This window comes from Cyanistes caeruleus, unplaced genomic scaffold (genome assembly GCF_971803275.1).
Source record: "Cyanistes caeruleus unplaced genomic scaffold, bCyaCae1.hap1.1 HAP1_SCAFFOLD_11, whole genome shotgun sequence".
Taxonomy (NCBI): Eukaryota; Metazoa; Chordata; class Aves; order Passeriformes; family Paridae; genus Cyanistes; species Cyanistes caeruleus.
The window spans coordinates 2,286,542-2,355,823 of record NW_028255883.1 but is presented as its reverse complement, the minus strand read 5'-3'; the positions used below and the strand labels follow the sequence as shown (position 1 = coordinate 2,355,823).

Here is a 69,282-nt window from a genome sequence, read left to right as displayed (position 1 = left end):
CTGGCTCGAAACTCAAGTGAAGAGAAACCTCATCACTGAGCCAGCCAGGCCACACTCGAGAAGATCGAGGCAAGGTTCCTTTCCCACTCACTGAAGAAGGAGCTTTGCAGTATCCATGTGTGAGGTGACCTTCACCTGAACCAGACGCTGTTAGGAGAAAAAGCTGCCTGTGATGCGAACTCCCACACAACAAGTCAATGCCAAGAGAGCATTTTCCTTTCACAACTTCCCTCCTGGAGCCACAGTCCTTTTGGATCACACAGCAGGCAAGAGAACAGCACAAAATATTAGGCTGTGTCCTGTTTTTTGGCTGGACCAGCAAACGGAGGGAGTGCCAGGGTCCACTGCCACAGACTGTCCTCTTGGGGAACAGAACCCCCCCAAGCTCCATTCCAAATGCTGTGCACACCCTGCTGGCTAGAAACAAACCCCTTTTTCAAGAAGTTATTGGCAGGAACTCTCACAAACATATGGCATTTGTGATAAGCAGAGACCCTTTTGTTCGCCTAAACAGGTAGATACGATGCTTTGCAAAACTATGCTTTGTGGAATCAGGATGAGGTTGAAGGTTGCTACTGATGCTTGCATAAATCACTAACGGCCTTGCGAGCTTTCTTGAATTCCAGAAAGTCACCAAAGATAAGCCTTAACAGAAAACAGTGAAGAAAGGTCAAAAGGATAAGACTGAGGAAGACCTATGATCTTCATCCCGCGACCACCAGAAGGCAGAAAAAGACCCCCTAGCAACCGGACACACATGCACAGAGACGCCTGAGAAAGGACACGTAACCTGGAAGCCGGGTTAAAAAGGGGGAATACGGAAACCAGCGGCGCGGCAGTTTCACAGAGCGGGAACTCTCCTGCTCCCCTCTCGCCCAGTGCTGATCTATTGCTTATTGCTTGCTTGCTGTAATTAATAAAACTTTTCTCTGATTGAACCATATCACTCTCTTGAGTGAATTCATAACAGCATTTAATGGCAATTTTCTTTGAAAATCACCTCTGTTCCAAAGGAAGAACAGAAAGCCCACAGCAATCCCAAAGGCACATATGGTGCACCTGGGGAAATCCTTGACTTAGGGGCCGAGTGGGTGAAAAAATACCCATAAGATGCCCCAGAGTCCAGAGTGCAAACTGCAGCAACCACTTGCTGGATAATTTTGGCTGTGCTGCACACGTCTGCAGACTGTCTGTCCCCCTGCCAGGACAGAAGGACACCCGTCAGGGGCTGGGCTGGCTGCTGAGAATGCCTCAGGCAGGAGGATCCTCAGGCAATGAGCAGGCACCCAGAGCCACTCTGACACTGAGGCCTCTGTGCCCCACAGCAACGGGAACACCACAAGGACACGGCAACGTTCCTGTGACATCACAGCAGCAGCTCACCCAAAAACCTCCTAGAAGGTTCTCCTGGGTCACCAAGGAGCACAAAGGATCCTCAGAGGGCACAACCTATTGCCCTCTAAAGGATCCAAGAGGAACTCAGAAAATGCAGCAAACGAGGACACCTCCCCAGCCCAGCCTGGACACTCAGAAGGAACAAAGATGTGACCAAAGAAATGGAAACACAACTTCTGTTCACTGATGCTTCTGATTAAAACCAGCAAGGCTTGCTCCCTCTGGGATCTTTATTCTAGTTCTAAAAACAAACAAGGTTCTCTGCTGTAAATGTACAGAACGCAGTAACTTGGGGAAAAGAAGGCTGCGAGTGCCAAAGCCTTGTGTGACTTCTTGGACATCCTGTGGCTGAGGGTGTCCAAGGCAATGGACTCACAAGCGGGGTCCCTGCCCTCCCGACTGACAGCTGCCATCTCTCCTTCAGCCCCACACGTGGCTCAAACAACCTCCTGTCAAGGGCCTCCATCCACACATTCCATCACCAGCCAGAGATGCTCATCAACCAGGTCACCCAGCATCCCTGAGGCCACAGCAGGGAGTGCTCCTGGCATCTGGTAGAGCACTGTGGCTTTCCTGGGATCCTACTGGTGTCTGTGCCTGAGAGGAGTGGGGTGGATGGAATCAGGATGGGTCACAGATCAGCAGCAGAACTCTCAGCAGAGTGATTTGGGCAACCAAGGACTAGCCACAAGTGCACAGCAGCCTCACTGGGAATGTTTCCTGACTATGAGCAGCCTTTCAAGAAGCTGTTTGAGGCTGAGATCAGCAAAGCACTCACCCTTTTCTCTTCCAGCAATACCAGATTCCAGCATAGCACATCATCAGGAAAAGTGCTCCACCAGCCACAATGGCCATTAACTTAATCAAACACTGTGTTCCTCAGCAGAAAACTCTTTTCATGCTTCTCAAGATACTGTGAGCTTGTCTGGTGGTGCTGGCTGCATCTCTGGGAGCAATGGGCAGCGTGAGCCCGTGCTGTGCTCCACTGCTGAGCTGGCAGCACGCTGGATACGGCCAGGATGGTCTCTGTTTCCCCAGAGCCGGGGCCTGCAGGCACCTTGCCACCCCTTGGCAGAGGCTGTGCCAGCCAACAGAGCCCAGAAAGCTGAGAGCAGAGCCCGGGGTCAGTGCAGCTGCTTGGGCAGTGGCTCCTTCCAGGGACATGGGCCAAACCCATCCCTGAGCAGCCACTGCCACCCCCGACCCTCCCTGCCCCGTGACAGCTCCCACAGCCTGAGAAGAAGAAAAAAGTTCCTTTGTTTGTCTGTAAAAAAGTTCTTTTGTTTATTCCCACTACCTGCAGGGTCCTGTATATAGTAATGCTCTTGAGAATCTGATTATTTTAAATTTTTTTGGTATTTTTTTGTTTGTTTGTTTGTTGTTGTTTTTTTCTTTGAGACATATGAGACAGTGTTACTGTTTTTAGATTTGGTAGGTCTGTTTTTTCTCTTAGAATGTTTGTTTTCTTATAAATCCACATGTAAACTTCTTTGTAGTTAGGTATTTTTGTTTCCCAAGCAGTTATTTTGACAATGTCTTGTTCACTTCTTAGTTAATTTTCCATATATAAACAATTTTGACTCTGTTTTCATAGGAATAAAAAGATCTCAGATAGCTGTATTTTTAATTTTGTTGACATTCTCTCTCCCTGCTCCCAGCTTTTACTATTACATGTTCTAAAACATCCCTGAGGATAGGTAGAGTTATTTGGGAATTGCTTGGTTTAACCTGGGAAATGGATTATTAATTTTGGTGCTCTAAACCTACATTGCTTCCAGCTTCACAGCCACAGTCCTGATATGTTGCTCACTTCATGGATGCCTGTGTGAATTGAAACAGTGTTTGTGAGGCAGCTGAAGAGTTCAGGCTTCAGGGATTAAAATTCCTGGGAGGAAGAGGAGGAAGAAAACATAAAATCCTGTTTGAAAGATTGTTTTTTCGTTTCTAGTATGCCAGAAGTATGGTAGGCTGCAGCTGTCTTCCAGTATCATTGAATTAGAAAAAAACTCTCTCCAGGGCAAATTCTGCAACACTTTGCCTCACAATCCATCAGCCTTAATTACAGTGAGAGGTAGATGTTAATTACAATCCGATTAGAGCAAATCAACATTGTGTGAATGGAAAGGAGAATTTGCTTCTCAACAGATGAATATGTCCCACTGAATAATGAACAAAATCTGCCTTTACTTGGAAGAAAGTAGACATGGAGCAATGCAGTATTTGTGTTTTATCCAGTGATAAATGGGGCAAGAAGCTGTAACAACTCACCTGTTTTACAGAACACTGTTACCGCTGAAAATGAATAAATCACGCGGACACAGGTTGAGGTGTGGTGAAAGAAGAGCAGAGTTTATTTTTCCTCCCAGGATTTATAGGCTTGTGACCACAGCCAGGGGTTGGATGGTCAGGATAACACTTTCCCCCTGCACTGGCCATGAGAGATGCCCTTCACAAGACGTGTAACAGAAAGAATGTACACATATCTATGTTTACAGTTACTGTCCTGGGAAAGTCCTTAGAAAACTATGTTAGCAAGCTCAGAAGCTGAGTTTTCAGGGTGACATCTCACCCTTTTTGGTTTAACAAAAAGAAATGAAAAAAGAAAAATGAACAAAGAAACTAGCAACATTTTAAACAATCAAAAAGATAAATAACAGGAAAATACAATACTCCATATAATCAGAATGCTGTAATTTCAGGGTGATATCTCACGCTTTCGTTATTACAAAAAACAAACAAACAAACAAAAAAACCAGAAAAAAACCAGAAACCCCCAAAAATAAATGAAACAAATGTCCAACATCAACACCTGCTTGTGGATGGCTCTCAATTTGGTCACAGAGGCAGAATCCATGGCCAAATTGAAAGGTGCCTGGGAAAACCTATGAAATGCTATGACAGCAGTCTGTAATTCTATTAATTGGGCTGATCCAGCCTCATGACTCTCCAAAAAAAAAAAACAAACTAAAAACAAAACAGCGACATCAATGGAAAGATTAATGTAATAAACTTGAGGAGCAGAAACTGCTCACAGAACCTCCTCCAGCATCTACTGTGCCTCTGAGGTCAGTGTCAGAGGTGACTTTAAAATCAGAGTCCCCCTTTTAATAGACCAAACAAGGGAGACAGTTGTGTTGTGGTCAGTCCCATCTAGGGACACAACCATGTGAAAGTCCATTAATATTTGGACATCATTCATGCAGTGTATGCACTGAATGCAAAAAAAAATAATTGCACCTCCAAATGCAGGACTGTTTGTCCCAAAATTATTTTTGACCTTCAAATAATTTCAGGGAGGTTATAGAGACGAGCAGCAGGAAACTGCTTGCAAACTCCAGAGAGGGCTAGAGCCTAATATCATCGGCAAATGCAGGCAAATTTTCACAAGCCTTATGGCAAAACCTCCATTGATATCTCTGTGTGGGCTCAGCATCAATGATAGCTGGCACCAGAAAGGCAAATTTTGGTCTGTCATCGGGATGCAAAGGAATCATAAAAACAATCCTTCAGATCCACGATGAGGACTAGCCAATCAGCAGGAAGCATGGCAGGTGAAGGCATGCTAGCCTGCAACATCCCCATGCTTTCCATCATAGCAGTAACTTTCTGGAGGTATTATAGCAACCTCCATTTCCCAGACTTGTTCTTGACACAGAAAACAGGAATGTCCCAGGGACTGGTTGAAACTCCAGATCACTGTGATCCAACTGTTCTTGCATCAAGTCACGGAGGGTGTCTAGTCTATCATGAGAGAAGAGAACAGAATCTGCTGAACAAAGAGTCAGTCTCAAGTTCTTCTTTGCATGGAATGTGTCAGCATCGGGTCCAAGGGTCACTCCGGGGGCCTGTCAGCAAACCTGACAATCGTGATATCCATGCCAGTGTCAAGAACCCGCAGAAGCTAGTCTCTGACAGCATCTCACCAAGGATGGACAGGGTGTAGACCCGTTCAGGATGACCCCTGGCTGTCAGAACAGCAGTCCAGTGACCCAGGGAGGTCCAGGGAACCCGAAGCCACCATCTCCCCGCAGCTGGTTCTCAGCTCTGCGAACATAAAACTCAAAAGGCACAAGGTGAGCAAATCCAGGTCCCGCAGGGATAGGAACAGGAGGGGTGAGTGTGGAACTCATGGCAGAAATGCACCCCAGGAAATCCGAATCAACATCTCCTAGGTGATCTATGATGCCTTGAGCAGTGGCATTCAAGCACGCCACAAGAAGAGCACTCATTCCCTCATCCACCGGACCAAAGCATTCGGAAGCACATGGAATGCCTGATACGCTCAGCTGCACAGTCATTTGACAGGAGGACAAAGTCCACAGGACAGCCGAAGAGGCTCCAGCAGCCTGGGACCCCTGGCTCGTCAAGGCCACCGGCTTCGCCCCCGCGGCAGCACCACCTGAGCCAGTGCTAAACAGCTCAGGACCTTGGTCTGCCACAGCCACAGGAGGCGACAGGGGAGGGCCGGCTCCAGCCGCAGGCTCGGGTGATGCCTGGGAACCTGAGACGGGGGGGGTTAGAGGCAGCTCAGCACAGCCCGCTCCCAGCGTGGTGGGGGCAGCACTCGGAACCGCCCCTAACAGCGTTTCTTCAGGGGCGAAAGGTCCAAGAAGCGGTGCCGGCCGCTCCTGCACTGGAACAGCGTGCGCGGCTGCCGGCGTGGAGCCCGGGCCCTGCCCGTCCCCCACCACGGGGCAGGGCACGGCCCAGCCGCAGCAGGGACACGGGACAGACCCTGAGGCATCCCCCAGGCCCCCCGTTCAAGCACCCCCCCATCGGTCTGTGCCAGGAAAACATACGGAGGAGGCGAGCCCGCCCCGGGCTTCCACCGCCGGGGCGCGGGCCGAGGTGGGTGTTGCTATCCTTCTCCCCGACGGGACCCCTCTGTCCCACCCTCTGTGGTGAGAGCTTGCTCGTCTCAGGGCACAGGCCACGGAGGGGGTCCTGGAGTGGATACAACACGGACTCAAAGTATCTAGACACAGGAGGCTCAAACTTGCTGGAATTATCCTGGGTTTGTTGTCTGTCGTCCATCCGGGACAAGAGAGAGAGCGAAATGCTCTGGGTCTTATCTCTTATACCAGGGGGCAGGGGTGATTAGGGGATGCAGGGAGGTCACAGCCAATGGGAAGGGGGGGGAAAGAAGGTTCTCAGGTAGGAACTAACATTACACAAACCAGAGGTGAGTTTTACCCTTGGGAGGTACCAAGATTTTTAGATGCACTACAACAGGTGGGGCTACACCCCCCGGGTCCGCGGCGCCCCTGACAGCCTGCCGGCAGGGATCCAACCCCGCCCCGGGCCTACACCGCCGGGGCGCCGGCTGAGGTGGGGTCACGCCCACCGGTCCCGCGGCGGCTCCGTTCAACCCGCCGGGGGCCCCGGCGATCCCGGGGGAGCCGACCTCGGGACCCGACCTCAGAATGCCGCCACACCTTTGCCAGATCCCCAGCAACTGGAGCACCTGGGGCTGATAACCGACCAGCAGAGCCTCGATCAGGGAATCGCCTAAAGCCTCCCAAGCCTACTGCGAAAAAATCGCTTCAACCACAGGGAAAAACCCCTCAAGTCTGCCATACTCACACAATTGCTGAAAGTCAGCATACGACACATCAGTCCCTCTCTGATCATGCACTGCACGCCATATCTCCAGAACCAGGCCCTCCGTAAGAGAAAGCCCAAAACCATCCATAGCCACAGGCTAGACAGTACCCTGTAACACACGTGCAAGACACGGTGAGGCCACCAGATGTTACCGCTGAGGATCAATAGATGACGCGGACACAGGTCGAGGTGTGGTGAAGAAAGAGCAGAGTTTATTTTTCCTCCCAGGATTTATAGGCTTGTGACCACGGCCAGGGATTGGATGGTCAGGATAACACTTTCTCACTGCACTGGCCATGAGATATGCCCTTCACAAGACGTGTAACAGAAAGAATGTACACATATCTATGTTTACAGTTACTGTCCTGGGAAAGTCCTTAGAAAACTATGTTAGCAAGCTCAGAAGCTGAGTTTTCAGGGCGACACCCCCTCTCTGGGCTGCTGGGGCTCCTGGCAAGCAAGGAAGCTCCCCTTCTCTGGCCTCACCACTCTGGCACCCCAGGAGTCCTGGATGGGCAGCACTGTCTGGGCTCCCTGTTTCAGGCTCCTGGACTATCCCTGGGCCCCCTTGTTCATGCTCCCAACATCTGCAGGCTTCGGGAGCACCCCCAGCACTGGCACTGCCCGTTTCTGCTGCCCCCATTGCCGCTTTCCCTGCCAGCCCTGCTGGTCCCGGGCCATCCCCACGCGGCTCCGGGCTGACAATGCAGCCCCTGAGGCGGGCAGAGCAAGCCCCAGCACGGGGGGAGCCTGCATGCTCCGCTCCCTCGGCAGCCGCGCCCAGCCCCGGGCACAGAGCTCCGGCAGCCCCCATTGCCGCCCCCTCCCCAGAGACCCCCGGGGACCCCCGCAGCCGGGGCTGCCTCAGAGCCAGGCAGCCCCCGAGCCCGGCTGCGTGGCCAGGGGGGCACGGCGAGCCCGGGGCCTCTGTGCCAGCGCTCGTCCCGCTCTCCCTCAGCCTCTGCCCGGCCCGGCCCCCCGAGCCCTGCCAGGCCCCGCATGGCCACGGCTGGCCCGGACCGCTCCCCTCGGAGCCCTCTGCGGACACGGCACCGGCTCGGCCACACGGACCCGCCTGTGCCGGGGGCCCACGGGCCGCCCAGCGCTGCCCGGGCCTCGGCCCCGAGCACAGAGCTCTGCCCGGGGGCTCCCGGCCCGAGGCGGCGGCTCTGGGCCTGCCCGGCCGCTCCCGGCTCCCACAGCCCGCCCGGGGCCGCTCCGCCCAGGCCGGGGCTGCGCCAGCGCTCCCCGCACCTGCGGGGCTGCAAACCGCTGGGCACAGCTCACAAAAACACATTCCCCCAGCCCCACAAAAACACCAAAATCACAACCGGACATCTCCCCCCACAAAAAAAACATCCAAACCCTAAAACCACAAACGCACCGCTTCCACCCTCTCCTCGTTCGCCTTCCCAGCGACCCCGAGCCCGCGGCAATGGCCCCGGAGCGGGACAAAAATCTGCTCCGGCCGAGGCACTTTGAACACCCTGAGCTCTCCTCAGGGGGCCCTACAACACCGGCCTATGGAACTTTGCCGTGCAAAGGAACCATTTTGGTGATCCCTGCGGCGGCCAGAACTGAAGCTTTGTTCCTTTGGCCTCGGCCAAGAGACCCTCGGGCTGTTTTCTGCACACACTTCCAGCCCCCAGCGCTTGCAGCAGGCGCTGCCTGCAAATGTCCCACTGCCAGGGCCCTGGTCTTGCTGTCACCCGCTGGGGCTGGCCATGAACAGAACTCCTGCACTTGCATTTCCAGCTGCTGTGCAACCAAAGCTGAGGGATCTGCAGCTGCCTGAATGCAAAACCTGGCAGAGGAGCCTCTCTTGAGGGGGAAATCTCCCCCTCCTGAGCCAGCCCGGGGCAATGCTGCCATTCTCTGCTGCTGCTGCTGCTGCTGCTGCTGGGGCACTCGGGGCTCTGGCTGAGCAGGAAAGGTGACCCTGAGGCAGGAGCTTTCCTTGGCTGCAGCAAAGGCTCGATGCACCAAGACCTTCCCGGCGCTGTGCTTGTTTGTTTTTTCCAATTAACTGTCCCTGGCAGCTCTGGGCAGAGCTCTGTAACTGGGTGTGACACTTGCCTGTGGCACTGTCGGGGTGGCCAAGGGGACCTTCCCTGAGCTGTGTGCAGAGGAATCCACAGCAGCCCAGGCCGGGGGTGCTCAGTGGCGGCTCAGTTCCACTGACTGGACGTGGCTCTGGCCGCTTCACTTGGAGCGTCTCCAGGGAGGGAACGCTGGGGCTGCTGTCCCGGCTGTGGTGTCACTGCCAGGGGAACGCTGGGGCTGCTGGCCCGGCTGTGGTGTCACTGCCAGGGGAACGCTGGGGCTGCTGGCCCAGCTGTGGTGTCACTGCCAGGGGAACGCTGGGGCTGGCCCAGCTGTGGTGTCACTGCCAGGGGAACGCTGGGGCTGGCCCGGCTGTGGTGTCACTGCCAGGGGAACGCTGGGGCTGCTGGCCCAGCTGTGCTGTCACTGCCAGGGGAACGCTGGGGCTGCCCTGGCTGTGGTGTCACTGCCAGGGGAACGCTGGGGCTGGCCCGGCTGTGGTGTCACTGCCAGGGGAACGCTGGGGCTGCTGGCCCAGCTGTGCTGTCACTGCCAGGGGAACGCTGGGGCTGCCCTGGCTGTGGTGTCACTGCCAGGGGAACGCTGAGGCTGTCCCAGCTGTGGTGTCACTGCCAGGGGAACGCTGGGGCTGGCCCGGCTGTGGTGTCACTGCCAGGGGAACGCTGGGGCTGGCCCGGCTGTGGTGTCACTGCCAGGGGAACGCTGGGGCTGCTGTCCCGGCTGTGGTGTCACTGCCACGGGAACGCTGGGGCTGCTGTCCCGGCTGTGGTGTCACTGCCAGGGGAACGCTGGGGCTGCCCCGCTCCTGCCCCACCCCATCAGCTCTGCCAGCCCCTCCAGGGCACACAAAGGCTGAGCCAAAGGGTGAGAGTTGCACAAGGGGCTGAGCTGGGATCTGGGACCCATTGGGATCATGGAGTCCAGCCCCCGGCCCTGCACAGACACCCCAACAATCGCAGCCTGTGCATCCCTGGCAGCGCTGGCCAAAGGCTCCTGGAGCTGCGGCAGCCTCGGGGCTGTGCCCATTCCCTGGGGAGCCTGGCCAGTGCCCCAGCCCCCTGTGGGGGAAGAAGCTTTTGCTGATCTGCAGCCCAGCCCTGCCCTGGCCCAGCTCCAGCCATTCCCTCGGCTCCTGTCCCTGCTCACCTGGGCAGAGATCAGAGCTTGCCCAGAGAAGCTGGGGCTGCCCCTGGATCCCTGGAAGTGTCCAAGGCCAGGTTGGAAGGGGCTTGGAGCAGCCTGGGATAGTGGAAGATGTCCCTGCCATGGCAGGGGGTGGAATGAGATGAACATGAAGGTCTCTTCCAAGCTAAGGCATTCTGTGATTCTGGGATTTTGGGAGAGATGCTGAAGCTCTGGCTCAGCTTTGTAATAAATGGAATTGAATCATGCTAACTAAATTGGAACTATTTGGAAAGTTATTTAGAAGCAATCAAAAGGATCAGTGCTACAACGCACCTCTGCAGATGTTACATGTTAAAATTAAGGTGCAGGATGTAGTTTAGAAGATAAGTGATATCCCAAGTTGAAAACGGCCTTGAGATGGACAAAATTAGAATGACTTTAGGCATAGGGCCTGAAAATCAGTAAATATCAGACTAATTAGTAGACTTACATAACACAACGCTTAGTATGCACGCGCAAACCTGTAAGGTTATCCAAAGGACAATGAGGATGAGGAGAAGCCTTCGCCCAAAGACCCCCAAAAGAAGACTGAAGACCCCCTAGCAACAAGTGAGGCATGTGCTGTGAAGAAAAGTGATGTAAAGTCAGAAAAATCGGAAATAGGAGGAGACTTACAGGAAACATTAATGAATATGTATAAGCATACAGTATATAAGTTTAGCTTAAAGTGCTTTGTTTTCGATGTGAGGCAGGGTGGGAAGCCCCCTCCGTACCCCGGTCAGTTTTGTACCTCAGGTGGGGTGAGAAGCCCTCCCTGTACCCCAGTCGGTTTTGCTTATGCTTTAATCATACGGAATTACTTGCAAATTACATCTATAAATTGCATTTTTTTATTAAATTGTATTCTTTTACTAAATTGTATTCTTTTTATAAGAAATTTTTATTCAATTTACTAAATTGTATTCATTTTTAATTAAACTGTTATTAACTCAAGAGACCAAGTTGTCCAAATTCTAATTTCATTTGAACAGTTTTATCTCACCCAATGTCTGGACCCAGCAGCAGCCATGGGTGAGCTCCTCCCTCTCGCTGTGGCTGTAACTCACCCAGGAGCAGCAAGTGAATCCTGTCCCTCATGGGCCAGCGAGTGCCAGGAAGGAACACTGCTCCTTGGGGAAACACAATGTCCTTGGGCTTCAGCAGAGCATTGAAATGGGCCCCCTCGAGCACCTCAGCTCCAGTGAAATCTCCTTTACTGGGCTGGGCCCAGGAGATCTCCCAGAGCAGCTGCAGAGGAGTCACTGTCAGGAGGAGGGACATTTCTCAAAGTTTGATGTAGATCAAAACAAGCTCTGTTGGTAGCTCATTTCTGTTAGTGTTCTAAATGAAATTAGAATTTTGACAACTAGGTCTATTGAGTTAATAGTAATTTAATAATAAAGAAAAAATGGATAGAATTTAGTGCATTGAATACAGTTTTGGTATAAAAGAAATACAATTTAGTGAAAGAGTACAATTTAGTAAATATATTCAGGTATGTATATATATATATATGGTTTTATATATATATATATAGTTTGTCAGTAATTAAGTATGATTAAAGCATAAGTAAAACTGACCGGAGTATGGGGAGGGCTTCTCACCCTACCTCATGTACAAAAAAAGCAATTAAAACTAAACTTATATACTGTACGCTTCTACATATTCATTCATGTTTCCTGCAAGTTTCCCCCTACTTCCAATTTTTAAATTACTATTCTTCTATGGTCCATGCTTCACTTGTTGCTAGGGGGTCTTCAGTCTTCTTTTGGTGGTCTTTTGCTTGAAGGCTTACACTCATCCTCATTGTCCTCTGGATAACCTCACAGGTTGCATGTGCGTACTAAGCCTAGTGTTATGTAAGTGAGCATTGCGCTCCACTAATTAGTCTTATCTTTTATAATTTTCAGGCCTCATACCTAAAGTCATACCAACTTTATCCATCTCAAGGTTGATTTTGTCTTAGGACATTTCTTATCTCAAAATTACATCATCAACCTTAATTTTAACATGTAACATCTGTAGGGGGGTACATCTGCCTTGTAACACTAATTCCCTTGATTGCTCTTAATAATAACTTTCAAAACAGTTACAATTTAGTTAGCACGAATCATTGCCATTTATTACAGAAGGGTGTGAAAACAGGAGCATTGTTTGGTGTGGCCTCCTCTCTGCCTTTCACACCTTTCAGCGCTTTGACTCAGCCAAGAGCTTTCTCCAAGAGTGCAATGAAGCAGCTGCTCCTGCTCCCAGCTCTGGCTCTTCCCAGTCTCTGACCCTGCCTGGTTTTGGCCCTCTTTGCTGTGCCCTCTGTTCCCCCAGGGGCCTGCCCCAGACTGAGGGATCAGATCCAGGCACTGCTGCTGCTCCCTCGGGACCAGCCCCAGTTTGGTTGTTGCTGGCAGTGCCAGCAGAAGCCGTGGCTGGAGCAGCAGGTGCTGACAGTGGCCCAAGGCCAGGGGCTGGAGGGGTCCCTGGGCTGGGGCTGGGAGGGAGCTGCCCCTTGTTCTCCTTCTGCCTCACACAGAGCTGGGCCGGGCACAAGTGGGGCAGCAGAGCCAACAGGGAGCCTGCGAGTCTCTTCCAGCCGTGCCTGCTCAGAGTTTGGCCTTGGAGCTCCAGGTGGACAAAGGCAGCTGCTCTGCTCCCTCTGCGTGTGCCCGTGTTCAGCACTGCTGCTCCATCAGTCTGTGCCCAGCAACGGGGAAAAGCCTCAGCCCTGCAGGGCGGGGAGCTGACGGGCTCTGCCTGAGCAGCTCAGCCAGCGCGAAGGGAGCTGCTCCACACGGGAAGCCAGAGCAAAGGGCATGCCTTTTCCAGGACATGTTTTCTGTAGAAAAACAAACAAACAAACAAACACGAAAAAAACATGAAAGATAAAAATTACTCGCAAACGTGTAGTGAAAAATCTTCTATAACTCTGGAGTAAGAAAGAGGTAACTGATCCTTTGAAAAAGAGAACTCAGCTTTGATTTTAGTTCCTTAGTTCGTACACGTGCTAGTGGAAAGGATCCATTAGCTGCCTTCCTTTACAGATTTGATGGATGTTTTCCAATGTTAAGATATTTTACACTGCAGTTAAAGGAATAGGAAATACATGTTCTTCATGACTGTGTCTTGAGTGTCAAAATTTTGCAGTTTGAAACTTGGACCTAAAGCGTTGCAAATGGAAATGATAAATCCCAATGGACTGAGTGAATGCAGCTTTTCCTATGGGATGTGCAGCACTCCAAGGACTTCCTCAGTGGGGCTGTGGGTGCTTGGAGCTTTGTCCTGTGCCACTCCAGGATGTCATGAAATGGGACTTCACCTGCCACCAGCCCAGGTCACGCTCTGCCACCAGCCCAGCTCCTTGGACCTTGTGTCCCCAAAGAAGACACAAGGTGTTTCTGCTGCTCCACCCTTTGCACAGATCCACAGAGAGCTGGGATTATCCCAAGTCTTGTGTCTCCATTGTGCCATATTCCTAAAGAACCAGCAGCCCATCCCGACGAATATGGTGAGTTATGTGGATGGTTGTCAGCTCCCTTTCCTGCCTAGAAATCCTGAAACTGCTTCTAAATGCTGTTCCCTTCAGTTCCTGGACACCTACCCACACAGAGCTGGGGAAAAAAATCCCCTGGCCATGGCTTACAAGGTGAGTTATGCCAAAGTTAGAGCTCTGTGGGAAATCTCTATCCATCCCTATCCTTTTAATATATCTATACATGGGGGTGTGCATGGATGTCTTGTATGGAAAGGAAGGAGTGTGCAAACAACGTGACTGACACTTTCACCCTCTGTGTTCATTCCATACTCATGGGTACAAAGATATTATGGAAACCTTTGCAAGGACAGACCGTCTGTCCATGGATAGAAAGACATCCAAGAGCCCCTGGCACAGACAGACCCTTCTGTCCATGGATTCAGAGACATCCCAGAGCCCCTGGCACAGACAGACCCTTCTGTCCATGAATTCAGAGACATCCAAGAGCCCCTGGCACTCACAGACATTGCTGCTCTTCAGCCAGTGACAGGATGAGTCCCTGAGCCTGGGGCTTGGCCTTCCTCGTGGTGAGGGGCATCAAGGAAGGCTGCAGTGTGATGGAGATTGTGATGGGCTGGGAAATCACTGGGGGAAAGGAGGGAGCAGTTGTGAAGTAAAAGGCAGGTGGGGGAGAGAACTGTTCAGAGAAGGGTTGAGCTACAGCTTGAGAAAGCTGAAAAATGACATTTGGGGTCATTCCAGATTGATTTCATTTCAGAAGTTATGGAACAAGTTTAATTTTGGGGGGGGTGTCATGTTTTCCTTTGGAGGTGGACACTCTGCAGACTTGAGCTGCATTGCCAAAATGCTCAAGTCTTTGCTGGAGGTCACACCGTTTCTTCTTTGGCTGATCCCGGCCTGGTGCTGAGCCCAGCAGAGCCCTGGCAGAGCCCAGAGCAGCCTCAGCATCCGCAGAGCCCGGCTGCAAGGAGAGAAAGCAGAAACCGCCCGTCAGCTCAAGGCTCCTGTCCCCTTGTCCCAGCCAGCCACGGTGCCCAGGCCATGCTGGCCGTGCTCAGAGCTGGGCCCAAAGCTGCCCATCACTGCTGCCTTTGGGAGCAGAGCAGGAGGGCAGGACATGTGCCCAGCCTGCAGCCAGCCACAGCAGATCCAGCCCCTCAGCAGCTGCCCAGAGCGGGATGCTCCTGTGCCCGCTGCCATCTCCCAAAAGCTCTTGTCCCACCCATGCCAAGGAGATGAGGACCCACCTCACACCATCTGCTGCCAGAAGAAAAGCTGGTCCCAAACGATGTCCTCAGCCTTCTCCAAGGGCACGGCCCATCCACACCACACCAAGCACTTCCCGATCCAGACTGGACCCCACCTAGAATACTTCCTTTAGGAAAACAAACAACAAATTAATGAAAATAGGTTACAGACAAAAAGGGGAAAGAAGAAAAAAGGTAAAAAATCTTATGTCTGTCAGGAGTTTGAGGAAGGCCCAACCCCTCCATTCTAGGGAAAAACCCACCCACGGGTGAGGGAAGCCCATGCTTTCTCCCTTCCCCCCTGCACTGTCCCCCAAAATCACGGTGATCCCAAAGCAAAGCAGGGGAGTGGAGCAGCCCAAGCCCTTCCTTGCCTGCACAGCAAAGCAGCCGTGCTCAGGTTCTGGAGTCCCACCTGTGCTCCTGCCATGGGGGTTTGTTTGTGTTGGGCTGGCTGCCCCAGCCCCAGCCTGGGGCACGGTGGGTGCTGGGGGCTGTTGGCAGGACCAGGAGCCCACTCCCATTTCGTAACCACCCCAGCCCACACCCCCAGCCCTGCCAAAAACCAGCTGGGCAGCCACTGAAGAATCAGTTGCATCCACCCCAGCAAAGGGGAAACCTTTGGTTCCCGGCCAATGCACAAATCTGGGAGCATCCCCCTGGGTCTGGACTTACCTGAAAATTCTCTGTGGAGCCTGGCTTTCAAGAAGGTGCCAGAATCAAAGTCCATCATCGCCAGCTGCCACTGGCCAGGTCGAGGAAGAGGTTGTCATCCTTGCTGTTGTCCTCCATGTCCCCAGCAGCAGGAGCAGCAGCCCCACCTGGTGCAGCTTCTCCAGGGGCTCCTTCTTCCCTGGGGTGACACCAGGCTGTCAGGGTTCTGCCCAGGGCCCGGCTGTCACTGAACCAGGACAAGCAAAAACAGCTCAGATGGCGGCCACCAGTGCTGGGCAGAGCAGCTCAGCTCCAGCACAAGGGCTGCGTGTTCTCACTCGATGAGCCCTGTGCAGTGACACAGGCAGGACAAAGAAGTCTGGGTTTCTTTGCTTCTGATTGCCAGGGTATGTGTGGAGCTGTAACTTACCAGGTCCCTGCATCACTGTGCCTGTGGCTCTCTCCCTTCTTCTATGGCTGATGAATATCCTGCATCCAGGGATCACTGAACAGGTCTTCTAATGAGGGCCTGTCCAAGTAGTGCAGGGATAAACACCGCCTGATCAGAACTTGGCAATCTGGGGAGAGAAACCACAAACCACTGGTCAGTTGGAGAAGGCTCCTGTCTGCTTTGCCCCACTATACCCGTGCCCAGGCCACGCTGGATGTGCTCACAGCTGGGCCTTAACTTTCCCATCAATTCTCTGTTTTGGAGGAGAGCAGGAGAGCAGGACATGTGCCACCTCCTCAGCAGCTGCCAGAGCGGGATGCTCACGAGCCCGCTGCTGTCTCCCAACACTGGTGTTCCCCCCGTGCCCAGAGATGAGGATCCACCTTGGGAGAGCCGTTGTGGCAGCGGGAGCTGGGCCCAGCTGATGTTCCAGCCCCTCCTGAAAGGGTGCTTCCCGCAGACCATCTCATGCAGCAGGATGCCCAGGGTCCAGACGGTTGCTGCCTCGCCATAGTACCATCTGAAGTTGGTCCATTCCGGGGGTCTGTATGATCGTGTTCCTATGGAATATGGATGGAGCTCATCAGGGGGATGCTGCTGCTCCCAGAGCCTGACCCCAGCATCCCTGGGCATGTGGGGCTGCCCCAGTGGCTCACGGGGTGACCTGCTGCCCTCTCGCCAGCACCTGGCACTTGTGTACAAACCCAGGGTTGGAAAAGAAGGCACTGGTGCTGGAAGAGGGCAGCAGAAACCCTGGCAAGGCCCGACCATGACAAACAAAGGAAAAACCTGCTCACAGTGCTGGGGAAAAACCATACCCACATCCTCCCTGCTGGCATTGCCAAAAAAATATTATGTACTAAGGCAAAGCAGGGAAGCACAGCAGTCCAAGCCCATTCTCACCTGCACACCAAACCAGCTGGTGCACAGGTCCTGGCTCTCCCTCTCTGCTACCCCCACCCACAGGGGATTTTGTCAGGCTGGCTGCCCCAGCCCCAGCCCCAGTCCTGGGAGAATCCCTGCTGCCACACCCTGGTTGGGCCATGAGATGTTGGGCCAGGAGATGTTGGGCCAGGAGATGCCGGGACCGGGAGCCTACCCCTGGGTGGGCTCACCTGCAAATTGAGTGTAGGCTGTGTCCTGCAGGTAGGTGCCACAGCCGAAGTCAATTAATTTTGCCTGCCCGGTGTCCAGGTCAACCAGGATGTTCTCCGGTTTTATGTCTCTGTGCAGGACCCCGCAGCTGGTGCAGTGCTGCACGGCCTCCAGCACCTGCCGGAAAAGCTCCCGCGCCTCTTCCTCGGTCAGGAACCTCCGTGCCCGAATGAAATGCCGAAGGTCCTGACACCGCTCTGGGCGCTCCAGTACCATCACGATGGTGTTGGGGAGCTCAAACCAATCCAGCAGCTGCACCACACCGGGGAAGCCTGTGGACACCTTGTCCAGCAGCACTATCTCCAGTGGTGCGCTGGTGCCGTCGGGCTGCGGGAGGAGCACGGTGCCGTCAGTGGGGCTGAGCCCGTGCCAGGGCTCGGGGAGCCCTCAGCCAGCCCGGGATGCTCTGTGCCCTCCGCTGGCCCCACGCCCGCCCTCCCTCCAGGTGTCCTGGTGGCTCCCACCCTGCCGGGCCCCGGCTCATCCCCGCCCGGCACGCCCCGGCTTCTGCCGCTGGCCCCGCTCACTCACCAGCTCGCCCCAGTGCCGGACGCGGTTCCGTGGCACCTTTTTGATGGCCACCTGCAAGCCAAAGGGAGCAGCGGATTCAGCTCGCCGCCTACCGTGTCCAGCCCCATCCTCCTCCGCCGACCCCTTCTCCTCCTCCGCCCTCTCCTCCTCCTCCGCCCGCCGCTGGCCCCTCTGCTCACCGGGGCGCCATCCGAGAGCCGAGTGGCCGAGAAAACCCTGCCGAAGCCGCCGCGCCCCAGCAGCGAGCCGATCCTGTAGCGCTGCTGCAGGGCCTCCTGCGCCTTCCCTGGGGAAGAGACGCGGCCGTCAGCGCTCGGCCCGGGGCCAGGAACGGCCCCCGAGCGCTCCCCGACCTCCCCGGGCCGAGCATCCGCAGGCGTCCGCTCCTTGGAACGCGACAGCGGCGGCTCGGGGCCAGCGGCCGCGCTGCCGAGCGGCGGAGCTCGGGCCGGGGAAGCCGCAGCGGAGGCGGCGGCAACGGCTGCACCGCCTGTGTCCTCCGCGGGCCCCGGGAGGAGCCGGGGCAAGGGCCGGGACCAGGGCCAGGGCCGGGGCAGGGCTCGGAGCAGGCGGAGCCAAAGGGCGGCGATACCGCCCCAGCCCCAGGCACTGAGGCCCGCCCAGAAGCGCCAGCGCCAGCTCGGCCAGAGCCGGGCGGAGGCGAGAGCGAGGCGGGACGCCCGGGGCCGGCGCCGGGGCCGGGGCCGGGGCCAGGGGCGGGCCGGGGGCATGTCCCGGGCGGGCAAGGGGAGAGGGAAACTGGGAGAGGAGGGGAACACAGAGAAAAGGAGATCGGGAATGGGTGAGGGACCGCGGGAGAGAGGGTGGAACAGTGGGAGAGGGAGAGGGGAAGAGGGGCAATAATTTCGCTTCTTTCTCTGCTTTTTCTCTTTGCGCTGCTGCTGCCGCCGCTGCTGCTGCTGCTGCCGCTGCTGCCGCTGCAACTGAAGCACCGGGGCCGTTTGTCCCCGGGGCCGTTTGTCCGTTGCCCGCTCGGCCCCGCGCCGAGCCCCGCGCTCCCCGGGCAGCCCCTGAGCCTGGCCAAACACGGGAACTTTGCCGTGTTGAGCCAAGAGCCAGAGTCTTGATTCCTGCACAGGGGCACAGCAATGCCCTTGGCTGCTGCTGTGCCTTGTCCCTGCTGAGCGTCAGACACTGAGCACATTCCCTGAATGCAGAATTTGTACCTGACCCAAGCACTGCACTTGTGTCTCCAGCATTGCTTTCCAAGAAAAACAGGGGAAGGCAAACTGGGTGTAGCTCATGGTATTTTACAATGTCTAAAACTTGCCAAGTGATGGATCTTAGAGGTGAGATCCATTTAGAATGAATGGGATGGAGAACTAGTGCAAGATGGAAAAGGGAAACATAAAAATAAATAGAGAAAAACATATTGGTCATTTCTTTTGATTTTATTTTAATTTCTTAAAAAAAGCTGTTTCAATTTTCCCAGAATCTTCACAGTCCTGTCTTTTCTTTCCAAAAACCTGTCCTGGAGAACAAGGTGCAGCTCCTGTCTCAAGATGTGCCCCCAGCTGCAGCTTCTCTTGGCTTCCCACACTGTGCGTGCAGCACAACTCTTACAGCAAAGCAGGACAAATTACCTGAAGAACTTGACAACTTGTTCTTGCTTTTCCTTGTGGACAGGGGAGTTGTGCCATTGGTACGGTTTGCATTGTTACTCTTCTATCCGAAGAAAACATGATGAGCTGCCAGGAATTGTTAGGGAATACAAGCCTGGCTGAATGTGGAGAAAGAATCTCCAGAGCCTGCAGCCAGCAGTGGAGAGCTCATCATTCCAATAGCGCCATGGACATCTTGAAAGTGATCTGGAACATGAAAATGGGCTGACAGAGGGAGTTTGTTTGTGTGTTCAGTTTAGGTGATTGTACATCTCCTGCACTGGGAGAAATCAAGAGCACAATCAGTGGATGACAAGCAGCAGAACATGATAAGCTGGACCTCTCAGTAGATGAGAGAAAGAATGTGAAAAGGACAAATGCAGGGAATGACTTGGTGAAGTTTGTCTGTAAGAAGGTTGATTTTTATCCTAATAATTCCCAGTTAATTCCCTTTGCTTTTGTCCCTTCTGGCAAGGCTGTTTGCATGGCAGATTGCCCAGGAAATGAGAACCTGGAGCTTGTGGAAGTGCCTGAAAGGTGCCCTGTTCCTCTGCAGGGACACTCAGGCTGAAACAGGAGCCTGAGGCCTCTCTTGGGAAGCCTCCTCGGAGCTGGAATTTGTGCCATGCCAGGAGAGGAGGAGGGGGAGGAGGATGGGAGCTGTGTGTGAGGAGCAGGAGGTTTGGGCCGCAGGACATTCCGTCTGTGCCGCTGCCCCGCAATGGGCGGCCGTGCCCGGGGCTCTGGGCCTGCCCCGCGTGCGCTGAGCTCCCGACACTGCGGGAGCTGCCCGGGCTGGGCTCAGGTTCCCACTGGGACTGGGCAGCAGGCTGGGCTCCAGCTGGGATCAGCAGCAGCTGGAAATACCTCTGGGCATCTCCACTTTCTGCTGCTGCTCAGAAAAAATAATTAAGTGACAAGTTCTGTTTTTTCTTTCTCCTGGTGGATTTTTTCATTTTATTTGCCACTGCAGGGGCAATTTCTGTGATGGCCTCTGTCACTTGATTCTATTGCAGCAGCAGCAGCAACAGGGCTGTGTTTGAGCACTGCAAATGTCAGCTGTGTGGCTTTCATTCCCTTCGACTTAGTGCTCAGGGACTTGAGGGCATTTCAAAATCTGCCACTCATGATGTCTGAGACAAAAAATCCTGAGTTACTGATCACTAAAGCACAGTGGGTAGCACTGATTGAAAGAGGCAATTGCAGTTTTGCAGATAAAATTCAGGTGGCAAGCAGAGGAGGGACAAAAGCAGACGAGATCTACAATTGCCAAGGCAAAGGCACCAACAGCCTCCTGCTGTCACCTCAGGGTGTGTAAAACAGAGCTGAAAACAGCGCTGGAACCCGATCCTTTCTTCCTCTGAGGGCTGGCTCAGGGCAGCAGAGGCGGGCCCTGAGGAAGCCTGAGGGCTGTTTGTGGGGGATTGTTGCTGTAGTCCAGAATTGCCCTGGCAAAAGCCCTGGGGAGCCGAGGCAGGAGCAGGTGGGAAGGGCCGGCGCTGCTGCTGCTCGTGGCCGGGAGCCCCGGCCGGGCCGGGCCTGCGCCCGCTGCGCTGCGGCTGCTGCTGCTGCCAGAGCCGGGCGGGACTCGGGGACAGGGAATGGACACGGGGGGACAGCAAAGGCCTTGGGGGCTGCAGGGATGTTGGTGCTCGGGCCAGCGCCAGCACAGAGCTTCAGCCCGCAATGAAGCCCGAGGGAAACGCTGGCGAAAGGCTCCATTCAGCCTTTCTTTACTCGGCGCTGTGAAGGGACCGAAATAAAAGGAGAACAAGCAGGGCCCGACCCCTTCTCCTTTGGGAGGAGCCCCGCGCCTGGGGCTGTGAGGGGCCGTGAGGGGCTGTGAGGGGAAATGAAGGGCTGTGAGGGGCTATGAGAGGTTCTACAGGGCCATGAGAAGTTCCATGGAGCCGTGAGGGGCTGTGAGGGGCCATGAGGAGCCTCAGCCCTGGCAGGAGGGGGTGCCACCATGTCCCCAGGGCAGGGCAGCCGTGAGGGGCTGTGAGTGCAGACGTGGCAGCAGAGCGGGCTTGGGGCAGCTCTGGGAGGGGATGAGACCCTTCCCCAGCTCCGAACCACACCAGACCCACCATTAACAGGATTTTCTGTCTTTAGAATCCACTGGCAACTTGGAGTTGAGTGTACAGTTAAATCCTAGTGGGAAAATCAAGAGACTTTCAGTCATTGTTTTTCAATGTGTGTTTCACATACATTTCAGTGTGACATCCAGCCATTGTTATTAATGTCTAAGATTTAAAAGTGTTACCAATGAAAAGTAATACTAATAAATAATAATAACATCAAGAACAAGAAATGATGCCCTGAATCCCAACAATAAGCTCAGAAACATCATTTTGTTTGTAGTAATAGATTAGTACTAAAGGACTAAATGAAAAAGTTTTAATTTGTAATTCAGACAAAAGACGTTTCATCTTTTTCCAAGGTTCTGGTCCCCTTCCACCAGGGTCATTTCCTTTACTCTCCCACTTTCTAATGGTTAGAAGGGAGATAAGTGTGCCAGAAAAGGCAACAGCTCCTGTTTCAAAGGGAAGCAGCCACCACTCCAGGAAACCTGATTTGCCCCCAGGCACGTGTGTGCACTTGAAGGGTGAACAAGTGTTGGGGACAGAGATCTCAAACTCCTTCTAAGGCTGTGAGAAACCCACAAGTGGCAAATTATCATTGTGGGTCAACTCCAGCTGAAATTCCATTCCCCCACACCCTCCAAATGGGCAGGCAGGGCTGGGCTCTGGCACGGTTCAGTTTTGAGTGCCTTGTGTTGCCTGGCAGGGAAGTGATCCTATCAACTCTGGTACTGATGGATTGTGGTATGGCTGCTGAAGGAGGAGAGGGAATCTCAGCAGACAGGAAAGTCTCTTCTGCTTTCTCCCTGCAGAACCCCCTCTCCAAAGAGAAATGCCTGTGCTGGGTTTCCATGGGACCCCTTCCCTCAGCCCAGTGTCTGACCCACTGTGTGCTCTGCAGGACCAAAGCCAGAGGAGTCCCAATATCAGTCACCATATGGTCCCCACACAGCAGGAGAAAGCACTGCTTGCAGTGGGGCTGCTGATCAGTGACCCATCCTGGTTCCATCCACCCCACTCCTCTCAACCACAGACACCAGAAGGATCCCAGGAAAGCCACAGTGCTGTACCAGATGCCAGGAGCACTCCCTGCTGTGGCCTCAGGGATGCTGGGTGACCTGGTTGATGAGCATCTCTGGCTGGTGATGGAATGTGTGGATGGAGGCCCTTGACAGGAGGTTGTTTGAGCCACGTGTGGGGCTGAAGGAGAGATGGCAGCTGTCAGTCGGGAGGGCAGGGACCCCGCTTGTGAGTCCATTGCCTTGGACACCCTCAGCCACAGGATGTCCAAGAAGTCACACAAGGCTTTGGCACTCGCAGCCTTCTTTTCCCCAAGTTCCTGCTTTCTGTACATTTACAGCAGAGAACCTTGTTTGTTTTTAGAACTAGAATAAAGATCCCAGAGGGAACAAGCCTTGCTGGTTTTAATCAGAAGCATCAGTGACCACAAGTTGTATTTCCTTGTGGGGTGTCCTCATTTGCTGCATTTTCTGAGTTCCTCTTGCATCCTTTGGAGGGCAATAGGTTGTGCCCTCTGAGGATCCTTTGTGCTCCTTGGTGACCCAGGAGAACCTTCCAGGAGGTTTTTGGGTGAGCTGCTGTTGTGATGTCACAGGAATGTTGCCGTGTCCTTGTGGTGTTCCCGTTGCTGTGGGGCACAGAGGCCTCAGTGTCAGAGCAGCTCTGGGTGCCTGCTCATTGCCTGAGGATCCTCCTGCCTGAGGCATTCTCAGCAGCCAGCCCAGCCCCTGACGGGTGTCCTTCTGTCCTGGCAGGGGGACAGACAGTCTGCAGACGTGTGCAGCACAGCCAAAATGATCCAGTAAGTGGTTGCTGCAGTTTGCACTCTGGACTCTGGGGCTTCTTATGGGTATTTTTTAACCCACTTGGCCCCTAAGTCGAGGATTTCCCCAGGTGCACCATATGTGCCTTTGGGATTGCTGTGGGCTTTCTGTTCTTCCTTTGGAACAGAGGTAATTTTGAAAGAAAATTGCCATTTGGATTCCATTCATTTGGGAGATCTCCTGCCAAAAGCTTCTTATAAAGGGTTTGTTTCTAAGCCAGCAGGGTGTGCACAGCATTTGGAATGGAGCCTGGGGGGGTTCTGTTCCCCAAGAGGAGAGTCTGTGGCAGTGGACCCTGGCACTCCCTCCGTTGGCTGGTCCAGCCAAAAAACAGGACACAGCCTAATATTTTGTGCTGTTCTCTTGCCTGCTGTGTGATCCAAAAGGACTGTGGCTCCAGGAGGGAAGTTGTGAAAGGAAAATGCTCTCTATAGGCATTGACTTGTTGTGTGGGAGTTTCCAGCACAGGCAGCTTTTTCTTTTATCAGCGTCTGGTTCAGGTGAAGGTCACCTCACACATGGATACTGCGAAGCTCCTTCTTCAGTGAGTGGGAAAGGAACCTTGCCTCGATCTTCTCGAGTGTGGTCTGGCTGGCTCAGTGATGAGGTTTCTCTTCACTTGAGTTTCGAGCCAGCATATGTTTGTGGGGTTCACTGATTTTCTTCAAGAATTCAAGTCTATAGAGCGGGTAAAGAAATCAGGGGGGGACTCTCTCTGGTTTGCATTCCACAGTTTATTTCTGTGAAGGGGAATCCAAAGGACGAGAGACCAAGGATTTGGGGTCTGGGGGTTGTATTTTCACAGGGTTTCTCGGAGGGAGGGAACATCAGAGAAAGAACCAATTATTTTTCTCAGTTAGTACATCTTACAAACTTTCTACAAATCAAGGTTACACACACCAAGATTAGAAATAGCAGACACCAACTTCTTCAAATGCCCACAAAGGTGTAGGAGTATTCTCTACAGAGGGGCAGAGGGGGAGAGGCGGGGAGGCTGGTTTCCTGGCAATACAGGGAGGAAAGAAAGGGAAGGGAAGCACACCCTCCCAGCTTCCATAGCTCAGAGGCATTCTGGGACAGGAAAAACAAAGTTACAAACTTCCGTGTTGGAAAGAAGGGTCTCCTGGGCTAAAGAAACTTCAAGCATCTGGAAATGCCAACAGGGTTGTAATAAAAAATTGAGTAAATAAAAATTCGGAATAAGAAGTTTAAATAAAGTATGTATAATTATAACTAAATGTAAGTATGGAATAAGGAATTCTCCTCCCGGTTGAGGTAGAATTCCTTTTCCAAAAATCACGAATTGCAAAAGAACCTCCCCAGATAACAGGTTTCAGCAGACTCATCAACTCGGAGGAAAAGACAGGACACAGGCCATCATAGAAACAAAAGAACCAGCCTAAAAGTCTACCTCCAGAGAAAGGCAACGCCTGGCCGATTTCGGCCGGAGACCATCAAGCAAGACAAAAGGGACGAGCCCCAGGAAGATGGTCGTTGCCAGAATCGAACACCACACCCGCCAAACCCATACTACAGAAACTCAATCAAGAAAGACAAAGAAGAGACTACTCCTCCGAGATATCCATCGGCGCTAGCCCGGATCTCTCAATCCTGCTGTGATGAAAAATGTTAAAATACATACAGACTCACTTTGCATTTGAGGAGACTCTGCCCGGATACTTACTGACTCAATGTTCTAGGCCAGGAAATCCATTCACCAGACAATCAGGGACATTTGGTGAATGGAAACTGGTTGGAATTCTAGCCTGGGGACATAAAATCCCTATAAAAACCCAGGCCAGAGAACCCTCAGACGTGGATTTGGGAACACCTATACCTTGCGTATAGACCCTGTCCACCCAGCGCTGCGCTGTCCATTTATTGTGGTTTTTTCCTCGCTGTTTGTTGCTTTATTAATTTATAATAAATTAATCTTTGTTAATCTTTAATTTGCCGCTGCATTTATAACAGATTGGTGCCGTGACTCGGATCGGAAGAAACTGTGGGAGAATCTCGCTGTCCAGGGGGGTACCCCCGCTGATTTCAGCGGCCTGGGGAGCAGAGACCCTCCGCAGTTCGCTCCGATTGCCGAACCAAATTTAGGCTGAGGAAAAACCATAATAAAAAGGGGAACGGATCCAGAGAGCTCGGGAAGGCAGGAGCCTTCGGGAAAGCCGCGGCTTGGTAGCTCATAAAAAGTCATACGTGCACGAAGACGCCCTCGCAGGAAATTGCTGTAAGTACTGTGAGGTTGAGCGGGTGATCGGGTGAGTTTGTGAGAGACGTGACCTGGTCACGAAGCGAGTGTGGACTTCAAGGCCGCGTTTCCATCCTCCCGCGAGGGAATTGGCCGGCCGCGAAGGAAGCGATTCTGTGTGAAATGGTCTCTCTTTCCTTACTCGTAAAGCCTGAGGCTAAAGGGAGTCTCAGGGGACCGATCAAAGAGGGCTGAGAGAGGAAGGGACGTCCAGTCGAGCTCTGGAACTGGTAAACTCTCTCAGCCAAAAGATTTAGAAAGTCGGAACATCGAGAAAACCCCGGTACAGCTAACCGAGAGGTAAGTATTGGTGCGATCTAGGACTTTCAGACGAAGAAAAAAAGAAAGACGAACACAACGCAGAGCAGGTAAGAATCGTAAGAAAATGGGACAGAGAAAAAGTAGAACGCAAAAACTAGATAACGAGAAAAGCCCATCAGAGGAATCAAAACAAATGCTAGATATCCCACCAGAGAGTCCTTTAGGGTGGATGTTGAGAAATTGGGAAATTTATCCCGAGAAACGAGGAAAATCTAAGGCAAAAATGATTTATTACTGTGCCGAGATCTGGGGAGGACAGGAATTGAGAAACTGTCTCACTTGGCCAGTATTGGGAACATTTGATAAATGGACGTGCAGGGAATTACTCGCACACGTAGAGAAAAAGGTCTCGTCAGACGGCGAGGAGAAAGAGTATGCCAAACTCTGGTTAAATACCAGAGTGCGGCTGTTTCCAGTGAAACAGAAAAACGAACATAAGACAGAGACCTGGGAACCCCTGGATCACTTACCCCCTCCATACCGCGGGCCAGTAGAGCCTCTGATGATGGACCAAGTAGTACCATCAGCACCCGAGGGTTCCATGGGGCAAATAGCAGAAGCACGCTCCCCTCAACCACCGGGAGTAGTGCCAGAAACCCTCACTACCCCCCCACCTGCAGAAAACCCAGCCACCGCACCCTCTTTGGAGTCGGTGTTGGTGCAAGGATGGGGCTTACCCCCTCCACAAATCCCGGTCCGGCCACCACAGCTGGGACCACCGAAAGTATCAGAAGGGAACCCTCTGAGTCACGTAGCTGCGGCAGACATCCCGCCAGCAATGAGGGGAAACCCTCCCGCAAACTCCAGTTCCCCTCCTGCAAGCAGGACTCGGTGGAAATCAAAAATAGGGAATGGAGAATGGGGAGAGACAGAAAATGGGCACCGAATGTTCCCTCTCAGGGAAGTGCCAACCGCCCCCGGAGTAATTGGATTTGTAAACGTGCCCCTTAACTCAGGGGATGTACGAGCATTCAAAAAGAAATGGGGCGACTGCTAGATGACCCATTTGGAGTGGCCGAAAGATTAAACGATTTTCTAGGAAGTAGTATTTACACCTACGAAGATCTCATGGCCATCCTGAGATCCCTGTTTAGCCAGGAGGAGAGAGAAATGATTAAACAGGCGGGCATCAGGGATTGGGAAAGGCGGCACCCGCAGGGAACACCCGGTGACCAAAAGTGGCCGAGCGTGAGCCCGAGTTGGAGCGCCCAGACCGAAGAAGGGAGAAGAAGCATGATGGATTTGAGGAATATCATCGTGCAAGGAATAAGAGAGGCGGTCCCCAGAGGACAGAACATTAGCAAAGTATTTGGGGAATGTCAGGGAAAAGAGGAATCCCCTACCGAATGGGTAGAAAGGCTGCGGAGAAGTCTGCAGATTTACTCCGGGACTGATCCCAGTTCTCCGGTGGGGGAGGTCCTGCTGGAAACGCAGTTTGTGGCTAAATCATGGGAGGACATTAGGAAGAAACTTGAGAAAATTGATGGATGGCAGGAGAAGAGTCTCCAAGAGCTTCTAAGGGAAGCTCAGAAGGTTTATATGAGGAGAGAAGACGAAAAACAGAAACTTCAAGCCAAAATATTAGTGGCTGCAGTAAAAGAAGTTCAAAAACATGAACAGAAACAGGGTAAACCGATACCTAAAAAACAAAAAGGATCCCAAAAGGAGGAAACTCCTCCTCGAAAGGATCTTCCTGAGTGCTTCTACTGTAAGAAAGTAGGACACATAAAAAAGGATTGCAGGAAACGAATAAAAGATGAACAAATATTTAAAGAAGATTAGGGAAGTCTTGGGCTCTTTCAAATGGGGACAGTAACAGCAAAGGAGCCCTTGATAAAATTGAAGGTAGGTCCCCACCGCCAGGAAATGAGTTTCCTGGTTGATACCGGGGCTGAGAGAAGCACCCTGCAGAAGTTGCCTATAGGGTGTGAAACGAGTAAAGAAAAAGTAATTGTAATTGGCGCAAAAGGAGATCCATTTAAAGTCTCGGTAATCAAGGAGGTGGAAATCGAGTCAGAAAATAAGATATGTTTAGGAAATTTGTTGCTTGTAGAAGAAGCCGACTACAATCTATTGGGAAGAGATATGATCATAGCTTTAGGAATAAATATCATTGTGAAAAATTCAGAATTAGTAGTGAAGGTGCTGCATTTAACTTCAAAAGATGAAAAGGAAATTGACCCCCGAGTATGGCACTCAAAGGGGGAAGTGGGAAAATTAGATATTGCTCCCATCAAAATTGAAATTGAAAATCCAGAGAATCCGATAAGGATCCGACAATACCCCATCCCAGCCGAAGGGAGGAAGGGTTTGAAATTAATAATTGACGAGCTGCTTAAAGGAGGCACGCTCGAGCCCTGCATGTCCCCACATAACACCCCCATCCTGGCAGTAAAGAAAGCCGATGGGAACTTCCGATTGGTTCAGGACTTGAGAGCTGTAAATGCTAGAACCCGAACCAGGTTTCCGGTGGTAGCAAATCCTTACACTTTACTAAACAGACTCTCACCAGAGGATGTATGGTATAGTGTAATTGATTTAAAAGATGCTTTCTGGACATGTCCTCTGGATGAAGGGAGTAGGGATTTTTTCGCTTTCCAGTGGGAGGACCCAGATACCAATCGAAATCAGCAATTGCGGTGGACGGTCCTTCCACAAGGATTCGTTGAATCTCCGAACTTGTTCGGACAAGCCTTAGAGCAGCTACTCACTCAATTCACTCCAGAGGAGGGGACAAAACTATTACAATATGTAGACGATTTGCTAATCGCCGGGATCACGGAAGAGCAGGTGAAGAAATGTACCATTTCCCTGCTGAATTTTCTGGGACAAAAGGGGTTGAAAGTGTCTAAATCCAAGTTGCAATTCACCGAGCCCGAAGTAAAATATCTTGGACATTGGATATCACAAGGGAAAAAGAAATTAGATCCCGAGAGGGTGGTGGGAATCCTTGAACTTCCTGCCCCACAAACCAAGAGACAAATTAGGCAATTTTTAGGGCTCATGGGATATTGCAGACAGTGGATTGAGGGATACAGTGAAAAGGTGAAATTTCTGTATGAAAGGCTAAATACAGATCGATTAAAATGGACAGGACAAGACGAAATTAAATTTCAAGAACTAAAGAATGCCCTTGTCACTGCTCCAGTTCTAACATTACCAGACATCAGAAAAGAGTTTCAACTGTTTGTCGACATAAGTGGACAAACAGCACAGGGAGTTTTAACCCAGGAATGGGCAGAAAAGAAGAAACCCATAGGGTTTTTGTCCAAAATCCTAGATCCAGTCAGTCGGGGCTGGCCTACGTGTCTGCAAGCAATTGTGGCAGTAGCACTGTTGGTTGGGGAAGCCAAAAAGGTAACGTTTGGAGCTCCCCTGATAGTTTATACTCCACATGATGTAAGAAATATCTAACAACAAAAAGCAGAGAAATGGTTGACCGATTCAAGGCTTCTGAAATATGAAGCCATGTTAATCAGTTCGCCAGGATTGGAATTAAGGACAACCTCTGCACAAAACCCTGCGCAATTTTTGTACGGGGAACCAACGGGAAAGCTACTACATAATTGTATTGAAGCAGTGGAATTACAAACTAAAGTAAGACCCGATCTGGAGGATCAGGAATTGGAAGGAGGAGAAAAATGGTTTATCGATGGTTCCTCGAGAATGATGGAGGGAAAACGTAAATCGGGTTATGCCATCATAAATGGTATAACAGGACAGACTGTAGAATCGGGTCCCCTAAAAGCAAATTGGTCAGCACAGGCTTGTGAACTTTTTGCTCTCCTAAAAGCCCTCAAAGGCTTGAAGGGAAAAAGGGGAACCATCTATACCGATTCAAGATATGCATTTGGGATAGTGCATACCTTCGGGAAAATTTGGGAAGAAAGGGGTCTGATCAACACTAAAGGAAAAGGATTGGTACATGAGGAAATAATTAGACAAATTTTAGAAGCGGTCAGGGAGCCACTGGAGATATCTGTGGTTCATGTAAAAGGACACCAGACCGGACGACAATTCCATACAAGGGGAAACAATTTAGCGGATAAAGAGGCGAAAAGAGCGGCATTGTTGACCGTAAGTATTTCTGAGCTAGTCCCAAGGGAACCCCCAGAGGTTTCAGTGCTTCCTTCAGAAAAGGAGCAGGAAGACTTCAAAAAGGTAGGGGGACATTTCAAAGAGGGTAAATGGTGGTTACCCGACGGGAGGGAGTTGGTCCCGAAGGGGATAGCGAAAGGAATACTCAAAAGACTACATGCACAAACCCATTGGGGAACCAGGGCATTAGCTGAACAATTTTTAAAATTCTTCGGGTGTAAGGGAATCTTCGAGCTTGCAAAACAAGAGGTACAGGGATGTGTGATATGCCAAAAGGTAAACAGAGCGAATTTTCGGCAAACCAATTGGGGAGGTCGGCCAATCTCATACCGACCATTTGAAAGAATCCAAGTGGATTTCACGGAATTACCGAAAATTGGCAGAAATAAATATTTGTTAGTTATAGTAGATAAATTGACACATTGGGTAGAGGCTTTTCCCAGAGCTAAGGCCACGGCTCAAACAGTGTCTAAAATTCTACTGGAGGAAATAATTCCTAGATATGGTATTATAGACCATATTGATTCGGATCAGGGTACACATTTCACCTCAAAAATTATCAAACAGTTGTCCGATGCGTTAGGGATCAGATGGCAATATCATACTCCTTGGCACCCTCAGAGCTCGGGGCAAGTGGAAAGAATGAATCAGACATTGAAGTCACAAATATCCAAATTGACAATTGAAACAAAAATGTCCTGGGTCAAATGTCTCCCCTTGGCATTGTTGAATATAAGAACCATGCCGAACTCAGAAACAGGGCTGTCCCCCTTTGAAATGTTGTATGGAATGCCGTACAAGCATGGTATGCCGGTTGAACATCTTCAAACAGAGGATGTTCAACTCCAACCTTATCTCATTTCTATAAATAAAAACTTACAGGAGTTAAGGAGAAGAGGATTGATTCCTCAAAGCAGCACGTTGGGATTTCCGATCCACCAAATTCAACCAGGGGACAAGGTACTGATCAAAGTGTGGAAAGAGCAACCCCTCAGTCCCCACTGGGAAGGACCATTCCTCGTCCTCCTGACTACAGACACCGCGGTTCGTACGGCTGAAAAGGGCTGGACACACTCTTCCCGAGTGAAGAAAGTTTCGGTTCGCGACTCCCCCGAGTGGAAAATTGTAACCCCTCCGGGAGAATTGAAAATCAGGCTTCAACGGAACAACAAATGAGCAACGAAGACAGGATAAGTTGCACCAATTTTGAATGTTATTGTTTTCCTTTTGTACATTTTAAGTGTGCATATTGTAAACAAACGTGGGTGACTCATTGTTTGGGAGGGCAAAAACCGAGAGGGTTGTGTGCCGAGTGTTACAAAGAGGAATTAGAACAGACCAACCTTTTTCTAGCACTTGCTACCCGGGTGGGTATCTTGGAACTCGACTCTCCTGAGTAGTTCCGATTTTTTCAAAAAGGATTACGAGGCCATTTGGACTGTAAAGCGGAACCTCTAATAATAGAGTGCCGCCGAAATGTAAAGGTACCGTGCAGGAGCGGCATGATCAAGGCATCTCGGTGGGCAACCTTTAAAAGGAGGTTTGCCATCAGAACGTCAAGGGCCCCTGAAGACAGTCCTTGCTGCCGAGAAGATGGTTATCCCCGCCGTATGTTCTTGTACGGGCGGAGGGAATGGCAGAGGGATGCGATTGTGGGGAATCCTGACGATCCTGAACCTAGCCATGTGCTGGACCGAGAGAACGGGCCCCGAGGCGCCTCCGGGGACGACCTCCCTGGGGAAGTGTGAGCAGTGCCCAACTGCCTCGCGAACCGAGCCATGGATCGCCTACCCTCCGGAATTGCACGCAGGAGAATGTTGGGCAAACGGTACCCAAATGGACCTGTGTAAGCTGGAAGGAAAAATTTGGTGCTCCACCCCGGGGATAGGTACTGGAAAAAGGCAACCCCATAACACAGGGGAAAAAGAGGTCCAAGCGACCCACCTACGAAATAAGAGAGATATAGGAGGGGTTTCCCCAATCTCGGTCTGCGGGCAGTGTAATAAAACTGTCTGGATTAGAGGAAAGAAACAGTCGACGTTCATTGCGTACCACAGAGTCAACCCCTTGTGTTACAATAAAGCAAACTTAAAATATTGTGCCATGGGGGGGAAATTGTACTGGGAAGGGAAGAACCTGAAACATGAAACGAAAGTATCATTCAGTAATGAACCGATAGTTTTAGATTTACTGAAAAATGACGATGATAGAGTGTGTCTGCAGTTTGATCAGGTGATCTGTTTCGCAAAAGACGAGGATGGTTCAGACCCTGAAAATAAAATAAAACAATTAACTCTTGAACTAAAAAGGCAGGAAATGGAAAATAAGAAAAAAAGACTCGAACAAGAGAGGTTAAACTCTCTCAGTGAGCAATACGAACAACTAGAAAAACAATACGATAATTGGAAGCTACCTAGCCCTAATCAGAATCTATTCATAGATCTGATGCAGGAAATAGCTACCGAATTGAGATTGACTAATTGTTGGATATGTGGTGGCCTGAAATCAGCCGAAAGATGGCCATGGAAGGGAGAAGGATTAACCCCAGAACAATTACTTAAGTGGACAGGATTAAAATTATCCAAAACAACCCGGCGACCAGAGGGGTGGGTGATTGACAAAAGAATCATTGGAACTTTTTGTGTCAGTCGGGAAGGAAGGGAATTCACCGAGCTAGTTGGTTACACCCCGTGTGTAAAAACTCTCTCAGTAAATTCAGATAAAAAGACAAAAATTTGGCAGCCGGAATCACCCGAGGGCTATTGGAGCCAATCTCGGGAAAATAATTGCGAATGGATAGATCTAATTGGTTTATGTTGGAACAAACAGGACGGGGCGAATCCCTTCCATGCCTTTCTCGGCCTGAGGGAATATTGGGAGGACCCGGCAAAACTTAACAGAGATTGGAAGGCACCGGATGGGATTTACTGGATATGCGGAAAGAAAGCATACAGTGAATTGCCCAGAAATTGGAAAGGGTCATGCACACTCGGAATAATTCGGCCTTTCTTCTTTACACTACCTAAGATGAAAGCAGGTCTTTAGGTGCTCCCCTCTTTGAAACCCTAGCCCGACAAAAGAGGGAATTGAAACGGGAACTACCAATAGCCGGAGGTAACCACCAGTGGAAGGGGGAGGAATGGCCCGCCGAAAGAATCATACAATATTATGGACCGGCAACATGGGCAAATGATGGCAGTTGGGGATACAGGACCCCAATCTACCTCCTCAATCGGCTCATTAGGTTACAGGCTGTGGTAGAAGTTGTTTCAAACCACACTTCAGAAGCCCTGGAACTCCTAGCAAAACAACATTCTCAGATGAGAGCCTTTGTCTACCAAAACAGACTCGCTCTCGACTATTTGCTAGCTGAGGAGGGAGGAGTGTGTGGCAGATATAACGAGTCAGAGTGTTGCATGGAGATAGATGATTTCGGAGAAACTATAAAGGGTCTAGCCGCTGAAATAAAGAAAGTAGCCCATGTACCCGTCCAGAAATGGAATTCGATTTTACAAGCCTCTTGGTGGGATCAAATTTTTAGGCAAGGGGCATGGTGGAAAAAGCTAGTATTCTTTATAGGATGTTCTATTGCCGGAGTCATCTTCCTACCCTGCCTGATTCCTTGTCTGATCAGACTGATACATTCTGTCGTTCAAGGAATGCAGATTGCCTCTCTCCCAATAGACCCAGAAAAGGCACAAGGAAACACTACCCTTCTTTCAAAAATCATGAAGTTAGAAGAAGAAAAAGAGAATAGAAATGCGGTTAAGGCATTGAGGGAATTTGAAAATAAACATATGTTGTCCACAGAAAACATAGAAGAGTTAGACCAAGAGGAAAACGACATTATTTAACCTGATATTCCTCTGAAAAAGTATGAAAACACGAATTTTTAATGTGTTCAAATTATTAGGTGGGGGACTGTAATAAAAAATTGAGTAAATAAAAATTCGGAATAAGAAGTTTAAATAAAGTATGTATAATTATAACTAAATGTAAGTATGGAATAAGGAATTCTCCTCCCGGTTGAGGTAGAATTCCTTTTCCAAAAATCACGAATTGCAAAAGAACCTCCCCAGATAACAGGTTTCAGCAGACTCATCAACTCGGAGGAAAAGACAGGACACAGGCCATCATAGAAACAAAAGAACCAGCCTAAAAGTCTACCTCCAGAGAAAGGCAATGCCCGGCCGATTTCGGCCGGAGACCATCAAGCAAGACAAAAGGGACGAGCCCCAGGAAGATGGTCGTTGCCAGAATCGAACACCACACCCGCCAAACCCATACTACAGAAACTCAATCAAGAAAGACAAAGAAGAGACTACTCCTCCGAGATATCCATCGGCGCTAGCCCGGATCTCTCAATCCTGCTGTGATGAAAAATGTTAAAATACATACAGACTCACTTTGCATTTGAGGAGACTCTGCCTGGATACTTACGGACTCAATGTTCTAGGCCAGGAAATCCATTCACCAGACAATCAGGGACATTTGGTGAATGGAAACTGGTTGGAATTCTAGCCTGGGGACATAAAATCCCTATAAAAACCCAGGCCAGAGAACCCTCAGACGTGGATTTGGGAACACCTATACCTTGCGTATAGACCCTGTCCACCCAGCGCTGCGCTGTCCATTTATTGTGGTTTTTTCCTCGCTGTTTGTTGCTTTATTAATTTATAATAAATTAATCTTTGTTAATCTTTAATTTGCCGCTGCATTTATAACAGGGTCTTCTCTTTACTCTATCCGGCCTCTCGCCGTGGGGCTGAGGAGAGAAACTTCAGTAACCGTGGGAACTTGACACCAGGTAAACAGTTAGGAGAAAGAGAAGCTGGGGGGAAAATCACAACTAAAAGAGGGGAAAAGATATATTTCAAGCTATCAACTACAATAGAACCTGTGGTGTTCAGAGATCCCAGTTGCTCCCTTTCAACACCAATATGAGCCCAGGAAGCTCCAGGATGATCCTTGTCACATGCCAGCACTCCCCAGATGGTCCCAGTTGCCTCTGGCTAGATCAACCCAGTCAGTCCCAGTATGATGCCATTTGCCCCCAGCGTACTCCCAGTTGCTCCCAGTCACCCCCAGTATGGGGGATGATGTGCAAGATATGTTGCCAGTCACTCTCAGATACTCCCAGTATGAGTCCAGTCACTCCCAGTATGATCCAAAGATGGATGGATGGGAGGCCTGATGGAATCCTGAAGACCATTGTGACACTCTAGGGCCCCATGGAACCGTGGTGACACCAAGTTGGCTGGGAGTGTTGATGTGCTGCAGGGTAGGAGAGCTCTGCACAGGGACCTGGACAGGCTGGATCCAGGGGCCAAACCCAACAAGGTGAGGATTAACAAGTTCAAGTGCTGGGTCCTACACTTTGGCCACAACAACCCCTGCAGCGCTCCAGGCTGGGGACAGAGAGGCTGACCAGCAGGCAGGCAGAAAGGGACCTGGGGCACTGATGGACAGCAGGCTGAGCATGAGCCATCAGTGAGCCCAGGTGGCCAAGGAGGCCAATGGCACCTGGCCTGGATCAGGAACAGTGTGGCCAGCAGGACCAGGCCAGGAATTCGTCCCCTATGCTTGGCACTGGTTGAGCTTCATCTCGAGTGCTGTGTCCAGTTCTGGGTCCCCAATTTTGGAAAGACATGGAAGGGCTGGAGCATGTCCAGAGAAGGGCAACAAGGCTGCTGGAATACACATCTTGTGAGGAGCAGCTGAGGGAGCTGGGGTTGTTTATCCTGGAGAAGAGGAGGCTCAGGGGAGACCTCATCACTCTCTACAACACCCTGACAGGAGGGTGCAGCCAGGTGGAGGTCAGGCTCTTTACCCAGGGAACAGTCCCAGGACAAGTGGACACAGACTTAAGCTGCACCAGGGGATGTTTAGGCTGGACATTAGGAAATATTCTTCACAGAAAGGATGATTGGGCATTGGAATGGGCTGTCCAGGGAGCTGGGTGAGTGACCGTCCCTGGAAGTGTTTAAGGAAAGACTGGATGTTGCACTGATTGCCATGGTTTGGGTGACAAGGTGGGCACAGGTTGGACTTGATGCTCTCCAAGGCCTTTTCTAGCCTGGTTGATTCTCTGATGACTGTGACCCTGCAGGGCCCTGGGGAAGCAAGGGGCCACTGTGACACTGCGGGGCCTGGTGGAACCCAGAGGACCACAGTGACACTGTGTCCCACATGGCACCAAAGAGCCAAAGAGCCATTGGGACACCGTGGGGCTACATGGAAACAAGGAGTCCATGGTGGCAGTCGGGGTCCTCGTTGAACCACAGAGGCCACTGTGACACTGCTGGGCCTTGTGGAACCAAGGGGCCACTGTGGAACCAAGGAGACCCTGGTGAGACCCTGGGCCCCAGTGGGATCAAGGGGCCATTGTTTCATTGCAGGGACTCTAAGGGAACTAAGGGAACACCTGTGACATTGTAGTGCCCCATGGAACCAAGGGTGACACTGCAGGACCTTGTGTAACCTGGGCTCCACTGTGGCACTGCACCACCAAGGGATTCCTTGTGGCACTCTGTAAGAGGCCCTTTTGGTGTGTGGACGATCCGAGACACGGCAGAGACTTCTATAGTCGAGTTAGATGTTAGTAGTTTATTTCAGGGTGTGGGGAGAAAGAGAGAGCCTACTAGGAGCTAGCAGACTAAGCTCAAAGCAGGCTCAGAGGGAACAATACAAAAGTGGGTAAAATATGAATACATGAGTTCAAGACTTAAGATAGCTAAGAAAGAGAGGAACAGAACAGAAGTGAGAGAGCCGGGGAAAAAAGAACAGTGTGGCCAGCAGGAGCAGGCCAGGGATTCTTCCCCTATGTTTGGCACTGGTTGAGCTTCATCTTGAGTGCTGTGTCCAGTTCTGAGCCCCCAGTTTAGGAAGGACACAAATACTTAGAGTTGTACTCACAGAGTCTGTAGGCACTGGCATGTTCCAGCTTTCGGAGATGGCTCCAGGAGCTGCAGCTGCATTGTCCTGCAGCCAGAGGCTTCCTGTGTCAAGGGCTGGGAGGGATTGTGCCCCAGGCACTTCTCAGCACCTTCCCAGCCCTGACTGATTGAAGCTCTCTGTGTCTCTGGGCTGTGCCCCAGGGTGGCTGCAGGCAGTGCCCCAGTCCTGCTGGGCTGGGAGAAGAGCTGCTCAGCAAGAGAAATGTGCTTTTGAAGCTTTTCCTAGTTTTCAGGATCATCCTCTGTGCCGAGAGCCTGGCCCAGCTCAGCAGCACAGACACAGCAGCAGGACTTTAATGAGCCTCTTGGGGCTTTGTGCTGAGGCCCTGAAAATCAGTCCCTGAGAGGGAGGGGAAGAAACTTCTCAAGAAGTCCAAGTCAGAATCCAACTCCAGAGCTACTTTTACCTTTAATGGGTCCCACGGAGGGACAGCACTGAGAAAGTGTCCCCAGGCCCCAGGCAGGGCAGAGAACAGGAGGCACTGATGACAGGTGGGGACAAAGAGAAGCCAAGTGTTGGTGCCCTGGGCCACAGCAGCCTCTGTGCCAGCAAGGGCTGTGAGGAGACACCTTGTCCTGAGGCCCTGGGGCCTCCTGGCACAGCCCCAGCAAGGCTGGCCACTGTCACCCCCTTTGGCCTGCCCTCAGCATCCCCCCTAGGCCACATGCCAGTGGCCTCAGGGATCTGCTGGAAGGAGTCCCTGGGGAGCCTTGCTCAGGAATGGCCCTGGGGGCTCCTTCATGCTCCCAGGAACTGCAGCTTTTTCAATGGACTTTGGCTTTTGCCTTGGAGTCTCTGAGAGGTTTGTGCAATCATGATCTCCAATTATCTGCTGTAATTAGTCCATTGAGAAGCTTTGTCAGTAACAACACTCAGTGGGGCTCATTAATGCTTCAAGGTACTTCAGGTTCTTAAGGCACTTTCCTTTCTCCTTCCCACTTCTGAGAAAACTTCTGAGAAGTTTGTGCAATCATGGCCCCAATTATCTGCTTTAAGGAGTCCCCTGGGAGCTTTGCATTGACACTCAGTGGGGCTCATCAAGACTTTGAGATACTCAGGGTTTTTTCAGCTACTTTGGATTTTCCTTTCCACACTGAGTCTCTCTGAGAGGTTTTTGTGCAATCCTGGCCTCCAATTCTGTCCTCCAAGGAGTCCATGAGGAGCCTGTGTTGGGGATGGACCTCAGTGGCACCCATCAATGAAACGAGACACTTTGGGTTTTTTTCTGACTTGGACTCCTGGAAAGGTTTGTGCAATCTCCTCTCAGGCCCTGAGGTTCAAGGGCTCAGCTCCAAATGCACCATGGGGCTCATTAGGATCAAGCAAGTCCTAATAAACCATGGCTCTGCCTTGATTTCCCTCTGGTCTGGTGCAGTTTTTAGGAAAGTTTTCTATAATCGTTACGGAAAAATAGTTCAATGAGCTTCTAAGAAATATGTATTCCTTTTTTAAGGGACATCTTTTATTCCTGTTCTCTTTGGAGCAGAGGGATTGTAGCATTCAGTGATGGATATTCGTCCAGGGCCTCTCCTAAGAAGGTCTGGCCAGGTCAGAGAAGCTGTGTCTTGAGGTCTGACCCAGTGTGGACAACCTTGCTCCACATTCCCCAGCCCCATCCTGTCTCTCCTCACTCCCCTGGGACCTGCTTTGCTCACACAACTGGCTGCACTCAGGCAAAGAGGGATTTTCCTTCTTTAATTTTAGCAATCTAAAACTCCTGAGTTTCCCCATGGAAAACAGACACCCTCCTCAAGTGTGTGCCAAGCCCAAGGCGCCACCAAGGAGCTTCCCCTTCCCCAAGGCAGAACCATGCAAGGAATGTTTCAGACACACAGGAAGTTCTACAATGAACACAAAGCCAGAGTTGGCTGAAGGCAGAATTAGAGCAGCTGCTGAAGGCCAGCCAAGCTTTGAACTCCTGGCATCTGAAAGCACCAAGTGGGTTGTTTGGAGGTGTGTGAGTGAGCCGAGTGAGGGAAGGGAAATGCAGAGAGCCCTGGGAGTGTTTCTGTGCAGACAGGCTGCTGCAAGAGAAGCATTGGTACTTCTCTGGGGGCAAACTGTTAGAAGGGTCGGTGTGGAGTGACCTCCCCAGTGATCTCACAGTACCCCCTGTGATGTCACACAGCCACCTGAGATGTCACAGCCCACTCGCTGATGTCACACAACCTGCTCTGGGATGTCACACCACCATTCTGTGATGTCCCAGCCTGTTTTGTGATGTCACAGCCCCCCTTAGATGTCACAAAACCACCTCGTGATGTCACATTGTCCCCTGTGATGTCACACAGCCACATTTGATGTCATAGTTCACTCTATGATGTCACAGTCAGTACTGTAATGTCACACAACCTGTCCTGAGATGTCACATGGCTCTTCTATGATGTCGCTGCCCACTCTAGGTGTTGCCTAGCAAGGCAGACACCCTGGTTCTAGAGCAGCACGGTGGCCACGCTCAGGCCACTCGGTCCAAACCCATACAGGCACCAATGTGATGGATGGCAGAAATGGCGTTTATTGCTGGAGAATTTGACAGTTTATAACCTAGGTTCACACAGTTACTCCCATCTGCTTTCAGCACAGCTAGGTGCTATTGGCTAATTGCGGGGGTCATTACCATACACTGTGGAGGAGGGGGGTGACTATCTTTCCATTACATCCCAATATCTTCCGAGCCGCCGGGCCCAAGCTTCTACATTTCCCCCCTCTTTATGCCTAAGTAAATTTGCTAGAATATAAGGTGTATTAGTCTTAAAAGTTCTAACATTATTTTATAAAGTATATTTATCTCTAAACATTTTCTCTAACTTATCTATATTATAAAAAGTTTTAAAAGTAGATATTATAAACTTGAGTAAAATATAAGGTACACTATACTTAACTAATAGGCTTAAAACTTATAAAATAGACTCCGCAGTTTTTCATTAGTACACATAGGGCACATGCGGTGACCAAGTGTATTCTTAGAGCATCTGCTGTCTTTCTACAAACAGGATGTTGACCCTTTCTAGTCGGCTCTTAACAAAAGACACAAGCCTATTTGAAACACAGAGTTTTTCAATTATCTGCAAGTCTTCATCAATTGTCATTTGTAGCTGAGACAGTCTCTGTTGTTGGGTCACGATGGCAGAGACACCTGTGGCAGCACCAGTTGCTGCCAGGCTAAGCAGCATCGCTATGGTCACACCTGTCACCAGTTCTCTTTTCTGAAGTCGGGTGAGTCTCTCCGCTTGCAGGCTCAACTCTTCATCCAGGTGGTACATGACCTTGGGAACAATCACAACTTGCACACAAAAATCGTTAGGAACACTGAAGTTATAAATTGATAGGCATAGGGTAATCATTGCCGGGTCTGTGCCCATCAGCTGTTGCAGGCTGGAGTCTTGCAGTTTAGGATTTCTTGGTGAGTGAACTCTCTATCTCCCCTCTGTCACCTGAACTGGGAACGCTAGCGCAGCTGAAGGGACCCAGCTGGCACATGCAGTTTTTACCTGTCCCCAGTCTGCGAGAGCAGTATCCTCTTAGTTCTTTTTTAATGTGGAAAGGGGGATTCTTGTTTATCTTTGTTGTTTCCTCCTCTAAGGACTCAGTCTCCGACCATTCATCTTCACTAGTGTCTCGATTGGAGTTGGAACTCGACTGGCTAGCTACTTCCTTTTTCCCGTGCCTTTTTGTTGGGCTCCGGCCCCGCCTACATCTCCTGTGGGCGGGCTGTTCCCTCACTCCTGGTTCTCCCCGCCCTTCACTCTGCCCTTCACTCCACCCTTCACTCCGCCCTTCACTCCGCCCTTCACTCCGCCCTTCACTCCGCCCTTCACTCCGCCCTTCACTCCACCCTTCACTCCGCCCTTCACTCCGCCCTTCACTCCACCCTTCACTCCGCCCTTCACTCCGCCCTTCACTCCGCCCTTCACTCCACCCTTCACTCCACCCTTCACTCCGCCCTTCACTCCGCCCTTCACTCCTCCCTCTGTTTCACCCTCTTCTCTGGGTATGGAGGAGCCTGCTGGGCCCCAGATCCTGGCTCTCCCCTGGAGAGGAGATACTTCTCTGTAAGAGAGACACAATCTGTCGCTCCCGGGGGTCTTTGAGTTAGATATGTTAAACTGTTGTGTTTCATTGGTGTTCTCCCCTGCTGTCCCACCCCGATACATGTATCTCAAGCTTCCCCCCACCCCTCTCCTTCCCCATAAATACCCCGGGTTTTCCCCTGTTTGGGGGATTCGCTGTTTCACACCCTTCGCCGAAGCTCTGCCTGAATAAAAGGTTTTGCCTTGGTGGAACGCTGGACCAGCATTCTCGTCCCTGCTTCCTGTGTTGCCTGCCCACCGCTGCCGAGCTGAGCTGGAATCACTCAACTACTGCTGAGCCTGAGCTGGAATCACTCGACTGCTCGAAGCCGCACACGCGCTTCGACCCGGCCCTTCTCAGGGACGTTTCTCTAGAGAAGTCGCGGTGCTCCGGGCTTTCCATCGCCGCGGCAACTGGCATCCCAAACGTGAGGCCTTCGAAGGAGCCCTGAAGAAGTGTCTGCCTGCAGTTTTGACTGTGAAGCAAGTCGCTGTTTGAGCCGCCGCCCGTCGAGGAAGCTTGCTTGCATTTTAGCAAGAAGCGATCCAAGAGGCTGCAACCGGGACCCTCGCTGACCATCCGGGGCAAGGAAAGCCCCTGAGGACTGGCCGCCAGGTGACCACCTACCCAGCAGCTTTTTTTTTCACCCGCCGGCATCTGCCGAAGAGAAATTGTAAGTCGACCCTGTGAAGAGTTTTTTTGGGCTTTTTTCTTTTTCTTTTCCTTTGCTGTTTTACTGCTGGGTGGGGAGTGAAAAAGGATGGGGAATGAGTCCTCTGTATGGAGACTGACCCCACCTGAGAGGGACTTTTATATCCAAGTTGTAACTACCCTAAAAGCGGGAAATTTTAAGTTTTCTAAAGGGGATTTAAAAAGATTTATTCATTGGGTTTTTAAACATTTTAAGATTAATTCGGATTCTGCTAAATCAGGAACCTTTTGGGATAATGTGGGGAGAAAGTTATATACAGTTCAAGCTAAAGGCGATTTTTCTGTTGCAAAATTCTTTCCTGTGTTTCAAAATATTATTTCCTCATTGGAAAAAGAGGAAAAAAAAAGAAGAGGGAGTTTGGGGTCCCCGGTTAAACCCCCCAACCCTGTCAACCTCTCCAAGTGTCCCTAAACCCTCTTCTCCTATCTGAGACCCAGTTGGCGGGTGGACGTTGCCCCAGGGCACAGGGCTGCTGCCGTCTCCCTGACACCCCCCTACCACCTCTCTACCGTTACCAGGGCGGCAATGGCCATGACGCTCTGGGTCTTTCCTCTAACCTCTCTCCCATGCCCTCCCACCCGGTTGTGTACCCCCCAGTTCCTACCGTTAGCACAGATGGCACCGGCAGTGTGGCCAGCCCCGCCATTCTGTCTCACTCCCACCCCGGTTTTCCCGCCCTCGATGCCCAAAATGGCCACTTTCCCGCCTTCACCCCTTCTCTTCCTGCCACGTCCTGCTCCCCCTCTCCCCCCACTGCGTCGTTGGGTGTAACCGCGTCGGGCCCCCCATCCATCGGGAAACCCCTCCCCATCGCGGACCCCAGTCCCGACCCTTCGTGCCAGGGCTTGCCCCTGGCAGCGCTCCCGCTCCAGGGTCCCAGTGCCCCGGAGGTTGGCACGGCTCCGGCTGGAGCAGGGCCATCTCAGCTTCCCCACCCGGCCACAAAAGGGCCAGCTCTAGGCACCCGAGCCGGCCCCGCGCTGCCACCAAGCGCCCCCCAGCTCCACTAGGAAATGAGAGTAGTGAATCTTCTTATTCAGATTCTGAGTATGAAGATCACTGGGCTGAGGTGCAGAGGGAAGCCTCACGAGCGGGGAACTCAGCTCTGTCATGGAAAATACTTGCCTTTCCTGTAATAATGAGGAGAGACAGGGGAGGGGCACAAATCCCACCACTATAGGGAACTGCAGGAACTTTGTAAAGCTGCTGAGGAACAGGGCAGGGGTTCACATTTTTTTAAACACTTGCTGGAATCCTCCTTCTCTGCCCACATCATGGTCCCCCATGACATCGAGAATGTTATGAACTGCCTTCTCTCCCTTGCAGAGTACATGTTATGGGAGAGGCAGTGGAAAAAACATTTAAAGCAATTGGCAGATGTTTATGCTAAAGATGCTAACAGACCTAATTTTACTTTAGAGTACTTAGCAGGAGAAGGAGATTTCCAACAGCCCCGAGATCAGGCCTGGGACCTGCCTGAAGCAGCTTTACAGGATAGAGCTAATGCTGCTAAGATATCTCTTTTTACCACCCCTGATGATAAAGTGCCAACGCAGTGCTTCACCAATATTACGCAAGGGGCAACTGACTCTTTTATTAAGTATATTGATAAGTTTAAAGTAGCCATTGAAAAGCAGATAGAGAGCCCTCAGGCGCAAAAAGAATTATTAGTAAAAACAGCAATGGCCAATGCTAATCCGGAGTGCAAAGCAGTTTTGCGAGCCCTCCCACTGGACCCCGAACCAACCATAGATCAGATGGTTGAAGCCTGCACCAAGCTCTCCTCTGCCTCAAGTGAGAATACAGTGGCACTTGCAGTGGCTAAAGGAGTGGCAGAGGGGTTATCTCGAGTTTATGCTGCAGACCTCAATACAAGTCGTTGTTTTAGTTGTCGCGAGCCTGGACATTTTTTCAAAGACTGTCCAGAGAGACATTTTACACAACCACCAGCCCACCAATGGTTACCCAGACAAAACTGGCGTTCGGGAAACTTCAGGCAGAGCGTGGAACGGCCCCGCGCTTCAACATCAAATCAAATGCCGTACCGCTCCACCCCTCCTGCCAAACCCACCATCCTGCCTCCACAGGGACCCCAATATCAAGCCCAGCAGGTGGAGAGCTTCAGATGGGAACCCGGCGTCAACTGGTAACTAGACCCTCTTTACATAGGAAGGGTGACTGTATTTAAAAAATCCCCACAGTAAAACGTGGACCACCAGGCGGTCCCTCTAACATCTTAATACTTGGGGATCCTACCAACTGTCCAGGATAAATTCATATTGTTCCTGATGTTCAGACTATACACCCTGGAGATGAAATTTCCATCTCTCTGACCTGCATAGACCCTCCTTATTATTTAAAGGAAAAGACTCCTGTGGCACAGGCCTTTTTACTTCCTGGTGACTACCCAGATCACTTTCCCCTCAACCCCAGTGCTATGTGGACTCAGGTTGTGGGCTTCAGCAAACCCATCGTGGACTGCAGCCTATTTTGTAATGGAGAAAGGATTCAGCGCCCAGGAATGCTAGACACCGGAGCAGATGTTACCATCATCACTCACTCCGAGTGGCCAGACAATTGGGAATTACAACCTGTAGCAGGCATGATTTCAGGAATTGGAGGGATGACAGCTTCCATGAGAAGCAAGTGGAATGTTGTCATCGAAGGACCTGAGAGAAAAATGGCAACCATCAGGCCGTTTGTGGTGAGAGCACCAATCACCCTCCGGGGATGGGATCTCCTGTCCCAATGGGGGGCTTCTCTGTGGATTCCCAGCAGGGATTTTTAATTGGGGTCACTGAGAAGCATGCCACGCCTACCATCCCCCAACTCACCTGGAAACAGCACCATCCAGTGGGGGTTGATGAGTGGCCCCTATCTGAGACCAAACTGCACGCACTGGAAGCCCTTGTGGAAGAGCAGCTTGCCCAGGGCCACATCACTGAGTCCAATAGCCCTTGGAACTCCCCTGTCTTTGTCTTACGCAAACCAGGCAAGGACAGGTGGAGACTCCTTCAGGACCTCCGGAAGATCAATGATGTCATTGAAGACATGGGATCCCTTCAGCCTGGGATGCCCTCCCCTTCAATGCTCCCCCGGGATTGGAAGCTGGCCGTCATTGACATAAAGGACTGATTTTTCAACATACCCCTCCATCCTTGGGATGCCCCCAGATTTGCATTCTCGGTTCCCTCCCCAAACAGACAAGCACCTTTAAAAAGAAACCATTGGCTAGTCCTTCCCCAAGGGATGAAAAATTCTCCTACCATCTGCCAATGGTACGTGGCCCACATTCTGTCACCTGTGAGGACCCTGTTCCCAGATGCCATCATCCTCCACTACATGGATGACATCCTGGTTTGTGCTGCTGACGATGACTGTCTGCACCGGACTTTACAAAAAACCATCCAGACAATTGAGGACGCTGGATTTGAGATACGTGAAGACAAAATCCAGCACACCTGCCCTTGGACCTACCTAGGACTCCGGATCGGTGAGCGGACCATCGTGCCTCAGCAGCTGACCATCAGAGATGACCCCAAGACCCTGCAGGACCTACATCAGCACTGCGGGTCCATCAGCTGGATACGCCCTCTGCTTGGAGTAACGACAGAAGTCCTTGCACCCCTCTTCAACCTGCTCTGCGGCAGCGAGGACCTCGATTCACCGCGCTCCCTCATGCCGTAGGCTTGGGAATCTGTCACCAAGGTCCAAGAGGCCCTGTCTTCGCGGCAAGCCCACCGCTATGAGCCCGGCCTGCCCTTCCAACTGGTTATCCTGAGCAGAAACCTCTCTAGCCTCTGACCTGAATACTGTAACTGTGAATATGTTTTAAAGAATGTCTGTTTCCTTTTTCTTTTTTAGAAATAACCTACCTCTTACTCAAATCCATGATGAGCCTTAACCCTGCTGTCATCCAGCTCACACTGAGCAGCCTGACATCAGCCTGGATCGTCCCACAGCCATGCCAGAACATCTGGGTGACCCTGGCACAAACACTCCAACAGGAAAACATTTGTCTATCTACTGCAGCAGCAAAAAATCCTATGTCTACCTGCCTGGTAGGAATTCCCTTGCAGCATGATGAATTCACACACAGCTTTAGTACACTGACTCCTGAAGCAGGTAATAAACTACACAGCACTCATGTAGAAGCAGAGTTAAGAAACCCCGTCGAAGAGTGGCTACCCCAGTTTCCTAAGGCAACCCAGGAACCCCAGGAGTTAGAGCTGCTGGGTTCCTCCCCAGCATCATACTGTGTACACTTTAGGGTCAGTCCTCCAACTCATAAAGAAACATTCCACCATATAGTACAACATCGAGAAGAAATCACAGCAAAAAGGTGGTGCCGTGTACTAAGCTACATCAAAGTGCACTCCTCAGCTCATACACATCCCAAAAGCCTCCCCAAAAGACTGTTCCTCATTTGTGGGGACCGTGCATGGGCAGGAATTCCATCCCGTCTCCTCGGAAGGCCGTGTACCATAGGGTGTCTATCACTGTTAGTGCCCAATCAAACATTAATTGGCGAATGGACCCATAAAAACAATTTGACCAAAAAAATTCAAAAGAGAAGTGCTACAAAATTAGATGAAAATTGTGACTCAGAGATTTTCCATTGGTCCAAATCAAAAAGAATTGCTGCATCCATTTTCCTTCCTTGGGTAGCTGCAGCCAAGGCCCTAGGTGAATTGGGACACCTAGAATGCTGGGTGGTAAAACAAGCAAATTTAACATCTAATGCCATAAGTGCCCTCCTAGAAGATGAGGAAATTACCAGGCAGGCGACAGTTCAAAACTGTGCTGCAATAGACTTTCTCCTGTTGCTCCATGGGCACGAGTGCCAGGAGTTTGAATTTCTCTGCTGCATGGATCTGACATCGAAAGTTCCTAACATCCATGCCACGCTCCGAGAGATGAAAAGCATGATCAGACAAGTCAAGCAAGAAGCAGATGACTGGTTCAATGGACTGTTTAAAAACTGGGGACTCTCGGGGTGGTGGGCTTCAGTAGTGAAAACTATTCTGTCACTGCTAGTCATTGTTTTGCTAACGGTGTTAGTGTTTGGAGTGCTAAGCAAAATACTGTCCAGAAGCATAGTTAAGCTAGTCTCAGCTACTTCAGATGTCAACCATATAGAGTTGGCAGACCGGAGTAACCCTCACCAGCCTGCAAATGGGGATTGGTGGGCCACTTCAGGTCAGTATGTCGTATAAGCTCGTTACCTTTCATTTGATTACATATATCAAAGTAGGGGCAGATGTGGTGGTGCATATTTCTGGGAGTTATTTGTTTCCCAGTGACGTGTTTTTCCCCTCTCCTACCTGTCCCTGAAACGTTATCCCATTGGTTGGTGTTATATGTCTCCCCGCCCCTCTCCCAAGGTTTGAAAGAGTCCGGGAAGGAGAAACCAGGTCTCTTCTCCCCCTGGAAGCTAGCCAGAATAAACATCCTCCGATACCCCGGAGGGAGAAGCAGCACTTTTTGGTCTTTTCTTGGTCTCGAAGGATCTCCCTGACCCCTCCATTCGACAGAGCCAGCGTGGATTACTTCGGGGGGCTAAGGGAGGATTGCTTCAATCCTGGGTACGGCCCCACACTTACACATGCTCATATTTCAATGGGACATGGCACTGAAGAATCCACTCCTTATCATCAAGTGGATTTTTACACATAACCAGCCCACTAAGACTATTACCACTCCGCAGGAAATCATGGCTGAACTCATTAAAAGAACTAGAGTCCATCTCCGCATTCTTGCAGCCTGTGAGTTCACATGCATCTTCCTCCCATTGGCAACTGGAAGTTTGGAGCCTTTGCTCCAAACCAATGAGAGCCTTCAGTTCACTCTCGATAGCTATTCAGGCCAAATTTCTATACGTCCACCTGGCCACAGACTTTTCAAAACTACATTTCATTTGGTCCCCAAATCATTACAGAGCAAAACACCGCTCCAGGCCCTGACGGTTTTCACCGATGGCTTGGGGAAATCCCACAAGTCAGTCATGACTTGGAAAGACCCCAGGACACAGAAATGGGAGTCTGATGTCCAAGTGGTCGAGGGATCACCACTGATTGCTGAATTAGCAGCCTTCATCAGAGCTTTTGAGAAATTCCAAGAGCCTTTCAATCTGGTGACTGATTCGGCTTATGTGGCTGGAATAGCTATGAGAGCAGAACATGCATTTCTAAAAGAGGTCCCTAACCCAAATTTATACAAATTGCTTTCTGAATTAGTGTATCTTTTCTCCCGCAGAAAGCAACCTTACTATGTCATGCATGTGAGGACACATTCTGACCTCCCAGGTGCCATTGCTGAAATTGTCCCACCAGTTCTTCCACCAGAACGTGCCTGCATTGATGAGAATGTTCCGACTACCCAGAGACCAGGCTAGAGCAATAGTTGCCACCTGTCCTAATTGTCAATCTTTCCAAATACCGGTCGTTAATTCCAGGGTTAACCCCCAAAGACTTAACAGCTGCCAGATATGGCAAACAGATGTCACTCACGTCCCGTCCTTCGGGAGAGTCAAATACGTACACGTCTCCGTAGACACCTTCTCTGGTGCAGTGTTTGCCTCAGCCCATGCAAGAGAAAATGCCAAGCACACCATCCGACATTTTCTCCTTGCTTTTGCTACCCTGGGAGTCCCAGAACAAATTAAAACAGACAATGGACCTGCTTACACCTCTCACAAATTAAGAGACTTTTTCAATGAGTGGGGGGTGAAACACACCACGGGCATTCCTCATTCCCCTACAGGACAATCAATAGTAGAGAGGACCCACCAAAACCTGAAAAGAGTCCTTGATCACCAGCAGGGAGGAACAGAGATCATTCCTCCCATTGAGAGGCTCTGTAAGGCTCTATATGTCATGAACTCTCTAAATTGCTCATCTACAGAGCCTGACCCCCCTGTAATACGGCACTTCTCTAATTCAACTCATGCCAAACTCATGCAGAAGCCACCAGTGCTGATCAATGATCCTGAATCACAACGGACAACAGGACCTTTCCCGTTGATTACCTGGGGTAGAGGGTACACGTGTGTGTCCACACTATCAGGACCTAAGTGGCTCCCAGGGAAAAATGTGAAACCTTATTTAGGGCCTACAAACCCTGCACCAGACTCAGAAATTTCAAAGTCTCCTGAGACCCACACCTGAGGTCCAGAAAAACAGCAGCCCACTGCAGCCTGGAAATGGAGACGTCGTTGGAGTCCACCAAACCGACCTGCCACCAGACCAACAACCAGACAGAGGCCAAACCGTCCTGCTACCAGGGCCGCAACGAGACGACTGCCAACATCACGCCTGACACCGTGACAGTACACAAGTCTTCTTAACTCCCTCCCCCTTCCCCTTCTCGCCCTCGTTGCCTAGCCCAAATTGCCAGTTTACACCAAAATGCACCTCTGTGCTGCTGCTAGTCATGTGTCCCCAATACACAAAATAACCCTGCTTATAATTGTGGTTTTTTTTTAAAGAGGGGGGAGACGGGACAGGAAAGTGAAAAGGAAAATAGCTCCCCCCCCTCCAAAAATCAGAACTAATCTTTTATGTCTTGTTATAGAAAATGGAGAACAAAACCATCCTTGAGTTCCTGATGTTCCTGATTATCTGCATACTCCTGAAAACATCAGCTGTGGAGGCCTGGCTAGTAGCACAGCCCCAGGAGAACGTGTGGATCACCCTCGCAAAGACTCTCAAACAAGACCACGTGTGCTTGTCCATGGGCAGTGCCACCAACCCTCTAGACCTTTTGCTCCTGGCCCATGGACACGGCTGCGAGAAAATTAACTGACTGTGCTGCTTTGACCACTCCAGCCCCAGTGAAAGCATCCACACCCGCATCCTAAGACTCCAACACGTGGTCCAGGAACTCCAGACTGAAGAGAAGCCCCAGTGGCTTGAGGACCTTTTGGGGAGCTAAGGACCCAAAAGATAGGTTGCCTCCCTCCTGAAAAACATTTTTAAGTTTTCTTGAGTATTATTTTCCTATGTAGGTTTCCATATGTCAAGTTATTAGCCAAATCTCTGGAAGATACCCTTTTCATAAGTAAAGAAGGGGAAGTTGTGGGGGCTGAGGAACCCGCTGTCTCTGCGATCCCTGGCTCTCCCCTGGAGGCAAAGAACCTATCACTCAGAGAGAGACAAACTATCACTCCGAGGGGTCTTTGAGTTAGTTATGTCAAACCCTTGTGCTCCATTGGTGTTCCCCTCCGCTGTCCCACCCTGATACATGTATCTCGGACTCCCCCCACCCCTCTCCTCCCCTATAAATATCCCGGGTTTTCCCATGTTCCACAGATTACCTCTTGCTGGCTCCCTTCACCAAAGTCGCACACACGAGCTTTGGCCCAGCCCTTTCCAAGGCTACTTCACTAGAGAAATCGCGGAGCTCAGAGCTTTCCATTGCCAAGGCATATCAGAGCCAGTGTTACCATATCTGTGACATCATAGCAGCGTGAGCTCCAAAGTGCTCCTCTCTGTGACACCACAGCAATGAATGACAGGCCCAAATTTCCTCTTCTCCCTCACACCACAACAGCAGTGACAGCACCTATTTCTTCATCTCTTCCACCACAGAAATGATAGGACAAAAGTTCCACTCGCTGTGACAGCAGTGCAGTCACACACCAAATTTCCTCCTTTCTCTGACTCCACGGCAGTGACAGCCCCACTCTTCCATTCCCTGTGACACCAGGGCAGTGACATGCCCAATTTCCTCCTCTCCGCAACTCCAGAGCAGGGAGAGCTCCAGTGTTCCTCTCTCTGTGACAACACAGCAGTGACAGCTCCAATGTTTCCGTCTTTGGGACACCAGAGCAGTATGAGCCCCAAAGTTCCACTCTCTGAGACAGCAGTGCAGCCACAGCCCAAAATTGCTCCTGTCTGTGAAACGACAGCAATTTTAGGCCCAGAATTACCCTGTTGGAGACACCATAGCAGTTAGAGCCCAACTTTACCCCTCTCTGTGACACCAGAGCAGTGAGGGCCCAAATTTCCTCTTCTCTGGGACACCACAGCAATGTCAGAGCCACTGTTACCCTACCTGTGACATCATAGCAGTGTGAGCTCCAACGTGCTCCTCTCCATGACAGCACAGCAATGACAGGCCCAGTGTTTCCCTCTCTCAGACACCACAGCAGTGACAGCTCCAATATTCCCGTCTCCATGACACCACAGCAGGGACAGCCAAAAAGTTGCCCTCTCCGTGAAACCAGAGAGGTAACAGCCAAAATTGCCTCCTCTCTGTGAAACCACACCAATGTCAGGCCCAGTGTTTCCTTCTCTCAGACACCACAGCAGTGACAGCTCCAATATTCCCGTCTTCGTGACACCAGGGCAAGGACAGCCAAAAAGTTGCCCTCTCTGTGAAACCAAAGTAGTGACAGCCAAAATTGCCTCCTCTGTGTTGTTAAGAATAATATGTTACAGTTGCTGTTTGTAAACTCCTTACTTACCTTGTACCCCTGTCCCAGGTTTACTTACCTTGTACCCCTGTCGCAAATTGCTGTACCCCATATTTCTTGTTCCTTGTTCAGCCAGGCCCTGCCCCCTCTCCCAAGTTGCTGTACCCTGTGTTTCTTGTTCTGTGTTCAGCCAGGCACTGCCCCCACTGCTCCTAGACTCCCACATGCCAACACTGTATCCCTTTCCCGAGTTGCTGTACCGTCCTGAGGAGGAAGATGACATACTGACTTTTATGCAAACGAGAGAGACCAGAGACTTATGGGATGCACCCAGACTGGAAAAAACCCCAAAACAACGAGCCACGCAAAAGGGAAGGAATAGAACCAGCACCATCTAACAAGGAAGACCCAGAGGAGTCCCCTGGCTTCTTTCCAGGGGCCGACATAACCTCGAGGAGACTCGACTGGGATGACAGCCTAGACTACGAGCCTGAAAGAACGAGTCTTCCCGGGGACTCCCGTGAGGAAGGAAGGCTCAGCTCTGCCTTAGTGACAGAGCTGCACGGATCCTCCTCTTCTGCGGTGTGCAGTGGGAGCAGTGGCGGTGTGTGCGACCCCTCGGGCCCCCACCCCAGAGCTGTGCTGCTTAATAAATGCCTTTTTAAAAGGAGCTGGTCTCCTGGCCCGTTTATCACAGCTTGGGGGCTCGTCCGGGATAGCCGTGCCCGGAAGAGGACCAGGGACGGGACAGCCGCCCACCCTATTGGGCCTCCAGGGGACACCTGGCTATACTGGACCCAGAAGAACAGCCTGGGATCGACATCGGAGAAGAGCGCCGGATTGGGTAAGCCACCGATGGCGGGAGTAGGAGGCGAGTGAGTGGATGTGTGAGTGAGACGGGGGCTGGCAGCTCAGACCCCCGGGGCGAGTGCGGACTGCCCAGTACCGCGGTTCCGGACTCCCGCGAGGGGGCCGGCCGGGAACGGCAGGAAGCGAAAGAGGCGCACTTGGGCCCAGTGAAATGAGTGAGGCGTCTCCTGGGGATAAAAGCTCCCCCTCTGAGTGCGCAAAGGGGTACCTAAGAGAGTGAGTGGCGCACATAGGGGTAGGCCCCTCTACTGAAAAGGGCTAAATGGCCTAGGCTTCTCCGGGCGTGTGGAAGGCCTAGGTGAGTGAGAGTCACACGCAGGCAATCTAGGTAACTCCCGGGGTGGTGTGTGGGGGTGCCTAGGTTAGGTGTGAGTGAACACACCCCCCCCGCTTGGGTATTCAAGACGACCTGACCGGGGAATTGGAATTGGGGGTCCCCAGGCCCTACCGGCACCAGGTGGTCAGCGAAGGGCCCTCGCTTCCCAGGGTCTGTGACACAGGACGTGCTGAAAGGCTCTAGTTGTCGCGGCTCAGTCTCGGCTCAGGGGGTTCCTGAGAAGGGAGGTCGTCAACCTGCTGCCGGAGAGCACAGGGGCAGGTAGTCTGCGCGGGCGGGCGAGGCAGCTAGAGTAATACACTCACGCATCCCTTAGCTGAAGCCATTCCCTGGTGGGCGGAGTGGCTAGGAGGCAAGGGGGAATTCTCCCACCACTCACTTACACTCAGCCCTCGCGCAGAAGCTATTCTCACTGGGGAAGGGGGATAGTCAGGGAGTGGAGGGGCAGGGGGTTCCGGGGTGAGTCCTGCTGACCAAATCTTGTGGACGGCACTGAGACAGGGACGGGGGAAGGTCCCAGGAGCTTCTAGTGCTAGGGTCCCCTCAACGTCGACCCAGGAGTGCTCATAGTCTTCGCTGGCAAGGGGGTCAGGGAGGCGAGGCGCAAGGGGAACGTGATTGGGGTGTAGGGAGGGGCAAGCGGAACCTGCAAGCCCCGCTGGGACCTAACCCCCGGGGCAAGCAGAGACTGCAAGCCCCAGAAAATTCAAAGTGTGAGTGGAAGGCCGGCTGAGTGTAAGAAAGGGTGTGGATTCCTGTGTGAGAAGATTGAGTGTATTCCCTAGTGTGAAAGGAGAGAGTGAGTTCCTAGAGTGTAAGTGGATTTTTTGTTGAGGTTTGAAAAGTCAGCTGTCCGTCATTAGAAATTTTTAGTTTGAGTAGGAGCACCTTTATAAAGTTTAATTTAAGTAAGGGCCAGTTTTAAGGTTGTGTTGCCTGTCAGTTCCAGTTTTGTTCGGGTAGAGGCACCGTAAGTTGTTTTTTTTTAAGTGAAGGCCCGGAGATAGGAGGAGCAATGAGACAATGTTTAAGTAAGAGAGTAGGTCCCAAGGGGAATGAAGAGGCCACCAGAACCATTCCCCCGATAGCCCACTAGGGCAAATATTAAATTGCTGGGATGCACAAGAGGCCACCAAGGGCCTAGACCGGATCAAGATGATCCATTACTGTATAGAGGTCTGGCCCAAACTAGAGATGCAAGGACAGTGGCCTTGGTATGGTACTAAAGATCCTTGGATGTGCTCCCAACTGTACCAGCATCTGAAAACCAGAAGAGGAACTGAGCCCAGAGAGAGTATCAGGCATTCTAGCCATACCTGCACCAAAAACAAAGAGGGACATAAGAAAACTCTTAAGCCTTTATAGATACTGCAAACTATGGATGGAACAATATACCCAGAGCATCAAGTTTCTTTATGAAAAGCTAGTCGATTGTGAACCCATAAGGTAGACAGCTGAAGATGAAGCGCAATTAAATCAGCTGAAGGTTAAGCTGTCCTCAGCACCAGTTTTAAGCCTGCCTGACTTAAAGAAAGAATTTGATTTGTTTGTCAACTCTGAAGAAGGGACTGCATATGAGATTCTGACCCAGGAATGGGGAGGATGTCGTAAGCCCATAGCCTATCTATCCAAACTGCTGGACCTGGTAGCTCGTGGGTGGCCCACCTGCATGCAATCAATAGCTGCTGCTGCCATTCTAATAGAAGAGGCCCAAAAGCTAACCCTACAGGGTAAGATCAGAGTCCACACGCCACATGATTTAAAAACAATCCTGAGCCGAAAGGCTCAGCAGTGGCTGACAGATGCCAGGATATTAAAATATGAAGTCATCCTAATGGATACGAGCAATTTGGAGCTAGTAACCTCCAAGGGCCTGAACCTGGCACAATTTTTGTCAGGGGAGCCTCTGCCTGAATTAGAACATGACTGCTTAGAATTGGTAAATCTCCAAACCAAAGTGAGGGAGGATCTGGGAGATGTACCCCTGCCCTATGGGAAGGTACTATTTACTGATGGTTCCTCCAGGGTGGTGGAGGGGAAAAGATATTCAGGGTATGCAGTGGTCATAGAGGTAGGGGAAGGAAAACTAGATGTCCTAGAAAAAGGGAGACTACCCCCCAGTTGGTCAGCTCAGTGCTGTGAGGTTCATGCTCTAAAGAGGGGTCTGGACTTGCTAGAGAGAGAAAAAGGAACCATCTATACAGATTCAAAGTATGCCTTTGGGATAGTCCATACCTTTGGTAAGATCTGGGAGGAGAGAGGCTACCTGAACTCCAAAGGGAAGAACCTGGCACATGAAGGGCTGATTAAATCAGTATTAGAGTCCTTGACCAAACCCACAGAGATTGCAGTGGTCCACACGAAGGGGCATCAGAAGGGAGACTCCTTAGAAAGCAGAGGGAACTGACTTGCTGACCAAGCAGCTAAAGAAGTGGCCTTAGATCCAAAGGAATCAGTAAAAGTTTTTAAACTGGATGAGGTAATAACTGAAGAGGACGGAAAGAAGGAACCAATATTTACCAAGAAAGAGTGGGAAGTAATAAAAAAAAAATTAGAACTGTCTCAAGGAGAAAAAGGAGAATAGTTAACCTCAGATGGGCAAAAGTTTCTGAACAAGGCCTTAGCCCGGAAAATATTAAATGAGATACATGAACTGACTCATTGGAGAACCCAAGGGTTGTGTGATCATTTTCTGAGAGAAAACCTATACTTGGGAGCAACAACTAGCAAAGGCCACCTGGTTAGTCAACACCAGAGGTTCCACCAACCGAGCAGGTCCTGCCCAGTCTGAGTCTTTACATGTAGTAGACGGAGACAAAGTCCCAGTAGTACATGTCAGAGGTCTGCTAGGGAAGACAGTTTGGGTCAATTCTACCTTGGGCACACACAAACCCATTTGAGGGGTTGTCTTTGCTCAAGGACCAGGTTGTACATGGTGGATAATGCAGAGAGATGGAACAACACGATGTGTACCTCAGGGAGACCTGATCATTGGGTAAAAGGTTACTGCCATTGTCTGTACCTTAAACCACGCAGACATGAAACAGAAGGAAATGTGTAAGTGTTGAAGGTATGAGCAGGTGAAAGATGGTGTTTTGAGTGAGTAAAATGAGAGAGTGGAGAATCCTGCAGCTCTCCAGCATGGGGGGGTCTGGATTCAGTAGCTTGTTGTGGGGCTTGACACAGGGGCATGATGGATATACTGCTTGTATTTTTTGAGTAGAACAGAGGGGGTGGAAAGTCCTGGGTTGATTATGATGTTAAATTGTATCCCCATTCGTCCACCTAACTCAGACACAGGTTCTGTATTCTTAAAATTCCATCTGAGAGTAAAAGTGAGTGGAAAAGAAGCACCAAGTCTGTTATCAGACTGTATTTGCTCCCCCCCGCATCGGGAGTTTTGACTACAGCACAGACAGACAACAAGACACAAATCGCCTTGGCTTTCCAGCTAGCCGGAGCAGAGAGGTCTTCCTGGACTGTTTTCTTTCCCTTTTTCTGAAACGAATCGAACTTGCTCTGGACTGGGGACTCGGGGGAGCACCGGGAGCTTGCACCCGTGGACTACCGGGAGCCCAGCCTGGGCAGCGGCATTTTCCAGCGCCAGAGGGACTGATAACAGAGCGAACACCCCCAGGAAAGAGACCCTCTGAAGTTTGTCATCTCTTCTGAAGGGCGAGAGGTTTTGTAATTTGGTATCATTCATTTTTGTGCTGGGTAGTGCTGTGCCTGTGAAATGAACGGGTTTTTTCCACTTCTCTCAGAGAAATCTCTTCCCGAACCGGTTGGGGGGTGGGGGGGAAAAGAGCCACGTGGGTTTGCTTCCCGGGGGGAGCCCCCCCCGGAGGTTTTCTCCCGAATTTGCCCTAAACCAGGATAAAGAGGCAGCCAGAAATAGACTGAGAGAGAAAGAATATAAACAAAGACTGCAGAACTCTGCTGAGTGAGTTAGTTTAAGAGATAGTGTTCTTAAAGTTCTTGTGGTTGTTGCTGTTAAATATTTTGATGTTAGCAAAGTTGGTTGAATGAAAACCCCCCCCATTAACTTCTCCTACAGGACATTCTCCAAAAAGGCAACTAAATTAAAGAAGAAGGTGGGAGAAGAAGGACCATACCATCTCTCCTGATCCCCATCTCTCCTGATCCTCCAAAAAAAAACCTAAGAGGCAAGACCGGGTGAGGCTAACAGGGAAGATGAGCCATGAAGCTCCCTAAAACAAAACTAGCTCATACTGGACTCTTAGGTGGACTGATGTTGGTCCAGCTGGTGAGCCTTGGGATGGGGGACAGTGGAGAAGCATGTATCCCCTATATGATGGAGAGGATCTAGGATCACTGATGAGGGTCCACACAAACATCAATCCCACCTGTTTTGATCACACCAAATTGGAAACCTGTCAGGAGGAAGGAAAGACATATTGGATTACTAGAAATACTGCCTCATTTAGGCAACGTCTGCTTGGAGAATGCCCTGTAGGAGAATCCTGGCTCTGCTTTGAACAGGAGGGACTGAATGATGTAATAAAGGAAAAACAATTGAGGATAAAGAAAGGTGATCTGGATGAAACATGAGGTAAGAACCTATTCATTGACCTGATGGAGAGAATCAGCAGAGAGTTAAACTTAACCAATTGTTGGGTATGTGGGAACACCCAGATGTCAGATATTTGGCCCTGGGAAGGGATCAGCTTGGCACCTTTAGACATTCTAAGGTGGAAAATAACTGAGCAGAAACCCCAGACAGGGAACAGGGGACGAGAACAATGGGATCTGAAAACAAGAGTGATTGGGGAAGAACGCATTAAAAGGACAGGAAAAAGATACAAAACCCCTGTGGGAAAAATGGCCTGCAAAAGATACCTGACGGTGAAAGACTCAGGTAGCAGGTGGATCCCCCAAGAACCAAACAGGTATTGGGCCACTGGGAGAAAGGAAAGGGGGTGTATTTATCATGAGGGGTACAAACTGCATGAGTGTGCAGAAAAAGGAATAAACCCTTTTTGGGGGTTAAGAGAACTCTCAAAATACTGGGAACATCCTACAGACACACAGGACACTTTCTGGAAGGCCCCTGAGTATTTATTTTGGATTTGTGGGAGCACTGCCTATACCCACCTCCCAGGGGACTGGGCAGGAAGCTGCACAATAGGGATAATAAAGCCTGCTTTTTTCCTCCTACCTAAGAAATCAGGGTCATACTTGGGAGTCCCCTTGTATGATAACTTAAAAAAAAGGCAGTCGAAAGAGGAGGCATGTAATAAACCTAGGAAGCAATCAGAAATGGAAGGGGAAGATCTGGACCCCTGAAGAAATAATTAAGACATATGGACTGGCCACGTGGGCCCAGGATGGATCCTGGGGGTATCGTACCCCAGTCTATATGTTAAATTGAATCATCCATCTCCAGGCAGTATTAGAAGTGGTGTCAAACAGAACTGCCCTTGCTTTAGACCACATCAGCACACAATTGGCACAAACCAGGGCTGTAGTCTATCAGATTCGGCTGGCGGTGGACTACCTATTGGCAGATGAAGGAGGCATTTGTGGAAAGTTTAATTCCTCTGAATGTTGCCTGGAGATAGATGATAAGAGTGAGGTAATCAAAAACATCTCAAAAGAAATACGAAAGGTGGCTTATGTGGGCACCCAGGAATGGACTCCTCTGGTGAACTCAGACTGGTGGAATGACCTTTGGTCCTTCAAGGGAGAGTGGTGAAAAAAAGTAGTCTTTATTGCTGTCTGTGCATTTGCAAGTTTCTTGTTCCTACCCTGTTTACTCCCCTGTCTAATCAAGACAGTGACTACCACAGTACAATCAAGCATCCAGATCCCTGAAATAAAAGATAAGAAGCAGGCCAGGATCATGTTAATGGAAACTCAAAGTCAGGATCGAGAGCACAAAACTGCCAGGGAAATATATGAGCAATATCGAGAATTAAGAGATAAATATTCCCAAGAGCCAGAAGTTAATGGTTGATGCGGGCTAGAGCCCGATCAAAATATAAGAGGGGGGATATTGTTAAGAATAATATGTTACAGTTGCTGTTTGTAAACTCCTTACTTACCTTGTACCCCTGTCCCAGGTTTACTTACCTTGTACCCCTGTCGCAAATTGCTGTACCCCATATTTCTTGTTCCTTGTTCAGCCAGGCCCTGCCCCCTCTCCCAAGTTGCTGAACCCTGTGTTTCTTGTTTGTGTTCAGCCAGGCACTGCCCCCACTGCTCCTAGACTCCCACATGCCAACACCCCTGCCCCGAGTTGCTGTACCGTCCTGAGGAGGAAGATGACATAAGGACTTTTATGCAAACAAGAGAGACCAGAGACTTATGGGATGCACCCAGACTGGAAAAAACCCCGAAACAACGAGCCACGCAAAAGGGAAGGAATAAAACCAGCACCATCTAACAAGGAAGACCCAGAGGAGTCCCCTGACTTCTTTCCAGAGGCCGACGTAACCTCGAGGAGACTCGACTGGGATGACACCCTAGACTATGAACCCTAAAGAATTAGTCTTCCCTGGGACTCCCATGAGGAAGGAAGGCCCAGCTCTGCCCTAGTGACAAAGCAGCATAGATCCTCCTCTTCTGCGGTGTCCAGTGGGAGCAGTGGTGGTGTGCGCGACCCCTCGGGCCCCCACCCCCAGAGCTGTGCTGCTTAATAAAGGCCTTTTTAAAAGGAGCTGTTCTCCTAGCCCATTCATAAGAAAGCCAAGAGAAGCTGCAGCTGGGGGCACATCTTGAGACAGGAGCTGCACCTTGTTCTCCAGGACAGGTTTTTGGAAAGAAAAGACAGGACTGTGAAGATTCTGGGAAAACTGAAACAGCTTTTTTTAAGAAATTAAAATAAAATCAAAAGAAATGACCAATATGTTTTTCTCTATTTATTTTTATGTTTCCCTTTTCCATCTTGCACTAGTTCTCCATCCCATTCATTCCAAATGGATCTCACCTCTAAGATCTGAGACTTGGCAAGTTTTAGACACTGCAAAATACCATGAGCTACACCCAGTTTGCCTTCCCCTGTTTTTCTTGGAGAGCAATGCTGGAGACACAAGTGCAGTGCTTGGGTCAGGTACAAATTCTGCATTCAGGGAATGTGCTCAGACAGTGTCTGACGCTCAGCAGGGACAAGGCACAGCAGCAGCCAAGGGCATTGCTGTGCCCCTGTGCAGGAATCAAGACTCTGGCTCTTGGCTCAACACGGCAAAGTTCCCGTGTTTGGCCAGGCTCAGGGGCTGCCCGGGGAGCGCGGGGCTCGGCGCGGGGCCGAGCGGGCAACGGACAAACGGCCCCGGGGACAAACGGCCCCGGTGCTTCAGTTGCAGCGGCAGCAGCGGCAGCAGCAGCAGCAGCGGCAGCAGCAGTAGCGGCAACAAGACAGAAAGCAGCGAAAGAAGCCACGTTATCCACGCCCTCTATCTTCTCCTCTCCCTCTCCCACTGTTCCACCCTCTCGCGGTCCCTCACCCATTCCCGATCTCCTTTTCCCTGTGTCCCCCTCCTCTCCCAGTTTCCCTCTCCCCTTGCCCGCCCGGGACATGCCCCCGGCCCGCCCCTGGCCCCGGCCCCGGCCCCGGCGCCGGCCCCGGGCGTCCCGCCTCGCTCTCGCCTCCGCCCGGCTCTGGCCGAGCTGGCGCTGGCGCTTCTGGGCGGGCCTCAGTGCCTGGGGCTGGGGCGGTATCGCCGCCCTTTGGCTCCGCCTGCTCCGAGCCCTGCCCCGGCCCTGGCCCTGGTCCCGGCCCTGGTCCCGGCTCCTCCCGGGGCCCGCGGAGGACACAGGCGGTGCAGCCGTTGCCGCCGCCTCCGCTGCGGCTTCCCCGGCCCGAGCTCCGCCGCTCGGCAGCGCGGCCGCTGGTCCCGAGCCGCCGCTGTCGCGTTCCAAGGAGCGGACGCCTGCGGATGCTCGGCCCGGGGAGGTCGGGGAGCGCTCGGGGGCCGTTCCTGGCCCCGGGCCGAGCGCTGACGGCCGCGTCTCGCCCCCAGGGAATGCGCACAAGGGCCCGAAGGAGCGGTACCGAGTGGGTTCGTTGCTGGGGCGCGGCGGATTCGGCAGCGTCTTCGCAGCCACGAGGCTCTCGGACGGTGCCCCGGTGAGCAGCGGGGCCGGCGGCGGGCGGAGGAAGAAGAGGAGGAGGAGGAGGGGGCGGAGGAGAAGGCGGGGGCGCTGCGGGGTGGGCATCAAGCTCAACTTTCTGCTGCCCCTTGCTCGCAGGTGGCCATGAAATGCGTGCCGCGGGATCGCATCCGGCACTGGGGCGAGCTGGTGAGTGAGCGGGGCCAGCGGCAGAAGCCGGGGCGTGCCGGGCGGGGATGAGCCGGGGCCCGGCAGGGTGGGAGCCACCAGGACACCTGGAGGGAGGGCGGGCGTGGGGCCAGCGGAGGGCACAGAGCATCCCGGGCTGGCTGAGGGCTCCCCGAGCCCTGGCACGGGCTCAGCCCCACTGACGGCACCGTGCTCCTCCCGCAGCCCGACGGCACCAGCGCACCACTGGAGATAGTGCTGCTGGACAAGGTGTCCACAGGCTTCTCCGGTGTGGTGCACCTCCTGGAGTGGTTTGAGCTCCCAAACAACATCGTGATGGTGCTGGAGCGCCCAGAGCGGTGTCAGGACCTTCGGCATTTCATTCGAGCACGGAGGTTCCTGACCGAGGAAGAGGCACGGGAGCTTTTCCGGCAGGTGCTGGAGGCCGTGCAGCACTGCACCAGCTGCGGGGTCCTGCACAGAGACATCAAACCAGAGAACATCCTGGTTGACCTGGACACCGGGCAGGCAAAATTGATTGACTTCGGCTGTGGCACCTACCTGCAGGACACAGCCTACACTCAATTTGCAGGTGAGCCCACCCAGGAGTAGGCTCCCGGTCCCGGCATCTCCTGGCCCAACATCTCCTGGCCCAACATCTCAGGGCCCAACCAGGGTGTGGCAGCAGGGATTCTCCCAGGATTGGGGCAGGGGCTGGGGCAGCCAGCCTGACAAAATCCCCTGTGGGTGGGGGTAGCAGAGAGGGAGAGCCAGGACCTGTGCACCAGCTGGTTTGGTGTGCAGGTGAGAATGGGCTTGGACTGCTGTGCTTCCCTGCTTTGCCTTGGTTCATAATATTTTTTGGGCAATGCCAGCAGGGAGGATGTGGGTATGGTTTTTCCCCAGCACTGTGAGCGGGTTTTTCCTTTGTGTGCCATGGTCGGGCCTTGCCAGGGTTTCTGCTGCAATCTTCCAGCACCAGTGCCTTCTTTTCCAACCCTGGGTTTGTACACAAGTGCCAGGTGCTGGCAAGAGGGCAGCAGGTCACCCCGTGTGCCACTGGGGCAGCCCCACATGCCCAGGGATGCTGGGCTCAGGCTCTGGGAGCAGCAGCATCCCCCTGATGAGCTCCATCCGTATTCCATAGGAACACGATCATACAGACCCCCGGAATGGACCAACTTCAGGTGGTACTATGGCGAGGCAGCAACCGTCTGGACCCTGGGCATCCTGCTGCATGAGATGGTCTGCGGGAAGCACCCTTTCAGGAGGGGCTGGAACATCAGCTGGGCCCAGCTCCCGCTGCCACAACGGCTCTCCCAAGGTGGATTCTCATCTCTGGGCACGGGGGGAACACCAGTGTTGGGAGACAGCAGCGGGCTCGTGAGCATCCCGCTCTGGAAGCTGCTGAGGAGGTGGCACATGTCCTGCTCTCCTGCTCTCCTCCAAAACAGAGAATTGATGGGAAAGTTTAGGCCCAGCTCTGGGCACATCCAGCGTGGCCTGGGCACGGGTATAGTGAGGCAAAGCAGACAGGAGCCTTCTCCAACTGACCAGTGGTTTGTGGTTTCTCTCCCCAGATTGCCAAGTTCTGATCAGGCGGTGTTTATCCCTGCACTACTTGGACAGGCCCTCATTAGAAGACCTGTTCTGTGATCCCTGGATGCAGGATATTCATCAGCCATAGAAGAAGGGAGAGAGCCACGGGCACAGTGATGCAGGGACCTGGTAAGTTACAGCTCCACACATACCCTGGCAATCAGAAGCAAAGAAACCCAGACTTCTTTGTCCTGCCTGTGTCACTGCACAGGGCTCATCGAGTGAGAACACGCAGCCCTTGTGCTGGAGCTGAGCTGCTCTGCCCAGCACTGGTGGCCGCCATCTGAGCTGGTTTTGCTTGTCCTGGTTCAGTGACAGCCGGGCCCTGGGCAGAACCCTGACAGCCTGGTGTCACCCCAGGGAAGAAGGAGCCCCTGGAGAAGCTGCACCAGGTGGGGCTGCTGCTGCTGCTGCTGCTGGGGACATGGAGGACAACAGCAAGGATGACAACCTCTTCCTCCACCTGGCCAGCGGCAGCTGGCGATGATGGACTTTGATTCTGGCACCTTCTTGAAAGCCAGGCTCCACAGAGAATTTTCAGGTAAGTCCAGACCCAGGGGGATGCTCCCAGATTTGTGCATTGGCCGGGAACCAAAGGTTTCCCCTTTGCTGGGGTGGATGCAACTGATTCTTCAGTGGCTGCCCAGCTGGTTTTTGGCAGGGCTGGGGCTGTGGGCTGGGGTGGTTACGAAATGGGAGTGGGCTCCTGGTCCTGCCAACAGCCCCCAGCACCCACCGTGCCCCAGGCTGGGGCTGGGGCAGCCAGCCCAACACAAACAAACCCCCATGGCAGGAGCACAGGTGGGACTCCAGAACCTGAGCACGGCTGCTTTGCTGTGCAGGCAAGGAAGGGCTTGGGCTGCTCCACTCCCCTGCTTTGCTTTGGGATCATCGTGATTTTGGGGGACAGTGCAGGGGGGAAGGGAGAAAGCATGGGCTTCCCTCACCCGTGGGTGGGTTTTTCCCTAGAATGTAGGGGTTGTGCCTTCCTCAAACTCCTGACAGACATAAGATTTTTTACCTTTTTTCTTCTTTCCCCTTTTTGTCTATAACCTATTTTCATTAATTTGTTGTTTGTTTTTCTAAAGGAAGAATTCTAGGTGGGGTCCAGTCTGGATCGGGAAGTGCTTGGGACCAGCTGTGGTGTGGATGGGCCGTGCCCTTGGAGAAGGCTGAGGACATCGTTTGGGACCAGCTTTTCTTCTGGCAGCAGATGGTGTGAGGTGGGTCCTCATCTCCTTGGCATGGGTGGGACAAGAGCTTTTGGGAGATGGCAGCGGGCACAGGAGCATCCCGCTCTGGGCAGCTGCTGAGGGGCTGGATCTGCCGTGGCTGGCTGCAGGCTGGGCACATGTCCTGCCCTCCTGCTCTGCTCCCAAAGGCAGCAGTGATGGGCAGCTTTGGGCTCAGCGCTGAGCACGGCCAGCATGGCCTGGGCACCGTGGCTGGCTGGGACAAGGGGACAGGAGCCTTGAGCTGACGGGCGGTTTCTGGTTTCTCTCCTTGCAGCCGGGCTCTGCGGATGCTGAGGCTGCTCTGGGCTCTGCCAGGGCTCTGCTGGGCTCAGCACCGGGCCGGGATCAGCCAAAGAAGAAACGATGTGACCTCCAGCAGAGACTTGAGCATTTTGGCAATGCAGCTCAAGTCTGCAGAGTGTCCACCTCCAAAGGAAAACATGACACCCCCCCCAAAATTAAACTTGTTCCATAACTTCTGAAATTACATCAATCTGGGATGACCCCAAATGTCATTCTTCAGCTTTCTCAAGCTGTAGCTCAGCCCTTCTCTGAACAGTTCTCTCCCCCACCTGCCTTTTACTACACAACTGCTCCCTCCTTTCCCCCAGTGATTTCCCAGCCCATCACAATCTCCATCACACTGCAGCCTTCCTTGATGCCCCTCACCACGAGGAAGGCCAAGCCCCAGGCTCAGGAATTCATCCTGTCACTGGCTGAAGAGCAGCAATGTCTGTCAGTGACAGGGGCCCTTGGATGTCTCTGAATTCATGGACAGAAGGGTCTGTCAGTGCCAGGGGCTCTTGGATGTCTCTGTATCCATGGACAGAAGGTCTGTCCTTACAAAGGTTTCCATAATATCTTTGTACCCATGAGTATGGAATGAACACAGAGGGTGAAAGTGTCAGTCACGTTGTTTGCACACTCCTTCCTTTCCATACAAGACACATCCATGCACACCCCCATGTATAGCTATATTAAAAGGATAGGGATGGATAGAGATTTCCCACAGAGCTCTAACTTTGGCATAACTCACCTTGTAAGCCATGGCCAGGGGATTTTTTTCCCCAGCTCTGTGTGGGTAGGTGTCCAAGAACTGAAGGGAACAGCATTTAGAAACAGTTTCAGGATTTCTAGGCAGTAAAGGGAGCTGACAACCATCCACATAACTCACCATATTCGTCAGGATGGGCTGCTGGTTCTTTAGGAATATGGCACAATGGAGACACGAGACTTGGGATAATCCCAGCTCTCTGTGGATCTGTGCAAAGGTGGAGCAGCAGAAACACCTTGTGTCTTCTTTGGGGACACAAGGTCCAAGGAGCTGGGCTGGTGGCAGAGTGTGACCTGGGCTGGTGGCAGGTGAAGTCCCATTTCATGACATCCTGGAGTGGCACAGGACAAAGCTCCAAGCACCCACAGCCCCACTGAGGAAGTCCTTGGAGTGCTGCACATCACATAGGAAAAGCTGCATTCACTCAGTCCATTGGGATTTATCATTTCCATTTGCAACGCTTTAGGTCCAAGTTTCAAACTGCAAAATTTTGACACTCAAGACACAGTCATGAAGAACATGTATTTCCTATTCCTTTAACTGCAGTGTAAAATATCTTAACATTGGAAAACATCCATCAAATCTGTAAAGGAAGGCAGCTAATGGATCCTTTCCAGTAGCACATGTACAAACTAAGGAACTAAAATCAAAGCTGAGTTCTCTTTTTGAAAGGATCAGTTACTTCTTTCTTACTCCAGAGTTATAGAAGATTTTTCACTACACATTTGCGAGTTATTTTTATCTTTCATATTTTTTTGTGTTTGTTTGTTTGTTTGCTTGTTTGTTTGTTTGTTTGTTTTTCTACAGAAAACATGTCCTGGAAAAGGCATGCCCTTTGCTCCTGGTTCCCGTGTGGAGCAGCTCCCTTCGCGCTGGCTGAGCTGCTCAGGCAGAGCCCGGCAGCTCCCCGCCCTGCAGGGCTGAGGCTTTTCCCCGTTGCTGGGCACAGACTGATGGAGCAGCAGTGCTGAACACGGGCACACGCAGAGGGGCCAGAGCAGCTGCCTTTGTCCACCTGGAGCTCCAAGGCCAAACTCTGAGCAGGCATGGCTGGAAGAGACTCGCAGGCTCTTGTCAGCTCTGTCTGTGGCTAACAAGGCTTGCTGGGGTCCTTTTCCCTTCGGCTGGAGAGGAGCCAGGTCCCAGTCCCTGAGGGGCACCCAGGCTCCTGGCTGGAATTGGTGTGGAAGTCCCTCAGTGTCACATCAGCCTTCACATGGAGCCCCGTGGATCAGCGTATTTCCCCAAGGGGCCGTTGGGGCAAACAGGGAGATTTGGTCTGGCAGCATCTGTAAAACAATATCCCATCCCATGGACTTGTTCTGGCAAAGAACACTTGGCTGCAGGGACATATCCCCATTGTTCCTGCCCAGGTCTCAGGATTCAAACCGTGATGTCTTTGCCCAGAGCTGTTCCTTCAGCTGGCTCAGGAGGGCCATTTGGACCTCTGGACACACATTCTGGCCCAATTATTAGGACTGGTGCATCCAAACATTTTATCTCTACAGTCAGTGCTGACTGGAGGTGGATGACCTTTTTCCACAATCATTTTTAAACTGTAATATCAATATTTGTGCTACCCTGTCATGGGGTTGAATAATCCAATCTTGTTCATTTTTTTTACAGAATTATTTTAATTTCTCCTTGATGATCTGCATCAATTCCTCTTCCCATGACATGAACCCTCCGCAAGGCCAAGCTCCAGTGAGCAGTTACCAAACCAAAGTGTCCAAGAGGAATGTGAATTCCTGTTTCAGTATTGTTAACTCTCATTTGCTTCTGATTTCTCCTAATGAATTCCAGTGCATGAAGGTCCAGCCCTGCAGCCTCTGGTGTGGCCCTGGCAGGGGCCATCACAGCCAGAACAATTTCCCAGGCAGTCCAAGTCTCACTGTCCATGGCTGTGTTTGCAAATTGGGTGCAGCCATGCACACCCAGGGGTTTCCATTTCCCAGTGGGCCCATTGTTAAGGGCATGGAGCACATCTGGGAGATGGGGTCTCCACCAGGACAAGTTCCTATCTCTCCTCATTTTTTCAACTTCTTTTTTAACAGCCCCTTCACCTGTTCAACCAATCCTGCAGCTTGTGGATAGTCTGGTACATGAAAAACCAAGCAGTCTTAATCACTGTGTTTTTCACAGGAACAGACAAAGCATTTCACATCACAGCATCACCAATCCCTATAAAAACAGGCAATTTCATCCCTTCCCCCTTTATTCCATGTATACAATTCACAAAGTTTACCACTGACATTTGGGTCTTGGCCAGTCCTTTTTTGTAGTATTTTTAGTGTTACAGTGAGCAGCCAAAGCTAAGAAATTGGTATTGTCAGCATTATTTAACATTATTAATTTTTAATTATGGATCCTTATATATATTATTGTGTTATATATTCATTATTATTATTGTTGTTGTTGTTGTTATTTCACTTGCAGAAACAAACCTGAGCTCAAGACTAAAACCTTCTTCTGGACCTTCATGTGGGAACATTCCAAAAACACTTGTTCCTTCTGTTGGTGCTGTTTCCAATGTGCCATTAACAAAATCCATCCTCATCTTCTCAAACCCACAAGTTCTTTTCCTTTTTCCACATGCAATTTTTGGATGCATTTTAAGATTGATTTTCTAACATATGGATATTATCTAGTATCAATATCCAACTGAGACAGACAAAGACTCCTTAACTGGTTTAGGGTTAAAAAGTGTATGTTTATTAGCAGTGCTGGGTCGATGTGTCGGGTCACCCCTTAATACACAAGGCCCCAAATACAGGTGAATACAGGCTTTTTATTTACAGAAGTACTGAATACAAATACATATTCATAACCCAGTTACCACCCACTTTTTGCTTCCTATGCCACTTAGGAAAAAAGCAATTAAGCATGCATAGTTTGATCTTTGAAATGGGTCACTGGTCTTTTTATGGGGAGGGGTCACAGAAGGGAGGAAGGGATATGGCTCTTCCTCCTTCTGACCTTTCTACCTTTTCAAAGCAAAGTGACAAATGGACCCTTGGCTGGGCTCCTAGATTCGTATCTTCAATGAGTTTCTGATGTGCAACTGTCTTCTGCTCTTGAAGTTCTTTACCAGATACTGTTTCTCATTAGAAGCCCAGGTGAACAAGCATAAAGCTTACAAAAAATTAGTTATTAGCTAATGATTAAGCTCTAATTTAAGCAGAGCCTCTCTACCTTTAATTTTAGCAAGGCCCATCTATTTATTTTAATTAGATATAGCAAGGCTTCTTTTTCAATAAGGCCTCAGCTTCTTTAAAATCTTAAATTCTTCAAAGTTTGTGTCTGACCACGCCCCTCTGCTTTTTGTGTGTTTTGTTGTAAGAAGCCAGAATTTGATGGTTTCAGTCCTGAAGCCAATTCTGCAGCTCCTACCTTGTGGGGAACCCCCCAGCAGTCTGTGGTCTGTTGTGGAGAGCTGGAATTGGCAGGTTCTAATCCTGAGGCTGATTCTGCAGCTGCTGCTGCCTTGTGGGGCTGGTGTTGTCCCTGTGCAGGCCTAGGTATTTCTCATGCAGCTTTCTCTTTGTAGGCTACAGGAAAACTTTAGGGGAAAGTATTTGATTATCTTTCCTTGGTTAATTTGTTCGTCACCTCCCTACACCTAAGATGGACTTGATGTGAAAAACTGGGACAGGGAGTAATTGGTTACTAGAAAAAAAAATGTGATTGGCTTTAGGCAGTGGCATTGCTTGCCACTGAACTGGATCATGTTTGAAGGGAAAATGACTGGAGCAAAAGGAGGGAAAATGGTACAACAACAATTGGCATGGACAGTCCTCCCACAGGGATATACAGAGTCCCTGGTTTTGTTTGGGCAAGCTTTGCAGAAAATATTGGGAGAGTTTACTCCAGCCTCAGGAGTTAGGTTGTTGCAGGATGTGGATGATTTGCTTTGTCAGGGGAACAGGAGAAGGTGGTTGAAGAGGCTACTGTAAAGCTACTTAATTTTCTTGCTAAAAAACAACTTAGAGTGTCTGAAAAGAAGGCCAGTTCGTAGAAAAAGAAAAAGGTCAAATCTTGAGCTCACATTCTAACTGGAGAGTTATGGTGTATTGATTCAGAAATAATACATTTATATTATTAATTTATAAAATTATTATTAATTTATAAAATTAATTTATTCAGAAAGAATACAGGGGATTTTATAAGTACCATTACCCCAGACAAAAAAGAGTTATGGCACTTTTTAGGATTGGTAAGGTACTGCAGACTATGGATTGAAGATTTTTCTGTTGTGGACAGACCTTTATATGACGTTTTAAGCCAAGACAATCCTAATGTCATGGTATAGACACCAGAAGGAAAGCAAAGCTTTAAAAAATTAAAAGAGAAAATGGTTAATGCCCTAGTCTTAGCTCTTCCAGTCTCAGAAAAGGAATTTAAACTCTATGTGGATGTTCAACAGGGTCATGCTAAAGGAATTTTGGTGCAAGAGCATGGGGGAACACGGAGGCCTGCTGCCTGTTTTTCTAAAATGTTAGAGCCAGTGGCCAGAGGCTGGCCCCATTGTCTGCAGAACTGTGCAGCCACAGCTCTGATGGTGGCTGAGGCCCGAAAGCTGACAAGGGGAAGGTATCCGATTGTTGAAGTTTCACATCAGATTAAAGCTTTGTTGACTGAGAGAGCCTCTGAGTGGATGACCAGTGCTAGGTTATTACAGTATGAATTTTGCTTAATGGAGCAAGAGGATGCAGAATTTAAAAGTGGGGAAAATGGTTTACAAGAGATGGTAAACAGTGGATACGTAAAGCTCTGTCCTTACAGTTGCTAAAACAACTTGATGAAAGAAGTCATT

General features: G+C 51.0%; 3 protein-coding genes and 1 long non-coding RNA gene across 9 annotated transcripts; 3 read left to right on the top strand and 1 right to left on the bottom strand.

The window, feature by feature from the left end:
• Positions 1-14,456: 14,456 nt before the first annotated feature.
• On the bottom strand, positions 14,457-20,964 carry LOC147647325 (serine/threonine-protein kinase pim-1-like). Of its 4 annotated transcripts, none has more exons than XM_086872341.1 (8): positions 17,932-20,964; positions 17,753-17,803; positions 17,182-17,548; positions 16,450-16,626; positions 16,046-16,193; positions 15,637-15,862; positions 14,962-15,089; positions 14,457-14,675 (listed from the first exon to the last, which is right to left on the bottom strand). In XM_086872341.1, exons 1-5 carry the CDS (start codon positions 18,481-18,483, stop codon positions 16,087-16,089), a joined length of 1,254 nt encoding a protein of 417 aa, XP_086728467.1. In that variant the 5' UTR covers positions 18,484-20,964; the 3' UTR covers positions 14,457-14,675; positions 14,962-15,089; positions 15,637-15,862; positions 16,046-16,086. The 4 variants fall into 4 exon arrangements, with proteins under 4 accessions (XP_086728467.1, XP_086728468.1, XP_086728469.1 ...); XM_086872342.1 differs by having other exon boundaries at positions 14,962-15,085; positions 17,932-18,726; XM_086872343.1 differs by having other exon boundaries at positions 15,637-15,814; positions 17,932-18,726.
• A 2,145-nt stretch (positions 20,965-23,109) lies between these two features.
• Positions 23,110-38,289, top strand: LOC147647324 (uncharacterized). The gene is made up of 3 exons (XR_015281630.1): positions 23,110-23,280; positions 34,706-34,785; positions 35,204-38,289. It is a non-coding gene; the product is annotated as an uncharacterized LOC147647324 (long non-coding RNA).
• A 7,226-nt stretch (positions 38,290-45,515) lies between these two features.
• LOC147647323 (uncharacterized) lies at positions 45,516-51,803 on the top strand. Its single transcript, XM_086872350.1, has one exon. It carries the CDS (start codon positions 45,609-45,611, stop codon positions 46,932-46,934), a length of 1,326 nt encoding a protein of 441 aa, XP_086728476.1. The 5' UTR covers positions 45,516-45,608; the 3' UTR covers positions 46,935-51,803.
• Positions 51,804-59,608: 7,805 nt separating this feature from the next.
• LOC147647322 (serine/threonine-protein kinase pim-1-like) lies at positions 59,609-66,880 on the top strand. Of its 3 annotated transcripts, none has more exons than XM_086872240.1 (8): positions 59,609-60,429; positions 60,552-60,602; positions 60,807-61,173; positions 61,729-61,905; positions 62,162-62,309; positions 62,541-62,721; positions 63,269-63,403; positions 63,690-66,880. In XM_086872240.1, the coding sequence occupies exons 1-5, from the start codon at positions 59,878-59,880 to the stop codon at positions 62,266-62,268; spliced, it is 1,254 nt and encodes a 417-aa protein (XP_086728366.1). In that variant the 5' UTR covers positions 59,609-59,877; the 3' UTR covers positions 62,269-62,309; positions 62,541-62,721; positions 63,269-63,403; positions 63,690-66,880. The 3 variants fall into 3 exon arrangements, with proteins under 3 accessions (XP_086728366.1, XP_086728367.1, XP_086728365.1); XM_086872241.1 differs by having other exon boundaries at positions 63,273-63,403; positions 63,690-63,908; XM_086872239.1 differs by having other exon boundaries at positions 59,611-60,429; positions 62,493-62,721.
• The last annotated feature ends 2,402 nt before the right edge of the window (positions 66,881-69,282 follow it).

What these genes read in the sequence shown, in the direction of transcription:
- LOC147647325 (XM_086872341.1), bottom strand. Translation starts at nt 18,483, where the DNA reads ATGCCCCCGGCCCGCCCCTGGCCCCGGCCCCGGCCCCGGCGCCGGCCC. An exon ending in AGCCTACACTCAATTTGCAG is followed by an intron (nt 16,627 to 17,181) that starts GTGAGCCCACCC and finishes CATATTCCATAG; the next exon opens with GAACACGATCATACAGACCC. An exon ending in GCCACAACGGCTCTCCCAAG is followed by an intron (nt 16,194 to 16,449) that starts GTGGATCCTCAT and finishes TTCTCTCCCCAG; the next exon opens with ATTGCCAAGTTCTGATCAGG.
- LOC147647323 (XM_086872350.1), top strand. Translation starts at nt 45,609, where the DNA reads ATGATGAGCCTTAACCCTGCTGTCATCCAGCTCACACTGAGCAGCCTG.
- LOC147647322 (XM_086872240.1), top strand. Translation starts at nt 59,878, where the DNA reads ATGCCCCCGGCCCGCCCCTGGCCCCGGCCCCGGCCCCGGCGCCGGCCC. An exon ending in GGCTCTCGGACGGTGCCCCG is followed by an intron (nt 60,430 to 60,551) that starts GTGAGCAGCGGG and finishes CCTTGCTCGCAG; the next exon opens with GTGGCCATGAAATGCGTGCC. An exon ending in GCCACAACGGCTCTCCCAAG is followed by an intron (nt 61,906 to 62,161) that starts GTGGATTCTCAT and finishes TTCTCTCCCCAG; the next exon opens with ATTGCCAAGTTCTGATCAGG.